This window comes from Diabrotica virgifera, chromosome 1 (assembly GCF_917563875.1).
Source record: "Diabrotica virgifera virgifera chromosome 1, PGI_DIABVI_V3a".
In the NCBI taxonomy this organism is placed as follows: Eukaryota; Metazoa; Arthropoda; class Insecta; order Coleoptera; family Chrysomelidae; genus Diabrotica; species Diabrotica virgifera.
The window spans coordinates 262,435,881-262,507,969 of record NC_065443.1 but is presented as its reverse complement, the minus strand read 5'-3'; the positions used below and the strand labels follow the sequence as shown (position 1 = coordinate 262,507,969).

Genomic DNA, 72,089 nt, shown 5'->3' with positions numbered 1-72,089 from the left:
ATAAAATGCATGGTACACTGGAGGTATAAAATCCAAAAGAGTTTGCAGATTTTTCCATTTTTCAAGTTTAATTGGCACTGAACTTCGTGAAGTTGCCTAAAAGTTCCATTAATTGAAAGCGATGGGCGTCCAGATAAGTTGGACCCACATAAACATTTTAGGAATGTATACACTCAACGAAAAAGGTACGTAATATCAATAAAAATGTTAATTCAGACAACAAACGCGATACTTAAAATTTGTCCAATTCTTGGTTTTATTGAGACAACAAAACGATGTTCATCAATTCATTATTTTCGTTCGTTGAGCCAATGTATTACGTTTATTGAATGGTGAACATTCATTATGTATACCATAATATCACGTTATTGGTATTACGAACTCTGTTCACTGAGTCAACGAACACTATTTATTGATATTACGAACTCTGTTCGCTGAGTCAACAAACACTATTTATTGAAACAACAACGTCGTTAATTGACCGACGAAGACTATTCGTTGTGTCAGTAACAGTGTTATTTCTCCTAACGTACTTCGGTTATTTCTAAAATTATTTCCGTTTATTGTTACAATTAATTTCGTTCATTCCCACAATAAATACGGTTTTTCTTACAAACAATTCTATTCATTCTTACAATCAGTTTTGTTCATTCCTACTATGAACGTATTTTATATTAATAATTACTGAATGCAATAGCCCAATGTATGATATTAATTGATTAATAATAATTTTTTAAATCCCTCTTTTTTGTCCTTAACCTAATGGACTTTATACTGTGTGATTTCTGATATGATTTCACTTATACAGTGCAGTGGAATAAGTGTTACACTCCCCCCACCCCCTTATCAACTTATTTATTTTTATTACGTAAGCAAAACGCTCGGACAGGTCGATATTTAAAATAATCAAAGTATATTATAACATCAATGTTTCGAACTTTACACGATCCCTCTTCAGGTAACTTTGATTTTTTCAAATGGGAAAGTAGGTCAAGTGACAGCTCATTTAAAAGCGTTTGAAATAGTGATTCCAAAAATGTATAACACTTTAATCCTTTTTGAGAGCGCAGGTGCAAAATTTCGATCGAATTCTTTTTAAACGCATTAATTTTTTTTTTGAATCCTGAGAAAACCAATAAGTATTTTTGAAAAATTTAAACGCAGAATAAAATATTACATTATTACCGAGGGCAGAAAGTCCCTTAGAATATACAAAAAGTTTCTGTTGAATGGTATACCTATTTGAAATTAAAAATCATTCTAAATTTTTTCTTTTTCACCCCTGTGACTTACTAAAATAATCGTTATAGAAATTCTCAGGGACTTCAGACCCTCTATAATACTGTAATATTTTATTTTGCGTTTAAATTTTCAAAAATAATAATTAGTTTTTCCAAGATTCGAAAAAAATGAATACATTTAAAAAGAATTCGACCGAAATTTCACGATAATAGACACACTAAAACTTACTTCTACTACGGACTACACTTGGAAACGAAATGCAATAATTATTATTCGGCACTTTGGTAACACAGAGAAGCTAGGGGTATCACGATAAGGAAAAGCCGTTACATTTCAAATGGTCAAGCAAAACATTTATTGTCTCAAAAACTACGATTATTGTCACAATGAACGCATTGATTGTGGGAATTAAAGGCAGTAGTAGATTGATTAATGCATTCGTTGTCACAACAATCAGTCTACATCTATTCAATAATCATATATTACCCTATATTAACAACATTTGTACATTGTTTTAATGAAATCTGTACGTTGTCACGATAAACCAAGGTAATTGCTTGTCATCTACGAAATCAAGAACGTGAGTTGCTGCCACAATTAACAGTATTTATTGAATATACGAAACTAAGTTATTGGCTGAATAAATTGGGTGTTATTGATTAATGTACTTTAGTTATTCTCACAATTATTATTCAATCGTTGTGACAATAACCAAGTACATTCGTCAATGTCTAAAAGTTCGTTGAAACAACAAATTAAATTGTTGTGACAACGAAATACTATTCAACAATCACTGTTAATCAATATTACGAACTAAATTTTTTTGAGTGAGATATCGTTCAAAACTGGCTTAAATTCAAACAAAAATGAGTCAAAGTCTTTTGCATATCTAAAGTGTGCGATATCTCTAAATTTAAGAGGTCTTCCTTCTGTATCTTTTTTTGGATCTTTTATAAGCTTATTAAGTCCTTCAAACGAAAAAAACATTTCCTTTGTCATGTTGTGAACTATGAATTTTTTGCAAGAACTTGCGATTACTTGTCTCCAGTGGTCGGGAATAAAAACTTGAGGATTTCTTTTTTTGTTTTTTTCAATCAAAGCAAAATTCCTGTCACATTCCATATAAGTGTGACCTGGCTCTAGGAATTTGTGATGTATTTCTGTAATGTGGGTGGCTTTCACTAAAAACATAAATAACTTGCAAATATTTTTATTTTTGTTTTGCCCCCCACACGAATCGCTGTATGCTATTACTTTAGTAACAGTGGATGGTAGGGATTTCAAAAAATGAACAAGGCATGACCCTATCTCCTGTGAACCCCTGCTAGAAACAGTTTCATCCCATGTGTACATGTGGCCTGTTCCAGTGAGCAAATTATGGACGCAAAAATTGTATGTCCATAGTTGCCTTAGATAGAATACCTTTGATGTAGTAAGTAATGGCGTGGCCAACGTTTGCTGTAGATCAAAACATATTACCACAGTATCCTTCGAAGTTTTGTGGCTTTTAATATCCAGTTCTTTCATACTACATGCCTTTTGAGCCTTTCTTTGATGTAGTTCTAAAGACACTGTAGCATTTTGAACACTGATTGCGTTTCCAGAGTTCGTTACAATATTCTGCAAGCTGTCGCACTTTGAGCAGGTGTCGCTGTGAGGCTTGTTAATTAAATTAAATTCACTGTTAAAAACATTACGGTAGTAACTCATCTTAACGACTGGCTTATTATTTTCGATGCAATATTGTTTATATAGTAAGTACATCTTTGTAACGCTAAGATCTGGGGAAAGATATCGGGTATTTAAGTTATCTTTACGAGAGTAGTGGCTTTTGTATTTCGGGAACATATTTATGTGCTGAATTACAGTCTCTCGAGTATTTTTGTCAATTTTGTTAACACTTTCTTTTTTCCCCTTTTATCAGGTTCTGTTATACCAAATCTATCAGTTTTTTCACATACTGTAGTAAACCGTCTGTTACTAATATCAAACGTTTGGAGGAAAAATGCTTTACATACTCGCTTATTTATTAGCATGATTTTTGTAGAAAAATTTCGATGTTTTGCAGACATTTGATTCCTCCTAGCAACTTCCTCCTTTTTATGCAAGACGATAAATATGCTGTTTGCAGGTCATAACTAGGAAGCTCATAAAATTTATCAAATAGAGCTTGTCTGTCTACCTCAGAAATAATTTCGTTACACTTAAATCTACATGTATGATCAAAAGGTCTTAATTGTTTACTCGGATGGATGACGTTCTTGTGTCCTACATACTGCTTGCCTTCGGTTCTTAGCATCTTTTTTTCATTTCTTTTCCAGGCGCTGATATTCCTTTTTCGTTTTCTAGTTTTACTTGGCAGGACATGTGTAGATTTACTGGCACTGCTTGACTCTGACTGTTCAGATTCTTCTGAGGAATGTACACCATCATCGTCTTCTGGTCGATATTCTTTATCTTCCTCCGTTTCATAAGGATCTAACTCTGATTAATAGGCATCTACAAAAAACAGGACCATAACCATAAAATTAAAGCTGAGATTATTAATTTTAATCTTACCCTCTCTGCTACTACTAGCCATCTCCAAATATACAAGTTAACAAATAGATTTCGTTTTATATAACGTACACCAACAATTCTGTGCACAAAAACCTTGTAAACACACAATTTCAATGAAAAACGAACTAGCCGCAACGAGTACGTTGAACAGTCTATTAGAAAATGTTGAGTGCAAAAACGGTACCACTGATATTATACCGGTTTTGCTCTAACAAATATTTAGGAATTGTTTAGTAGGTTTTTTTACCAATTAATAGATGGCACCAGGAGTATCTAAACACGCTTAAATCGTTTTTGCTCTGAAAGAACACACACTCTAGTATTGTTTTCTGTACTTAACTCAAAAAATGTAAAAATGTCAGTTATACCCTTTTTGCACCAACCCCTTCAATTGGTAATTACACGCTTCTACTCGATTTTTAAGCCACCGCGCCGCCACCCTTCGCTCTATATGGTGCATCTGTGTGGCACTATATGATTGGTGTATTTAATTAGCACATTCCCAGCAACTAACTGAACAAATAAATTATAAGAAAACTATGTTAATAATAAATTAAAAATTTTTAATAAATGTCAAGTATTAGTTGGGAATTTTTCGATAAGAACGGGTAATATGTTTAAGCACGATGGTGATTCACCATATAATCCGACGCGCGTCGGCGCGGCGTCTTAAAACTCGAGTGGACGAGCATAATTAACAATTAAAAAACACGGCCTACATTGAAACAAGCCCCGATTACTCATCAGCATCTGGAAACTGAATGTGTAAACTTCAATTTAGGCACTTGGCAACCTCAAAAATGCTAGTTTACATATCAGTTTTTAAGACTGGAAAATGTATACATATTTTCGCATTTTTCAGACATTAAATCGCTTATAACTCGAAAACTATCAACTGGTGAGGAAAATGACAAGAGACTTTAGCTGTTTAGAATGGGCCAAAAAAAACCTGAAAAATATTTTCTGGACCAAAAAAAGTGGTTCTTAAAAATAAACATTAAAAAAAATGAAGGATTTCTTTATTTGTAAGGATTACATTGAGTTGTCCCCGTTTAGGATCTTGTCCTCTTCAGGGTATGTGTTGGATTTTGTTAGTTAGGCAGTAAAAGCAAACAGTCCGAAAAAATGCTGGGGTAAGGTGTTGTGTGGCCTGTGTGTTGCTGGAAGGTGTTGGTCCAGCTGACTATCAGAGATCAGAGAAGAAAGTTTGATGGAATGTGGTGTTCTTTTCATTGATATGTGTGTGTACTGTCCGTGTTTTGCCTTCGACCAATCTCCCTAGAAACCATTGTACGCTGGACACAGAGGCGTCTCTAGCCCATGTAGCGCCCGTGTGCAGTCGATGCCCTGGCGCCCCTTGGTAGACGCGCAGTCAAAATGGAATAGTCGAATAGGTATCTACTTAGTACTAGTACATAGTGTATTAGAGGGTATTAGGTACGCTTATAATATAAACAAAAATCCAGATGCAAATAGTGCAATATTAAATGATGTCGGGAGCCACTAGGTATTCACGGCGTCAGAACAACCTAACCAAATTTGTTAAAAATATTTAATTAAAAATGAACTTTTTTATCTATGAGGTATGGTTGAAAATTAGTTGAGGAAATTTGACAGGTTTGAGTACACGAGTAAATAGTAAGGGAAAGTGGGGGAATGGTGCGCGGCGGGTAATCGTGCGCTGCATTGTATTTCAAATTCCGTGGAAGATTTTACGAACTCAACCAGTCCTACACCTTTCAACCGATCTCATAAACGGTTTACGCCATTATCTTCAGTCGACCATTGTACGTGGACTAAGTCAGATCCGATTATTGAAAATTGCAAGAATTCTTCTAGTCTTTCTGCTCCAAAAAATAGGATGGTAAGTCCTTAGGCTTTATTCAATTGCTTTGAACTTATTATTGATTTAAATCATGTTGTTTAACGTGTATTTTGGTGCATCTGTTGGTTGATATGGTTCAGTAGTTTTCTATTTGTGATGATGATTAGTATTTAGGGCACAAAGTGGTAATAGTGCGCAGGAGTGCGCACGATTACCCCACAAACAATGCAATGGTAAATATAAAATTACCATTTTTATTGCCAGATGCCACGAACCAGACAGAGAAAAGAAAAAAAAAACAAAAAAGGCAAGCAAAAAAAGAAGACAGTGCAGAAAGAGCCAACACCTGAGTCGTCTAATGTAACAGACGGGTATTTGTCAGATATTATCGATAAAGACGAATTAGGTGATGTTGAATGAAGCTTCATTCCACCACCATTAGAAAAACCAGCTGCACGTAACGAGACATGCTCTATTTGCGGCGAAAGAGGAAAAAAAAAGGATTATGATATACATGTGTGTTATGTGCCTCGGGGAATCACGCAGAATGTACAGCTGTAAATACCCCAGAAAATTATAAATGCAACTTTTGTTTACGTTAAAAATATGACATTTAAGTATACCATACAATTCTTACTTCTTCATAATATTTTTATACTTTGAAAAGAAGTGTTTTTATTACATTAATTTTAAATTATTGTTTTTTTTCTAACATTAATTTAGTGCGCACCATTTCCCAATATGTGCGCATGATTACCCTCATGGGTGGGTAATCGTGCGCAAAGGCACTTCTTTTCTTTTTTTAATATAATGCTTATGCACTTTGTATTTCTCTAAAACTTATTTTACATATGCAAAGTAGAATAGTTAGGGCTTACTCTAACGTACTGGATGTTATGATAGATTGAAAGAATTTACAACAGAATCGATTTCTGCTTAAGTGCGCACCATTCCCCCACTTTCCCTTACTTTTAGGAATAAAAACCTATACTTGAGTAACTATAGGTTAGATGAATAAAAAAGAACAACTTCGTGATTATTTAAAAAAAAAAATAATAGGTACATAAAATGCACGCGGGTTTAAGTCTAAAATTCGTTATTGTAAACCTATATTCTTCCCCTTCATATTTAACCCATTATCGTAACTTTGGCCACGCATATCTGGTATGTCAATTTCGTTTGAGATTAAATATTCTAACAAAAATTGAGTTAAGCCCTGACCAGTAGTATCTGTAGTAGAAAAAAAACCTTGACAATGTGTTTCTATTTCAGCCTTATTGCTACTTGCATTTAAAAGAACGTAGGTACCGTACGACAACCGATATTTTGTTCTTCGTGAGCAATATCTGGAGTGCAATCTAAAATAATTGAAAAATATTTTGATTGTTTTAATTCAAAAGTAATATGTAGTTCTTTTTATTCTTTCTTCCAATAAATTTATTATTTCATTCTGAATATTATGGCCCAGATAATGAGTTAGGCGTGACTCAGATTTTTGAATAAGGGCAATATGTTCTGCAAGCACATTATCAAAATTAGAAGTATATTCAACCAACTTTAAAAAATTACGATTGTCAGAATCGTAAATTTTTTCAGACTTTCCCCGTAAAGCCATACATTCTTTCGCTAGAAGACGAATTATGTTGATTATTCGTTCAAGTACTGCCACCCAACGTTTTTTTTTTTCTCGTCCAATTACAACTTGATTCAAAAAATCTACCGACTTTTCTTTTAAAATAACGATTTTTAATGTAATGTGTTTCCTAAGACATGATAGGTGCCCTAAGCTTTTTTCATGAGCTCTAAAGCTATAGACAAATGCTGCCAATATTTGTAACCCATTTTACCATTAAAAGGTGTAACATCAGTATGAAAAAGTTTACAATAAAAATAATAAACAGAATCAGTCGATTTAGAGAAAACCAGCCAAGTTCTTAAAACGGTTTCATTATTTAACATCTTTTTAGTATAATAAGCATTTGAAAAAGATCTTTTCGAACTATTCGAAGGCTAGGAACTCTGTTTTACTTGTACTGGTCCACGCTCCATTAAAAATATCCTCTGTTTGTCGGATAAAATCTGTGGCGATAAGGCAAGATCATTCATTATATCATCTTGAAGTATATTCTCCGGGAACGCTTCGGCACAAGAAGGTTCTTCGTCTTCTTCCACTACCAAGGACGAAGAGAATATAGGTGACGACGTTGAAGAGAGGAGTTCTGGTGTAAAATTATCTTGGTTTTCATTTGCCCGACTAACAGTCGGGTGGGCGGCAATCCATAAATCGCGCTAAGTGCCAATGTACTTTTTCATTAATCGTTTTCAAGCATATTTTGTATTGAAACAAAGTAAACGACCCGCTCTTTAGCGCTCGGCGCCCTTAACATCCTGGCGCCCATGTGCACCGCACACCCTGCACAATGGGTAAAGCCGCCTCTGGCTGGACAGGCAACATCTGATTGGTTTAAAGAGGACATTTTTGAACAGGAATCCGCAAAAAAAAGATCGAATCAGAATTTTTTTCATACGAGAGCGGCCTCACAACAATGACTAGATAGAGGTTGCAAACGACTTTTTAAAGACAGCAATGTTTTATAAATGCTAATAATTTCCGTAGAAATTGGCGATGAAGTAAGTTGAAGGAACGCCGTAGCCCGAGGCGTCGTTGCGCTGGAACTACGATGATTCAGCGCGGTTGTCAGGGCCGGCACGGCGTGAGGCTAGACCTTAACCTTGGTTAATTTGTTATTAAGGTTCGAAAAAACAATGCTTCATCGCTATATTTAGTTAACAAAAATTAAATACACGGAAAGCTGAAAATTTTAAACTATAATAAAGAATTAGGTAAAATATTCGGTAATAATTCGGTAAACATTTTTAAAAATACTCATATAGTAAATGAAAAGTAATGTACCATATTGTCGGTCTAATGTAAAAAATGCATAACTAAGTCCAAAATACCTGATTTTACAGGAGAGGCAAAACACTAACAACTGTGCATAACTCCACTAATATACAAATAAATATAATATGAAAAGTGCACAAGTCAATAAACAATTTAAATTCAACGTTTTTAGTAATAAGTTTGGAAAGGATGAAAATTTGGGAATAGGTAGTTGAAATTGTCTATTATTATACAGAGAGAGTCTGTAAAGTGGAATAAATTCAATATCTCAAATACTAATTGTTTTTTTGGAAAATGCTCAGACCCGTCGATTAGTATTTCAAATTGTCCTTTTTGACATTCAATAAAAATGTATACAGGGTGTCCCAATTTAGAGATATGACGTCATCGTCGATTTTCTTAAATGGCAACACTGTCATTTTGATAGCTAATTTGATAGGGTTTGTAAAGTTATTCATAACTGCAAGATATCAAATTTTTATTCTCTACCATTTACAAGATAAGAGAAAATAACAAAGTTATATCTGTAATTTGGAATATATTCAATAATTAAAATACTAACTGTTTTTTTGAAAAATGCTCAGACCCGTCGATTAGTATATCAAATTGTCATTTTTGACATATAATAATAATGTATACAGGGTGTCCCAATTTAGAGATATGACCTCATCGTTGATTTTCTTAAATGGCAACACTATCATTTTGATAGCTATTTTGATAGCGTGTGTAAAGTTATACACATCTGAAAAATTTCAAATTTTTATTCCCTACCATTTACAAGATAATAAAAAATAACAAAGTTATGAAGAACAAAAAGTAATCAAATAATAATTGAATTTATTTATTTCAATTAAGAAAATGCTCATAACGTTGCCCATTGACAATTTGACAATAATTGAGGGCAACATTATGAGTTTTTGCTTAATTTATTGAAATAATTAAATGCAATTATTAGGTGATTACTTCTTTTTCATAACTTTGTTATTTTTTATTATCATCTAAATGGTAGAGAATACAAATTTGAAATTTTGCAGTTGTGTATAACTTTACACACCCTATCAAAATAGCTATCAAAATGACAGTGTTGCCATTTAAGAAAATCAACGATGACGTCATATCTCTAAATTGGGACACCCTGTATACATTATTATTATATGTCAAAAAGGACAATTTGATATACTAATCGACGGGTCTGAGAATGTTTCAAAATAACAGTGAGTATTTTAATTATTGAATATATTCCAAATTACAGATATAACTTTGTTATTTTCTATTATCTTGTAAATGGTAGAGAATAAAAATTTGATATTTTGCAGTTATATATAACTTTACAAACCCTATCAAATTAGCTATCAAAATGACAGTGTTGCCATTTAAGAAAATCGACGATGACGTCATATCTCTAAATTGGGACACCCTGTATACATTATTATTGAATGTCAAAAAGGACAATTTGAAATACTAATCGACGGGTCTGAGCATTTTCCAAAAAAACAATTAGTATTTGAGATATTGAATTTATTCCACTTTACAGACTCTCTCTGTATAAGAAAAAGTTTACAATTCTACATCCCCTCCATTTTACAAAAATTGGGAAATACGAGGTGAAAAATATTTTCTCGGGAGTGAAAAAATATACGTTCAAAATAGGTCCGAAATTGGATAATATGACTAATTCTAAGCAACTTTTGTTCTATAGAGTTTTTTCACTAAGTCAATACTTTTCGAGTTATTTGCGAGTGAATGTGTTAATTTTAACAAAAATAAAAACATGTTTTTGGACGGTTTTTCGCAGATAACTCAAAAAGTAAGTATTCTAGCGAAAAAAATATTCTTAGTAAAAATATAGCTTATAAAAAATTGAAAAAAACGGTGTACGCGTGAGGTCTGCAGACCCAGTAGAAGCAGAGTTGTAGCTAATGAAAATTAGTTTCCTCTTCGTCAAATTCCAAATCGAATAATTCAATGTGAAATAACCAAAAAGCAGAGCACTTTTCGGGGAAAATTCATTACAACTTTTTTAAAGTGTTTAAGAAAAGGTTTATTTTGTTTTTTAAAAAACTTCTTACATTAAAAATAAGTGAGTTACGCACAAAATATTGTTATATTGTTTTAAAGAAAGGTTTATTTTGTTTTTTAAAAAACTTCTAACATTCAAAATAAGTGAAGTTACGCTCAAAATATTGTTGGTCCCTTTTAGGTTTTGGTACAAAAATCGCGAAAATCACCCCCTAATTAGCTTCCCAAATAAAATTAATCGTTACCGCTTCATAAGTTACTTTACTTATGTATTGTTTATATTATCTACAAGTTTCATTGGTTCAAAGTGCTCATTTTTGAAAAAAATTGGGTATAAAATTAAACATTTTTTTTAATTCTGAAAAAAAAGGAATTGTTCATGGAATTAACATAAAAATTATTAGTAATACCAAAAATCTTAAAGAGTAATAAAATGTACGTTTTGCTTTTCTGAATATTTCTGCTTTTTTGTTTTCTTGTTAGACAAAAATTGGTTATGCTATGGCTGTTCAAAATTTGCTTAAACTCGTGATTAGTTACTCGTTCAAGCCATTTTAACAACAGCTTTTTCAAAAATAAGCACTTTGAACCGATGAAACTTACAGATCATGTAAATAATACATAAGCAAAGTAACTTGTGAAGTGGTAATGATAAAATTTTTTGTGAGGCTAATTATTGGTTGATTTTCTTACCAAAAAATAAAAGGGACCAACAATATTTTGAGCGTAACTCACTTTTAATGTTACAAGTTTTTTTAAAAAACAAAAATAAACCTTTTTTAAGGGCACCCGAAGTCCCATTTAACGACAATGTTAACAATATGTCATATAGCTCTGTAACCAAAGCACAGTGACCTATTTTTTGTTATTTTGAAATTAGATGTATTTTAGTGCCGCGTAGGATTTTTGTAAAGTTAGAGTGAAAGAAACATTTATTTTAAAAATTTTTAAAATACTCTTACAAAAAAAACCCAAAAAAGTTTAAATTTTATTTTTCATTTTACTTGTTTTTGTATTTTTTTAAATAAAACTTTACGCGACACTTGATATTGTCTATCTACAACTACTGTAAAAATTTTAACCTTCTATCTTCTAAAGATCCAGAGATATTTGACATCAAAAATTAAAAAACTAGTATTTGGGAAATCGCAAAAACATAAAACACTCTAATACGCTATAAAGCTACCGGTACACGGTAAGTTGAGTGCAGCCGTTCAAAAAACAAATAATTTTGTAACCATGGGTATTTTATAATATAATGTGTTATACAGGGTGGTTCATCTTATTCGCCTCGGTCTCTGTACGGAAAACCACTTGATATTTTAAAAAAATTTCTTCACAGAAATATACACGGCCTTTAATACTACAATATAAAAATTATGTGAATTATACAGGGTGCTCCAAGAAAGAGTGGTATATCAAAGTTATATTTTTTCTTATGGAACGCCCTATATCTGATGACATTATTGAATTAACCTTAAAAAATAAGCTATACTTTCATAAGGGTTCCCTATACCTAAATACAGGGTGTTTTGATTTATTTCGATTTTTATAAAAATGTAAGGTTTTAGAAAAAAGTAAATATTTACGAATCTAAGAAGCACTAACAAATTATTTCTTGGATCTTAATAACAGACTATTTAGCATACTTAAACAGATGCTTAATTACAACAAAATTTCTTACAGGGTGGTCAAAATATGAGATTGTTCTATTAACAAATTCAAGCTGTAATAACTTATTTATTTTAAATAGAACACCCTGTATCTTACTAGTGTATCGCGTAGAAAATTTACTTAGCTTTCAATTTGTATTAGGGTTTCCTATACCTATTTTTTACAGGGTGGTCAAAATATTAGATTGTTCTATTAACAAATTCAAGCTGTAATAACTTACTTATTTTAAATGGAACACCCCGTATCTTCTAGTCTATCGCGTATAAAATTTACTTAGCTTTCAATTCTTATTAGGGTTTCATATACCTATCTCCCTTCATTTTTTAAATATTTAAAGATTTCCTAATTTGTAAGCTTTAAAAATTAGATTTATTTACCTATGTCGTGGTTATGTACAACACATCACCAACACCGCCAATATACTTAAATATCTTAGTCAAGATAGTTTCATTAATAAAATTCACATTATTATCATTTAATCACACAGAGTGTTCTTATTTTAAATGACATACTCGATATTCTATTCTTTATAATGGAAGATATTTAAAATCTCTACAATTCCATGTAAATATTCTCAATACACATGTTATTCTGTAAATATAAATTCCATGTTATTCTGTAAATACCCATTTTTACATATTTTTGTACAATAGGCTCGTTTTCGTCAAAGTAGCCATTGCATTTAATTGTTTGTAATTGCGATTCAAAGATTCAAACAAAAAGTGGTGTTCTTAAATTTACTTAATAACCGTTGGGTTAAGATATGGAAAATATTTATACGGAATGAAATATAATTTAAATATCTTCCAGAATACGGCATCTAATGTAGGGTTTGCAGTTTAATATAAAAATATTATTCAATGTCACATGTAGGCCAAAATCAACTAAAATAATACAACACTCTGTGTGATTACATGATAACAATGACAATTTTATTAATGACAGTATCTTGTGTAAGTATATTGCCGGTGTTGGTGATGTGTTGTACATAAACACGACATAGGTACTTAATTCTAATTTTTAAAGCTTACAAATTAGGAAATCTTTAAATATTTAAAAAATGAAGGGAGATAGGTATAGCAAACCCTAATAAGAATTGAAAGCTAAGTAAATTTTCTACGCGATATACTAGTAAGATACAGTGTATTCCATTTAAAATAAGTAAGTTATTACAGCTTGAATTTGTTAATAGAAAAATCTAATACTTTGACCACCCTGTAAAAAGGTAGGTATAGAAAACCCTAATAAGAATTGAAAGCTAAGTAAATTTTGTACGCGATAGACTAGTAAGATAGAGGGTGTTCTATTTAAAATAAATAAGTTATTACAGCTTGAATTTGTTAATAGAACAATCTAATATTTTGACCACCCTGTAAAAAGATAGGTATAGGAAACCCTAATACAAATTGAAAGCTAATTAAATTTTCTAAGCGATAGACTAGTAAGATACAACGTGTTCCATTTAAAATAAGTAAGTTATTACAGCTTGAATTTGTTAATAGAACAATCTCATATTTTGACCACCCTGTAAGAAATTTTGTTGCAATAAGCATCTGTTTAAGTATGCGAAATAGTCTGTTATTAAGATCCAAGAAAGAATTTGTTAATGCTTTTTAGATTCGTAGATATTTATTTTTTCTAAAACCTTACATTTTTATAAAAATCGAAATAAATCAAAACACCCTGTATTTAGGTATAGGGAACCCTTATGAAAGTATAGCTTATTTTTTAAGGTCAATTTAATAATGTCATCAGATATAGGGCATTCCGTAAGAAAAAATATAACTTTGATATACCACTCTTTTTTGGAACACCCTGTATAATTCACATTATTTTAGGTTGTAGTATTAAAGGCCCTGTATATTTCTGTGAAGAAATTTTTTTTAAATATCCAGTGGTTTTCCGTACAGAGACCGAGGCGAATAAGATGAAGCACCCTGTATATCGTTGAAAAGAGAAGATTTCAGAGAATAATTTTCAATCATAACCCAAAAAAACTTTAAAAATTCAATTTTCGGACTTAGGGTGCCCTAAAAAAGTTTAAATGAATTTTCCCCGAAAAGAGCTTCGTTCTTGGGTTATTTCACATTGATTATCCTTATCATCACTTAAAGAAGGTGTACCAAAAATTCTTACCAATGTCATTATCAACAACCGTTAATTTGTATGGATTTTCAGCCAAAACATGGCTGTCGCCTACAATACCATGAACAAGTATTTCAAACCTCTATTTTGAAAAGATATCACCTCCTCAACACCTTGGTGGCACTCTATGAACACAATTTCTTTAATAATAATCTTTTTTCAAAACGATTTCCAGAGTAGAAATCGAAACATCAAATATTTTGTAAAAATGTAATTGTCATTACAATTAACTGGCAAATCACATCGCACCCTCAGTAATATAAGGGCTCAACTCAAAAATTTTGTTAACTGTGATTTTAAATTATAAGGGCACAAAATGAAATGCTCTACCGGCTAGCGCTGACAAAGAGAGAAAAAGAACATTAATGGTCCGGTACCTATATTTGTGCCTCTCTCTCACTCTCCCCGCCCACCTCTCGTTTATACTAGTACAAGGTAGCAATCAGTAACGTCTTTCTATGACGAAAATCCTGGTGAGATTGTGTTTTAACATTTTTTTATTACATAGAACAATTTTTAGTTGAGCCGTTATATTATGCAAAATGTAATAAATAATTGGGTCCAATTCCTAATAGATTGTTATATTGCATTAACAGTGAAGGTATATTACAGTGGCGAAGCGTCCATGTAACCACTGTTACCATTGGTAACAGTTACAAATCTTGCAAATAAATATTTTATGACTACTACGAAATAATTCCATTTATATTTTTTACCAACAGAAATACTTGTTAATAGTAGCTAATTCAGTAAATAGCCAACTAGACGCACGAAAATATTGGCGAGATATGTGAATCCATGGCACGTTATCATATATGCTGTTACCAATACTGGCACTGGTAACGGTACGCAGGAGAAACCTCGCTATCGCTCGGGACTAGCTCTGAAAATTTTAAAGGAGCGACGGGTCCAGAGATGGCGCGCGGGCACGCTGTGCATATCAGTATTGTAATTGTAACCATTTTGAAGATTGGTAACGTTGGTTTAGTACCTATTACAGATTACAGTATGCGTGCATTTAAACATGGAGGAGTGTTGCTACAACGTATTGCGTAATTGATCAACTACTTGAAAAGTCATTCTACTTGTATATTTTTTTATATATTATTTTAAAGAAAAAAATGATATTATTGAAAATGGAAGAATTAAAATACAAACAATAGTTTTCAAAACCTGTTATTTTTCCTTCTTGTTCATTTTTTTATGTTAATTTTATGGTAGAATAATATGTTTAGTTTGTTTATTATTTATTGTTATATCTGTTACATATACATAATTACATATACATATAATTTGGGAATAGTGATTTGTTTAATTTTATCCCACAGGATTGAAAACAAAAACTTATATTTGGGAGGTTCAAAATATTTTTTTTAAATAAGATTTTTTTACATCTGGTTTTGGTAACACTTTAGAAAAAGTCACGCGTCGCCACTGTATATTAATAATATAAGGGCTCAAACTAAAATAGTTCCTTATTTCTCTTATGTTCTTTTTGTACTATATGGGACTAACTTAAAAGTATTTTTTCCGTTACTTGTAATTAATGGAATTTATTTTTATTATTAGTTTTTGTTATTGCCATTATCAAATGACAAATATGCTAAATTTCAAATTTATAACTTAAATAATAAGCATGTTATTTGAAAAAATAGCTGCAATGTAGGAATCCGAAATCTTTAAACGCGATTTCCCAAAAATCTACTTTTTTGAATTGTGCCTCTATATTACTGAGGGTGCGACATATAAACACAATATTCTAACTTAGATCTGCAACAAGAACATAGTTTCAGAACCTTATTTTACTTTCGTTGTTTCTCATTCTGTATTCCCTTCATTTATTGAAGTTCTTTATGACTTTATCCATAATTAGATTGAATGGCATATGGCTTAGTGAATATCTTGTCTTATTTCACTGTCTGTATCTACGAGTATAACTTCCGTTCATTGTCCATCTATTCTGCCACTTACATCTTATTATTTTGATAGACGTTTTAGAGATGTATTACATATTTAGGTCTTACTCTGTCAAATGCCTTCTTTAAGTAGATTAAACATGGGAATGCGGCTCTACATAATGTATTATAATACTTTTTCTCTAATCGGTTTTATGACGAAAATTGCATCTGTAAACGGACTTCCCGTACGAAAACCTTGTTGCTCATCTCTGGTAGGGGAGCAAAGTATGCTAAATGTGCAGTCACTCGAGCGCTTTGGGGACCTATTGGGTTGTGAAGAGTAGGTCCTAAAACTAAAAAAATTAAGTAAAATTTTTCATTTTAGTGGCGACTTCCCATTTTTTAATTTAATTTTCCATTTCCAACAATCGTTTTTTTAAGTTATAGCGCCATCTATCCACAATTCGAAAAAATGTCTCGAATAAAAGTTGCTAATTTTTACGCAAGGAATCCAAAGTTGTAATAAAAAATGGGGGATCCCATTTAAGATTTTAAAGTAACCCCCTCCCCACCTCCGTGGGCGGTCGTGTTTGGTGCCTTTCGACTGATTTTTAAAAAATATTGAATAACTGTATTTTTCAGTTTTTCGATTTGATGTTCATTTCGCGAAATATCGCGGGATTCGTATTTAAAATATTAAATTTACCCCCACCCTTCTATGTGGGAAGTCGTCTTTGGTATCATTCGATAGATTTTTGAAAAATATTGACTACGTATTTTTTAGTTTTTCGATCTGTCATTCATTTCGCGAAATATTCGCTTTTTCTTGTGAAACTTTGGGACTGACCCATTTCCTTACGGCCTGCTCAAATAGTCAGATTTTTAAAATATACACTCTTTTGCATGTACTTAACTTACCTTATCATAAACTGACGATTTCGAGTTTTTCTAAGGATAGATTTTTTTTTCGGCCCCCAATTAACTAACTCCCCTGCATTAAAAGCCAATATATGGTAGAGGTACATTTTCAGGTTACAAGGATTTTCCCCATGTAATAATCTGACGCGCTCGAGTAACTGCAAAAACCCCCGTTTGGGCTCCTCTACCATGCTAAGTTTATGAGCTAATCTATTTGTTTTCGCAAAATTTTAGTTGTAAGTTTCAGGGCAGTATTTAGCAAATTGATACCTACGCAGTTTTTTTTTGGTGTTTCTTATCGCCCCTTTTGAATAATAAGATTATCTCGCTTGTCCTTCATCCATTCTTCTGATATTTTGTCGTTTCTTATATTATGTATAATCTTGTTAATTAATGTTGTCAGTTGATCCGTAATTGATGCTCCATCGTAATTTAACAATTCATTTGGTATGCCATCTTTATCTGCAGCTTTTCAGTTTTTTAATTTTACAAGTGTATTTTCATGCTGTTTTTCATACCTCACTCTTGCTAAGGAACTTCTTCTTTTATGACAATTTCTGGTGTTTGTGGTTCCAACGTTATTTGTTGTTCCTCATACATACCTAACTTCTTTACGTAGTCAACCATGCATCCTTTTCGACGTCCTTCTGGTCGATTAATTCTGTCACCTCCACTCTTTGACTTAGTCCTGATCTGCCTCATTTACGTATAAAATACTAAAATACAAATAATATATTGTAAATGGTTTATTTAAAAATGTTAGCAACCTAAAACCTCTACTTGATCACGTGTTAAAAATATGTATGGGAAGGATATCCACGTGGCAACAGACCTGCAATCGCCTTGAATAAAAAAATTAATTGGCTGATCCAAGTTTGTATCTGAAATATTGTTATCTGTTCCTATTATTCTTCCTGTACAAACATTACCTAAGCCGTCAATGAATGATACCTAAAAAAATACTATAATAGCTTAAAAGAAGGCAAATAATAATTTTAGAAAAGTCATAATATGTAGTGTCATATTGCAAACTGATATCACGAAAAGTCGATACTTTTCGAGTTATTTCCGAGTGAAAATGTTCATTTTTGAACAAAAAAAAAATACATTTTTTGACGGTTATTCTCAAATAACTCAAAAAGTAAGTATTTTTCCGAAAAAAAATATTTGTAGCAAAAATGTAGCTTATAAAAAACGAAAAAAATTATATATTTTATACTAAGGATTTCCACAATTTTCACTGCATTCCTTCACTCAACCGTTCCCTCCACCTCTTTCTGTTGTGCCAGTCCTCTTAGTAGATCTCTTCTCTCCATTGCTTCATCCACTTCATCTCTGAAGGATCTTCGGGGTCTGCCTCTCTTCCTTCTTCCTATCGGGCTTCACCCTGTTATTCTATTTATCCAACGATTTTGGTCTGCTCTTCTGACATGTCCGTACCAGGTTAATCTCTTCTGTTCGATGTAGTCTATTATATCTGAGGTTATTCCCATTCTTCTCTTAATCTCTGTTATTTATTCTATGTCTTCTTGTTACTCTGCAGCTTCTCCTTGGGAATTCCATCTCTGTTGCTCTTATTTTGTTTTTGGTTTTCTTATTTAATGTCCAATTTTCACACCTATAAATGAGGATACTTCTTGTCATGGTTATATTCTTTTTTTTTGTTTTTATGCTGATGTTCTTATCCCACTTGTTTGTCCTAGTCTGTTTTTATATCTTCTTCCGTTGTTCCTTTGTTTGATATTATGAAACCTAAATACTTGTACTTGTCTGTTCCTATGATTTGTTTACCTTCGTCTATTTCCAGCTGTTTTATTGCTGTATTCTCCGTTGTTAGGTATTCATTTTTCTTTAGGTTTATTTCGATCTCATTCTTTGTATATTCTTGTCCCAATTTTCTCATCATAAAACTCAGGTCATCTTCTTGTGCGATCACTATTTGGTCGTTAGCAAAACTTCTTCTTCTTCTTCTTCAGTACCTTATCCGGTCCGGATGTTGGCGATCATCAAGGCTATCATTGTTTTGTTGACTGCTCTGCGAAACAGCTCCGCGGAGGTTATCCCAAACCATTGTCGGAGGTTTTTCAACCACGAGATACGACGGCGTCCCGGTCCTCTCCTGCCAAATATTTTGCCCTGCATGACCTGAATATTTTTCTTCGTTCCGCATCACGTGGCCAAGGTGCTCAAGCTTACATTGTTTTACTAAATTAAGCACTTCTTTTTCTTTTGTCATGCGCTGTAGGACCTCAATGTTGGTGACATGGTCCACATAAGATATTTTTAGTATCCTCCTGTAGATCCACATCTCAAAGGCTTCAATCCGCTTTTCAGTGGCTTGCGTCAGTGTCCAGGCTTCAACTCCATACAGTAGCACTGGAAGAACGTAGCACCTCACTATCCGCATCTTGGTTCCCAAACTGAGATCACCGCAGCACAGCAAGGATCTCAGCTTGATAAATGTAGACCGTACCATTTCAATTCTGGATCTAATCTCTTGAGCGTGGTCCCATTGTGAGTTGAGGGTAGTTCCGAGGTAAGTGAATCTGTCGACTCTCTGGATCTCTTCGCTATCTGTCATTAGTGCCCCGGGATCTAAATTTACACGGCTGACAACCATGAATTTAGTTTTCTTAATATTAAGGTTCAGTCCGTATGTTACGCTCACAGTTCTCACACGGTCTAGTAAGGCCTGTAGATCATTTAGGCTGGTTGCTAGTAATACAGTGTCATCGGCGTAGCGGATATTATTGATGTATTCACCGTTCACTCGGATTCCCATCTCTAGGTTTGTGAGGGCTTCAGTAAAAATTTCCTCAGAGTATATATTGAAAAGAGCCGGCGAGAGCACACAGCCCTGCCTTACTCCTCGCATGATCTTCACTTGGTCGGTTAACTGGTCTTCGACCTTGACTTGAGCACGCTGGTTCCAGTATAAATTCATGATGATCCGAATGTCCTTCTCATCTAATCCTACTCTTTGTAGGGCGGTGACCATCTTCTGGTTCTGGCAACGGTCAAATGCCTTGGCGTAGTCAATAAAACAAGCATAGACATCACAACTAACATCGCGGCATCTCTGAAGTAGAACTTGTAAGGTGAAAAGTGCTTCACGTGTACCCATGGAATCGCGGAATCCAAATTGCATTTCACCGACATTTTCCTCGCATTTCTTGTAAATTCTGGCATGTATGATTTTAATAAAAATCTTAAGTGCATGACTCATAAGGCTGATAGTCCGGAAATCTCCGCACGTTTTCGCAGATCGTTTTTTTGGTATTGTTACAAACGTTGACAAGAGCCATTCCTCTGGGATATTACCTTGGGTAATAAAGCCATTCCTCTGGGAGTCGTATATGGCGTTGAACAGTTCAGTAGCAAAACTTAGGGTATATAAATATTCGTTCCTTACTGGTATATCCATTGCATCGCACTTTATTTTCCATGGTTTCCGGGTTTTTTCCAGGAATATTATGACAGGGTAGGGGATGTGGAACAGCACTGTAGTACTCCCTTTGTCGTCTTAAATGGACTGCATATTCTATTGCCTGTTTTGATAGCTACTTTGTTATTCTTGTAGAGTGTTTATACTGCTTTTATTATTAATCGTGGAAGTTCGATGTCTTCCCCTGCTTGCCTTAGCTTGATTCTAGGTATCGAGTCATATGCCTTCTTAAGATCTACAAAATCCAGATGGACGGATCTATTTTGGCCATTTTTTTTCTATTAGTTGTTCGACCGTGTAAATATGATCTAAGCATGCTTTCATCTCTGTGAAACCTGCCTGGAATTAAGAGCAGACAGAAGAAGTAGAGGTAGACCACCTACACAATGGACAGACGACGTCAAAAGGATTGCTGTGAATTGGTTGCAGGAAGCCCAAGATTGACAAAACTGGAAGAAATTAGGGGAAACCTATGTTCAAATTTGGATGCAGAAGGCTGGATGATGATAGTATTTATAATTTTTCCTTTATAATCTTTACATACAGTCTGCTTATGATATAATACTGATTTCTTGACAGTTTCCGCAGTTTTTTCTATTTCCTTTCTTATATATTTGTAGGGATTCTTTAAAGACAATCGTAATAAAAGTCCGTTTGATGTTTAACAGTTTTAATTAATAAAATAGATAGCTAAATTATTGATACTATTAAATTGACGAAATGTAAAAGTGCTTGTGTAAATGCGACTAAAATCTTACTTACTTACTTAGTCCTAAGCCTTTCTACCTTTAGGTGTAAGGCTGGTGGAGTTGAGTTTGGCATTGTAGTCTCCATGATTTTCGATCTTGCGCTAGGTTTCTTGCACTTTCCAATGTCAATCCCTTCTTCTCGACTTCTTTCCTGATTTCATCTACCCACATAACTCTTGGTCTCCCTCTTTTGTTTTTCCCCTGCACTCTCGTTTCGAACACTCGTTTTGTTAGCCTCTCGTTCGACATTCTACACACGTGCCCGAACCATCTAAGTTGTCCTTCTACTATTTTTTCATTGATTGGTTCTAGTTTTAGGTTTTGTCTAATTGTTTCGTTTCGTATTTTGTCTGTCCTTTTTCTGTTTGCTATTTTCCTCAGGAACCTCATTTCCATAGCATTGACTCTGGATTTTTGTCTCCCCGTCAATGTCCATGTCTCGCTGCTATACATGATTGTTGGTCTAACTACTGATTTAACGACTGCCGTTTTTACTTTTTCCGGTATCCCTTTTTTCCCAAAAAATGTTGTTTTCATAGTGTTAAATAAGCTTCCTGTTCGTCCCATTCTCTCGTTTATTTCCATGTCTTGTTTACCATTTGATTCGATTATTACTCCTAGGTATTTAAAATATTCCACTTGCTCTAGTTGTTTCCCGTCTAATTCTATTGCGTGTGTCTTCCTCGTATTTGAAATTATCATTGTTTTTGTTTTCTCTGTATTAATTTTCATATTTATGTTTGATAGTTCTTCTTCTAGGATTTCAAGATTGTTCTGTAAGTCTTCTCTGTTTTCTGCTATCAATACCATGTCGTCTGCAAATAGTAGCTCCGATAGTTGAGTCTGTTTCATTTGCCAGTATCTTAATGTTAGTTTTCTCATTCTTCTCTTGGCTTTCTTTATCGCTTCATCCAGTACCACTGAGAATAGTTCTTCATTCTTTCTATAGGTTTCCTTTCGGATTGTTCCTGTTCCGCCACTGGCCATTTTAAATTAAATGTTAACCTCAGCACTAATATAAATATTATTATTATACACTTAGAAGTTTATTTTTTATTTCGCACAAGAACGCTTTTTAAGTTTAACGATTATCGATAACGATAGGTCTTTTAAAAAACCGGTGTTTTTATTGTGATAGGTTTCGAATTCGAAATTACCTTATCGCCAATACACCTGCCACACGACCTCTCGCCTCGCTTGCCAAACTCGAACTCGACTAAAATCTTACGTGTTCTTATTCTTACAAAAAAAGAAATGTAGGTATTTATAGATAATTTTCGACTAATCAATATAATACCCGTCTTAATTCGTCTTTTTACGTCTTATTATCCCTAAGAAGACGTCCGTCGCGTTTATGATGTTAAAATCGACTAAATGTATTCGTTCTCGTTCCCTACGCTAAAACAAACCCTCTTAGGCTAATCTCTTTTTTCCTGTGAAAGAACCCAATTAAAATTGGTTCAAAGTATGTACCGACCCGCCGCCGTCTTTTTTCAATAAACTAAAACTATAAAGTTAAAAGTAGTCCGCTACTGTCGCCGTAATCCCCAATTCGTTCTGCACATCTGGGCCAACGTCCATATGTGTGAGACCCTTATCCCGTTCTCGTACTAATAATTAAGAAAAATGATATACAGGGGAATTTAAAATATAAGGTAAACTATTTACAATCCTACATATTGATGTCATATATGCTTTAGTCCATTCTACCGGTAAGTCTTCTCCATTCAGTGCTCTATCTATACCCATAACATTTTGTGTATCATACGGAATAGCTTTTCAGATCCATCATCATCGATGGCGTTACAACTCTTCGTGAGTCTTTGCCCCGTTCACTATTGCCTTTCGTGTTTGTCGGTCATGTGCCACTAATTCCAATTTGTCTCACTCCCATTTTCTCCAGATCTTTTTTGACTGCATCTTTCCACCTTTTTCGAGGCCTTCCTACCCTACAGACCTTTTTTCATCTGGCTTTTCCCAGAATACTTTTCAGATCCGTTCTTTATCAATACATTTGGTATTCCGCCGGGGCCTTCTGCTTTTTTGTTCTCTAGAGTGAGAGACCAAGTAATATAGCATTTCATCATACTTCAACGTAGTTTTAGGTTTAATATGTGGTTACAGAAGAATGATTTCTATTTAGAAACTTTAGGAGTTAGCAGGTGGGAATTGGGTAATTAGAATGCAGTAGGTATGACAGTGGGATGGCTTCAAGGTGATTTGCGTACTTGAATTGAAGAATTGACGGTGTGCAAAGTTTGTTGATTTTGCGTTTGTGGATTCCTAAAGTTTCCGAATGATAAACAGGGAGTTTTTAGGATGTCTTAAATTCTGTAATATCACCCGTTGATTAATTTGAAGGTGATATTCCTAATACGAGAATTCTACCTCTCGATGATTTGATTTTGGGAATGTCTATGATGTTAGTTGCCTTGGGACTGGGGACGGTCAATTTATACCGTCGATAGTGACGTGGTTCACTGACGTGGCATTCGGGTGAGAGATGGCGCGAAGATAACTCTTCGATAACTCATAACTTTTGTGAAGAATTAGAATGACAAAGCAGTTTGAGTTGATGTAAAAAAGTACAAAAGTGAAATACGAGTATGCGAGTATGCATGTTAGTAGTGCATACAACCTACAGAAGAGGTTTGGGTAAATTTAAGACTAAGGCCGTCCGCACATGGGTCGATCGAAGACACGTCTCGAAGTTAGCGCGTCATGCTCGTCTTGTACGAACCCTGCGGCACAAGCGATTGCTCTCCACACACTAGTCGAGTCAGTTTGCTCACATCTTCTAACCAAGAAGAACGCATTTTTTATATATCAACCCAAACGACTATTTCGATCTGTAAAAAGTACGGTAATGTTACATTTTTAGTATAATTTGTATATAATGAGCATTATACAATTGAGGGTATTTTTTTACTTCCCCAACGAATTTTATAATAATCACCTAGAAAGAGAAGTTCAACGTTTTCAGAAGTATATATTACAAACAATATATTTCCACAAAGCTACTAGCACTACAATCAACGGACATAACATTCACCGATCTTAAAAAAAACTAAATTGTAATTTAGCGCAAAAATTAACAAAAAACGAAGGAAGCAAATAAAATAAACTTCCCTCCATGACTGAAAACGTGCGTCTCACTTGAACTTTCTCGTGTGCTACCGATCGCAAGGGACGAGAGTCGCACAAGACGAGAAGACTTGCAATCCTAAACGCCCCGTCTACGGAGCTCAATGCCACAACGAAGGAACTTGAGTGGCGAGGAGAGATCTACGCGACTGGAATCGAGTCGACTACTTCGAGCATCTACCCATGTGCAGACGGCTTAAGACCGTCCGCACACGGGTCGACCCTCGAAGTGGTCGACTCGAGTCCAGTCGCGTAGGTCTCTCCACAACACTCAAGTTCCTTCGTTGGGGCGTTGAGCTCCGTAGACGCGGCGTTTAGTGGTCGTCTAGGATTGCAAATCTCTTCGTCTTGTACGACTCTCGTCCCTTGCGATCGGTAGCACATGAGAAATTTCGAGTGAGACGCACGTTTCCAGTCATGGAGGTAAGTTTATTTTATTTGTTTCCTTCGTTTTTGTTGTTTTTTTGCGCTAAATAAAATTTTAGTTTTTTTAAAAATCAGTGAATGTTATGTTCGTTGTATGTAGTACTAGCAGCTTTGTGGAAATATATTGTTTGTAATATAAAATTCTGAAAACATTGAACTTCTGTTTCTAGGTGTTTAATATAAAATTCGTTAGGGAAGTAGAAAAATACCCTCAATTGTATAATGCTCATTGTATACAAATTATACTAAAAATGTAACAATACTTTTCACAGATCGAAATAGTCGTTTTGGTTGATATATAAAAAATGCGTTCTTCCGAAGATGTGAGCAAACTGAATCGACTAGTGTGCGGAGAGCAATCGCTTGTGCCGCAATGTTCGTACAAGACGAGAAAGACGGGCGAACTTCGAGACGTGTCTTCGATCGACCCATGTGCGGATGGCCTAAATCGTAGACACTAGAATTTCAGGTTATAATTAAATTGAAGATTGAAATTTCTTAAAAGCACCGATGGGTATTTTTGGACGAGAAATTGACTTTTCCTCTTACTTTTACTTACCTGACAGTACATCAACGTCCACAAATTGCCAATTATATTCCTTGGGGACACTTCTGTCTCCTGTTTAAGATGAAAGAAATAAACGACGAATCCTCCGGGAATAACGGAAGCTGGCCTTAAAATAACGCATGGATAATACACACCTTTGATTGGAGCAAAAATAAAATTTGAAGTTATTCGTCTAAAAAGAGAAATATGATAGATACCTAAGTGGTTATAATCCATTTCATAGCCATTTTAAGGAGAAAGGCGCAAAATGCAAAACTTTGACGCATGTCAAAATGTTCAATGTCTTTTAAATGTATTCATTTTTTTCGAATCCTGAGAAAACTAATAAGTATTTTTGAAAAATTGAATGAAAGATTACTTTATTACCGAGGGCCGAAAGTCCCGTAGAATAAATAAAAAGTTTCTTTTGAATGAGATATTTGCAAGTAAAAATCACACTAAATTTTTTCGTTTATTTTCACCCCTGTAACTTATTAAAATAAACATTATAGAAGTTTTTAGGGACTTTTGGCCGTCAGTAATAATGTAATCTTTCATTCTGCGTTTAAATTTTTCAAAAATATTTATTAGTTTTCTCAGAATTCGAAAAAAAAATGAATTCATTAATTTAATCACATTGAACATTTTGACAGACGGCATTTTGCGCCTATGCCCTTAATTGAAAAGTGGAATAAAATTTATCAAATAAATTCATTTTTTCGGGAACGGGAGATTTTGGAGAGAAATCCCGAAACAGGTCGATTTGTATTTTTAAATTATGATTTTTTGGCATATTATATCATTCTAGTGACATCCATCTGGGCGTGATTATGGAATCGATATATTTTTTAATTAGACAAGGCGAAAACGGCGGGTTCGAAGGGAAAAATATTCCCATGAGATTTTTTTGCATAATCACATTCGTGAGATATCCCAGAATAAGGTTCAAGAAGTCGCCCACGTGAAAAGTGGGCCAAGAATCAATATTTTTGGCCCGAACAATTTTTTCTTTAATTTTTTGGACCAATCTGGACAAAAAAGGTCTCTTATAATTTTTCTCTAAAGTTGATCGTTTTCGACTTATAAGCCATTTAAAACTGAAAAAAACGAAAAATGGCGATTTTCAAGGCTTAATAACTCGGTTAAAAGTTATTATTATGAAAGTCAATATATGACTAAATCAAAGTTTAAAGCCCCCCCTACAAGATCCTGAAGAAATTTTTGTCATTATTTTATTACTAAGCTGTTATTTTTAAGTAACAATAATAAGCGCCATGCACGTGTGCGGCCGCTGTAAATTCTGAGTGCGAGAGAGAAGCCATTCCAGCAGTCCAATTGTGCATCTTACTCGCACTCACATTTACAGCGGCGTCAATATGATCTAACCGGTCTTTTTTATTAATTAAAAATAACAGCTTAGTAGTAAATTAATGACACAGATTTCTTCAGGATCATGTAGCGGCGACTTTAAACTTTGATTTAGTCACTTTCTGACTTTCATAATAATAATTTTTAACCGAGTTATTAAGTCTTTACAATGGCCATTTTCGCGATTTTCAAATTTTAAATTGCTTATAACTCGAAAAAGATCAACTTTAGAGAAAAATTATAAGAGAGCTTTTTTGTCCAGAATGGTAAGAAACAAATCTAAAAAAAATAGTCCGGGCCAAAAAGATTAATTTTTGCAATTTGATTAAAAATAAATTGTTAAAAAAAAATTGGCCCACTTTTCACGTGGGCGACTTCTTGATCCATATTCTGGGATGACTCACAAATGTGATTATGCAAAAATATCTCATGGGAATATTTTTCCCAACGAACCCGCCGTTTCCGCCTTGTTTAATGAGAATGGGGGTCGTGTAATAGTTCATTTGAAAGGTTATTGAATTATTGTTATTTTCAATAATACACTAAGCACCAAAATTAACGCACCACCTTAAAAATGAGACATTTTTGATGTCTGGTATTTCCTAAACCTGTTGTCCGATTTGAGTGAATTTTTAGTATATTATAGCTTTGTTTTTTCAAGAATATCGATGTAATAATATTATTGCTAAAGAGCTAAGTATCATTATATACCGGGTGTAACAATGATAGTGTGCTTTTTCCTCAAAGTTTGGAACACCCTGTGGAAAATTCTAGCGTATATAAAATATTAAAATTAAAACTCAACTATAGCCTTAGGCCTTCTTAATATTTTGCTTTTTGACTCATTCGCTTATGTTGGATAATAAAAAAGTTAGGTACTTTAACAACTAGCAATATTATTCATCAATCCAGGGTTTTTCTAAATAAGTGCGACAAAGTTTAAGGGGTAATTCTGCATGAAAAAATAATGACCGTTTGCTTTATAAACGTATGTCCGCAAATGCTTTGTTTCCGAGATGCGGGATGTTGAATTTTTTCTTACAAACTGACGATTTATTTATTGCTCTAAAACTGGTTAAGATATGCATATGAAATTTGGTAGATTTTAAGAGGTAGTTATTGCGCATTTTTTGACATACAACTAAGAATTTGATATTCACCATTGGCGTGTATACGGGTATAAACATGTTTGATAAATCCCGTATGCACGCCAATGCTGAGTATAAAATTCTTAATTGTATGACAAAAATGCGAAATAACTGCCTCTTAAAAACTACCAAATTTCATTTGCATATTTCAACCGGTTTTAGAGCAATAAATAAATCGTCAGTTTGCAAGAAAAAACTCAACATCCCGTATCTCGGAAACAAAGCATTTGCGGAAATATGTTTATAAAGCAAACAGTCATTATTTTTTCATGCAGAATTACTCCTTAATGTTTGGCGCACTTATTTAGAAACACACTGTATTGATAAATAACATTGCTAGTTGTTAAACTACCCAACTTTTTTATTATCCCACATAAGCGAATGAATCAAAAAGCAAATTGTTAAGAAAGATTAAGGCTATAGTTAAGTTTCAATTTCAATATTTTATATACGCTAGAATTTTCCACAGGGTGTTCCAAACTTTGAGGAAAAAACACACTATCATTTTTACACCCGGTATACAATGACACTGACCTCTTTTACAACAGTATTATTACTTGGATATTCTTGAAGAATAAAGCTATATTATACTAAAAAAATCACTCAAATCGGACAACAGGTTTAGAAAATACTAGACATCAAAAAGTCCCATTTTTAAGGTGGTGCGTTAATTTTGCTGCTTAGTGTATAAACATTACCATAATTATTTATATGAAGTAACCAAAAAATTACTTTTGAATTAAATTCATCATCATCATCATAAGTGGCCCGACAATCCGTTGTGGATCTTGGCCTGCTCACAAAGAAGTCGCCACTCCTGTCGATTCCTGGCAACTTCCCTCCATCTTCCGACCCCTAGAATTTTTAGGTCTTCTTCAACATCATCAATCCATCTTCTTCGTGGTCGTCCTCTACTTCTTGTACCCTCTGGTTTTGAAAATGTTAATCTCTTAGTGTATTCGTGGTCTGACATCCTTTGAATTAAATTAATTAACACAAAAAGAAGAATGTATGCAATTTATTTAATTCAAAATACATTTTCCTGGTGTCAGAAAACAGAAAAATATGTTGATGTGACAAATAAACATTGTTTTCGCTTAAGGCTATGGGTACATAATTCGCAAAATATTTTACGGCTATCCCTACCTTTTCTGTCTTTACATGGCAAATTACGTGTAGTAAAATTCACACTGGTATGGATATGTACATATTACTAGAATGTCATTCTACTTGACAATGTCATAACTAGCTTAAAGAGATGGCTTTTGAATGTTATGGACTGTTATTTTTTGTATAATTGCAAATTATTAATTCAGTTAATAAATGTGCTAATTTTTTCACTAGCTATGTATTCAGTGATTGTAATAATTTATATGTACCTACAACAAAAACTAAACTCAATCGAGAAAAGATGAAAAATGTTAAAGTGATTTTTTAATAATATATTGTTACTATGGAACACTTACAATTTTAAACATCTTTAACAACAAAATACTTGGATCATAGAATATATCTTAATGTATTCTCTGCTTCTATCTTCCATAAATAATACACAATAAATAACTTTTTATAAAGTTAACCTCTTAAATCAATTATTTATCAAATACAATATATATCAATATTATTTAATCAACAACTAAAAATATTCCCGATTCATGTCAAATAATTATTTAAAATTGTCAGTGTCTGACTGACAATATTCATATTGATTGTCAGTGTCTGACTGACAATATTCTATTCGACTAAGTGCGTTGTATGACAAAGATAGATTTGGAAAGTATTACCACGGGCATTGTGTTAATTTTTTTCGAATCCTGAAAGAACCAATGAATATTTTTGAAAAATCTAAACGTAGAATGAAAGACTAAATTATTACCGAGGGCCGAAAGTCCCTTAGAATAAATAAAAAGTTGATTTTGAATGAAATATTTGAAATTAAAAATAACACTAAATTTTCTCTTAGTTTTTCGCCCCTGTAACTTATTAAAATAAACATCATAGAAGTTCTGAGGGACTTTCAGCCCTCGCTAATAACGTAATCTTTCATTCTGCGTTTAAATTTTTTAAAAATAGATACCTATTAGTTTTCTCAGGATTCGAGAAAAATGAATCCCCATTTGAATATCATTGCAGCCGAAAAAACGTAACGATCCTCTTAAATTAGATATTCAAACTGCTAAGAGGCAGGTAGGTGACAGCTTGAACATTTAATTTAAGAGAAAAGCAGGATTTATTGGTCAACTTAACATTTATTTCTATTTTGTGAGAGCAGTAAAATGTATTTTGAATTAAATAAATTACATAGGTACATTCTTCTTTTTATGTCAATTAATTGATTTCAAAAATTATTATTTTGGCCACCCTGTATAAGTAATTATATTAATGTTTATATTGCTGTATATAGAATTGAATAACGGGATTTCTCTCCAAAATCTCCCATTCTTAAAAACATGAATTTATTCCATAATTTTGCTCCTCTCTGTATATTGTATATTGGTCTTTCCAATTACCGAAGAGATCTTTCCAATTTTATGGCTTAAAAAAGGTTATAAATCAAAATTAATTTCAAAAATTACTATCATTAATTCTTCTCTGTTTCTTGCTAAATTTATCCACCTCAGATATGCAAATTTTTTAAGATATTTATTTTTCGTTGTTGTTTTTACACTTGCAGATTGATGTTTTGTAATTTTCTTTAAGTGTTTTCATTGTAAAAGTTTTTGACTGAGGCCATTTTCTTCCATTTTAGATGTTTACAAGAAAGTTAAATGTATGACTGTTTAAAAAATATGATAACAGTGGAAAATGTTGAACACATTCACTGCCACGTTGGTCCTATAGGACCAACACTGATTGCTTCCTCAGCAGGCCACATTGGTACGGTGAGGCCAACATATCATCGCTGATTTGCAAAAAGGTGCCAAGTGACATTTTATTCAAACGAGGGGTTATGTGGAAAAATGATAGGTACGAAGGTTCTACCTATTCTGTAAAAAGGGGTCAAGTGTATTACTTATTGTTGTTGAGATAGTCTCACAATGTTTTCGTCCCAAAAGTAACTTTTTTTTTCAAACTGGTTGTGTAAAAAGGAGCTAAGTTCCACTTAGTAAAAATATAAGAATGTTACTAGTCCCCTTTTTGCAAATCAGCGACGATATACAACATACACAATCAAACTTATACTTATGGAATCATATAAAATTTCTTATTATTTTAAGCGAATTAAAGGGCAATTTAATTTTTTCCATTGCATCTCTCCGAAGCCTAACTGCAGGTTATAGAACCAAATCAACATACCTGCGAGCTATTAAAGTTGATTGGATGAAAATTAAAGGATTTTTTTACCAATTATAGTGCCTCCCAAAACATTTTTTTTTATTAAACACAAGCTGTGTTTAGACTACTGAAATCTGGTCATCAGTTGACCAATTATCAGTTCTTCTTTAACTTATATTACTACATGATACATAATCTAAGATCTTAACCCTATTGTGTCCTCTTATTTTTTTTAACAAGTATGAAATTTTAAAACTAAAACTAACACACAATACAACACTATGCTCTGCTTTTACACTAACACTTTACACTAACTCAAATGGTTTTCTTCGTTTGAGTCTTCTTTCTAGCCCAGTATTATCGAGGAGCTGGATGGCCTCGATGTTTACATGACTATCTTCTTGATAACTTTGTCTACATCTTCCATCTCAAGATCCTTGTGGAGGTCGACATTTCGGATATACCAAGGAGCATCAACGATGTTCCGTAATACTTTATTCTGGAATCTCTGGATAATCTGAATATTACTTGAATTGGCACAGCCCCAGAGTTGGCAACCATACATCCATACTGGTCTAAGTATTTGTTTGTATAAAAGTATTTTGTTATATGTGGACAATGCAGAGTTTCTTCCCATCAGCCAATACATTTTTTTGTAACGGATACCTAATTCTTCCCTTTTCTTTTTAATGTGGACTTTCTAGCGAAGCCTTGCATCAAGTGTGATACCTAAATATTTTGCAAAAGATGCATATGGTATTTGGGCATCATTTATTCTAATTGGAATGTTTTCGATTTTTTTATTTGTAAAATTGACATGAATAGATTTAGATTCATTTAATTTGATTTTCCATTTTTTAGTCCAGTTGTGTATTTTATTGATTGCCAACTGTAATTTTTCTGCTGCTTCTTCGCTGGTATCACCTACTGCTAAGATAGCGGTGTCATCTGCAAATGTGGCTATAGTATCATTTTCCATTTCAGGTATATCGTATGTGCATAACAGGTAGAGAACAGGACCTAATACGCTTCCTTGAGGGACTCAAGAACATGACACTTCTTTTATATTTGTGAACAGATCTGACAGCTTCCGTTCCTGCTTGTCTTCCTCGTCCTCTAAGTACACGAATTCGTTAATCATCTGATTTTACATATCCTACTTTCGTTTAAAAATAGCACACTTTGCTAATTTCCAATGTGCCAGTTTTAGCGTTGAAGACACCAATTAACGTGATCAATCTTGTGATGCCTGGATAACTCGGGATTCCGCAACTTTCTCCTGCTATATAGTCCTTGGGCACACGAACTCTCCTTCTTATGGTTTCAACTGAATTACTTCTATAGTTTCCAAAAGCTGCAGGTTACAAATATATGGAGATTCGATATAAGTTTGGTTGTGTATATTTTGCCTTACCGGGCTATGTTGGTCACATGTGGTCAACATATTTTCCAATAGCTGTTGGGCTGTTTGTGCATATTATTAACTATGTATAACTGCAGAAATGATACAATATATGTCCTAGAAGGTATGTGCACAGCTAGTAATTTCTTAGATCTTTCCATAATGAGAAAACGTGATCCCTATTGGAACATGATCCTTACGAAAATATAATACAAGGAGAGTTATGGCTTTAAATAAACTTTGTTTTATAAATGAATACTGAAATTATTAAAATAAAAGTTAAAGGTAAAACAAAAGATCCAGAGTTAGAAATTAGAACCACAAAAATATGTAAATAATATAAATATCTCGGATCTATAATATCTAAAGAAGGCACTACCAAAAGAGATATCTAAAAGAGAACGCAGCACGGCAAAAATGCGGTAAACATTCTAAGTTATCTACTGTGGTCTAAAGATATAAGACAAAATACGAAATTGACAATCTATCGTACCTTGGTAAAGCCTATTATGACTTAATGGGGCAGAAGTTTGGCAGATGACGAAAAAGATATTAAAATTATAGAAGTAGTAGAAATGGATTTATCTAATAGTCCAAGTAATGAAGCTTAAACTAGGACAAAACCTCACAATTTTTACAAAATGGATCGATTTGCTTGAAAATTTGAGAATAAGTAGTGGATAGTCCAAGGATCAAAATCTATATGATGCCGAAAGGGGCTTTTATCATGGGAGTGGTTGCCCCCCCCCCCCCATCATGGGGTATAAATTTTTATTATATTTTGACCGCAAGATTTGGTAAAAACATTCATTATAAGCAAAAAACCTTCTGTATATTTTTTTGATAAAATTAATAGTTTTCGATTTATTCGCTATCCAAAGTGTTAGTTTTATATCGAAAAAGTCAATGTTTTTATCAGTTTTCTGCTAATAACTCAAAAAGTCTTCGTTTTATCAAAACGCCTTTACCTAATAAAAATGTACCTTTTGAAAAAATAAACAAAACCGTTTTTTTAATTTTCTTTAAGACCAATAGTAATCGAGCTATACTTTATTATATGTTGGCTCTTCTTCGTCAAATGCTAAATATTGTAGTTTTAACCCGCGAGTAGTCGCGCGGTGAGATAGAATCTCAATTTTTATCCTTTTTCGCGATAACTTGATGAAAAATTTTGCAATCTTAAAAAAATTTCGTAAGTGCCTCGAGGAAGGGTGTAGTAATGCGTAGGAATTTTTTTTTCTTCTTCTTCTTTTTGTGGAATTTATGGCTTTCGGGAGAACCAATTAGCTTTAACCCGCGAGTAGTCGTGCCGTTAGATAGAATCTCACATTTCATCCTTTTTCGTAATATGTACAGTAAAATTTGTCAGTAACGGCCACTAAAAATGAAAGAACTATTGGCCGATACAGAAAGGTGGACGGTATTGCTAGTTTTTGTAGTCTACATACAATTGGTTTGGGAAATTTTTAAACTGGCCGTTAGGACAGGTGGCCGATGTTGGCAGGTGGCCGTTAACACAGGTTTTTTTAATAAAATTGTTATAAATATATATTTTCAATATAAAAAATAGATAAAAATAGTACAAAATAAAAATTTGTTTTAAATTCGTATTTTGAGATAGAATCTCACACGCGACTATCGACGTTACAGAAGTGAGCGCGACTACTCCCGGGTTAAAGTCAAAGGACGGAAAAACTATGCATTTTTCGAGGATAGCTTGTTGAAACTAATTTAAAGTATTTAAAAGTACATATGTATCTCCAGAAATAAAAAAAATCTCTAGCTAAAAAAATTAGGTGACTTATAATGAAAAGAATGTCAGTCCCTATTTTTTTCAGCAAAAAAGTGATCGTAAACAACCCCCTAATGACCACCCTAATTAAAATTTGTCATTGACCTAATGTGGTTTTCTTGATTTGTGTATTGTTAATAGGTTCTAGAAGTTTGTTCGGCTTAGAAAGATTAGTTTAAAAAAAATGGAGTTTTTGTAGTTTGGTAAAATAATCCTTCTCTTCAGAATAGAAAAATTGGCATCAGAGATACGAAAAAATATTTAAATATGAAGTTGTAGCTTATTTAATTCCCAAGAACTTGGTTTGCAAAATTATTTTTACGCCAAAAATTGAGTGAGCTATTGACAATTAAAACTTGCAATATCATGCAAAAACCACCTTTACCATCCCTTTCAATGCTACCTCTTTTTGTGACTGAGAATTTTAAAAGCATTTAATATTAATAGCCTTATAGATCTTATAAAAACTTATAAAATTCTTCTTTAACGAACTTTCTAAGATAAAAAATAAAAAAGTTCCGGTTAAAAAATCAACATATTTTCTTGAAAAAAAAAGGAGAAATCCACTTGGAAGCATAATAATGTAAGTTTTTAGTCCTTGGCCTTATTTATTCTTCTTTATTTATGTATTATTAATAGATTCTAGAAGTTTTACTGGCTAGAATGATTAGTTTTTAAAAAACTGAAGTTTAAAGCGAATAACGAATGTTTGCAATTTGAATTTGCAAAAAAATGTATAGAACATTTTTAGCTTAGAATGAATGTTTTTATTAACTTTTGCGGTCAAAATATAATAAAAAATTTCCACCCCCGAGATGAAGTAGCAACCACCCTCATGGTAAAAGCGCCTGTCGGCATCATATAGATTTTGATCCATGGACAATCCACTACTTATTCTCAAATTTTCAAGCTTTGGTTCCTAGTGAAAGCTTTGGTTCCTGGACTATAAGAAGAGCGTGTGGTATATCCAAAAAAGATCACATCAGGAATGAAGATATTCGAAGGAGGACACATACTGTATATTCCAGTGTAGATAGAATTGAAACGAGACAACAGGTGTGGTATGGTCACGTGAAACGATTGAATGAAGATAGATGGCGAAAGAAAGCTTTAAATTACAAACTACAACAAAGAAGAAGAAGGGGAAGGCCTTCAGTTGCCTGGAAGAAAATGTACGGCATATCATGAGAGATAGAGCCATCAAAGAAGACGAATGGATGGACAGAAAACAATGGCGGTTGAAATGCGAGAAGCGGCAGAGGCTGTAGGAACCTCGCTTATAGATAGATAGATTAAAATAAAAGTCCAGAAATGCTTACGAAATCCTCTGGGGCATTGCACGTTCTGTTTCTCGGTCGCGGAGATCAACGTTCTCATGACTAATACCATTACCCATATTTCTATATATTTGTAACCATTTTGTATTAATGACTGGATTTGATGATTTATGAAAACTGAAATGTTTGTTGAGATATTTATCAAACTAATAAATACTTTAAGTTTTGACGTTTGGCCAATGACAAGCATTGCCTGTCTGCTTATTTGTAAATACAACAAGATATGGATATATGTATTCAACTACAAATATTTAAATTCAGTCATCCAGAAACATTCTGAGTAAAGCAATATTTGAAATAAAAATGTTGCCATTCGGATTTTGGACTTTTTCAATGAATAATATAATAATAATATAAATAAGTAAAGTACAGCCCGGAAGATTCGATATGCAAAATGGCCAGAACATGAGGCCATGGGTGAAAATGGTATGTATAAATATCTCGGAGTAAAATAAGCGCGGAAAATTGACCATAAGCAAATGAAAACTGAGATAACCACAGAGTATATACGAAGGATTAAACAGCTGCTTCGTTCACACCTTAACAGTAGAAATTTGTTTAAGGCACTAAACACCTACGCATGTTCCACGCTTAGCTATTCATTTTGCATTGTTAAATGGACTAAAACGGATACAGGAAATCTTCAGCGAAAAGTAAGCACACCTCACAAAGGCACAAAAACACCATCCCAAAAGTGCAGTAGAAAGAACGACATTACCACGGAATTTATGAGGAAGAGGACTTCCGGATATAGGTGAGCAATTAGATAAACAAATTGCTAATTTACGAACTTATTTTCAGATGCAGGCTGAGACATCTACTCTACATCGTGCTATCTGCGTAGTAGATGACACAACACCGATCAAACTAAGGAAACCCGAAATGCGCATAAACCACCTCACTAAAGACGAAAAAATGCGCACCTGGATGGGTAAACCTCTGCACGGGCGACATCCCAATGAGGTCAGCCAAGACTATGTCGACAATACATCGTCGAACTATTGGTTGACATCAGGAAAGATGTTCCCCAAAACAGAAGGTTCATTACTGGCCATTCAGGATCAGGTTATACCGGCATGACTTAGTAGGAAAGATCCTTCATCAAGAGATAGCTATCAATCTGGGACTTCTGTAAACAGACCCTCTCTCATATTATCAATACGTCCCTGAGAGTATGCTTGATAATGACAACTACAAGCTATACTGAGACCGCACTGTACTGACAGATCAACAGTGGCACATAATAGACTGGATCTTGTACTAGTTCAGTGATGGGCAAAGTACAGCCCGCGGGCCAACTCCGACCCGAGAAAGCATTTAATCCGGCCCGCTGAGGGTTCATCGACATGTATAGTATACATATTAGCCTTAATTATAGCCTTAACGCAAAATGCATTTTTTCTATAATTCTGGCCCTCCTATAGAATTTCTTAAAATTTGTGGCCCCCCATTAAAAAAGTTTGCTCACCACTGTAAGTACTAGTTAATAAATTAACAAGACAAACAACACTTATTGCTGTGGTGATACCTAACAACAATAATCTACGTACTAAATTTACTAAAAAGATCGCCAAGTACAGAGATCTGGAAATTCAAATACTAACACATTGGAGAATGCAAAGGGCCCAGGCAATACCGATTATTATGTCTACTTCTGGAGTCATTCCGAAGAACATCCTCGAATACATAAAAAAGCTGGTTCTAAATTAACATCTTTATAAGATCATGCAGAAACCTGTACTACTCGCAACGGCCAGATATGTACGAAAATTTTTGGGAGATACACCTGCATACCAAGTCACCTTGGGCTCGATAACACGGACAGAGTCTCACCAGAGCTCAATCCTTTTGATATCGTAGGTATCTGGGATAAGTCAATTTTCCCTTAGAGGGAGTGTGAGTCGTGTGGCTAAATCTAAATAAATAATAAATTACGAAGTATATTCTAGGACTAAAACTCTAAGTAATCAAAAAACGGAAGAGATAATGCTGAACACTTCACTACCATCACAACATGATCCAGAAAACAACATCTCAGCAACAGATCAGCAATGCCTTAACACATTAAAACAAAAACTCTCCTTTTACTCGTGCCCCCTAAGAAGATATAAAGCTTTACCCAAGACAAAAAGATAGATGATATTTATGAGTTTTGAGGAAATTAACTCAACTTTCAACGCCAGCTACTCGTAACACCAATGCTGGATGAATTAAAGATACAACAAACAACTTCCACCACTACAGTAACATTCCTTATGATCCCTTTACATCTGAAGAAGTCTAAAACATTATCAAAGAGCGTCCTAACTGGAAATCTCCTAAACCAGACAGAGTTTAACATTTCTGGCCCTTGTTTTCAAGGGTAAACTATAGATGCATCGTCGGAAAAAGGTTATTCCTAGCATCATTTAATAGCTTACAGTAAGCTTTGAGTTCCAATGATGTATTGAGTGTTATCGTAACGGCGAGACGGACTATCATAATGTACAGTTGTATGTAAAAATTGTTTAGGCAACAATTGCTCAAACCCCACTAAATGCTGATGAATCATAGGCGTAACCAGGGGAGAGGTTTGGGAGTTATAACCCTCCTTGGGAATGTGATTTGAGCTCTATACGCTTAACACCATACCCCCAGAAACCTTCCAGTAGTTGTAACCCCATTAGGATCATCCTGGTTACGCCGTTGGCGAAGATGATCAAATCATTGATTGTAATAAAATAAAGAGATGGGTTTTAAGAACAATCTATATTAGTTTATATTCTCTTTTAATTATATATCCGAACTGGATACCAGATACCCCAGAGCCCAACACCTTCGTCATAACCGTACTTAGCAACCCAAAACCTCGTATACTCTGTTGGCATTAATTTAGTGTTAAGAAGCCTCGAAATTGCAGAAGATGATGTGCATAGCAGCAACCCTGGGCACTAGGTTCTCCGAGTGTTGGTTATGATGTCATATTCTTATTCAGCAACCCCAAAGACCCCCGTCGACTCTGTTTACATCAATTTGGTGCAGAAAACCCTCAAAACTCTAGAAAATTACGTACCTTAGTAGTAACTCTGGACACCAGGTTCTCCTGGGATCGTTTTTGATCTCGACTAACAAAATCTGGCCCTTAATAATATACTGATTTTAACATGTTTTCATAAAACTCATGGCCAAAAACTGCATGCACATCTGGATCCACTCTATGCATTGTAACTGCGATTATGTATTTTTACCCATTTTTCTATTATCGACTTTTTTCCTGACGTCATGGGTCATCCAGAACACAATGCTAAAGTTACAAGTTCATAGGTGCTGTATTTAAACATCGATTTTTTCCAGTGCCCTTTCATCTCCGTTTAGCAACGTTATGGCAAATATATCTATATTTCCGTTGTCCTTCTTAGCTTACTAATAAATTTGTTTTATATTCGAAAAGATGAGCAATAAATAACTACACTTCTTCGGCTTGATGAATCACGTCTCCATTGACTTCCTTTGCCGTCCTCGATTAGCTTGTAGTCTTGAATAATATCATGCAAATTAATTGTGCAAAATCCAACAACGGTTCGATGACATAAAAATAATAATAATGCATCGCACGAACATTGTTAATAACCTTAGAATTACGTAAGAGGGGGAGTAATTTCCAAAGGTGCTAAAAATAGTAATAATCCTTTTAAGGCAAGCGTCTGTCTCCACGGAGGCCCCACGGGAAATTTTCTTATACATGTAGGGTTGCATGCACACCAGTACACCTAGAAATCAATTATTTGTTATTCTATATTATGCTAATGAAGAATTAGCGAGTATTTAAGTATATTACTTTACTTGATAGATAACTGCCGTCAGAGCCGGATTTAAGGCAGTGGGGGCCCCTGGGCAGAATTGGTTTGGGGCCCTACCTCCTATCATTAAGAAAGTTGTTGTTATGTTATAACTATGGTATACAGCCAACTACAGGCTTTTCTCTTTTAGAATTTAAAAAAATGTTGATCTACTTTTATAAATATACCTATTTTTAAATATTAAAAAATACAAGAACTGCATCTTGTTACAGTGAAATATTAAAAATAAATATAGTAAAATGTATGGATAAAGTCCGGGTACTTTTCGAGATTTTTTAAATGAAAATTCCTTGATTATGTCGGACATGTCTATGTAGTTGTTTTAAGACATCGTATTAAATGCTCATTGTAGAAAGATGATTCAAACGCTGTTGGCCCATCATAGACCGAAGACGATTTTTAATTAACTTAAATTTTGAGAATGATCCCTCTCCACTGCATTTGGTTAGCATCAGAAGTTTGTCACCACAACGTCATTGGGAAACTCATCACTCAAATTCGTTTCTTTTAGCAGTTACATTTGAAGTTCTTTACTTACCTATATTTGATGAGCCGATTTCCTCTTTAAATGAATTAAAAATTTTTACAAATTATACCAGTTCGACCCCTAGGTTTTCATCTAAATCATTGCTATAAATATCGGTACCTAAGCTTCAGTGAGTAGTCCGTTCTTTAACGGTAAAATATTGCAAAACCTCTAAATTTTAAAGAACCGCTTGGATTACCATGAAATTTGGCATACACATAGCTAACAAGTCAAAGAAAAAAAGTGATATTGTGCCGATATGTGCTTTTGCCCTGGGGGTGGTTTTCACCCCCTCTTGGGGGTGAAAAAATATTCGTCCAAAGAAAGTCAGGAAATGGATAAACTGGCTAATTTTAAGTAACTTTTGTTCTATAGAGTTTTTTCACTAAGTCAATACTTTTCGAGTTATTTGGCAGTGAATATGTTCATTTTTTCAACAAAACAACCACGCTTTTAGACGGTTTTTCGCAAATAACTCAAATAGTAAGTATTCTGTCGAAAAAACGTTCGTAGTAAAAATATAGCCTGTAAAAAATTTTAAAAAATGGTGTATACATCACGTCTCTACACCTAGTAGAAGCAGAGTTATAGCTAATGAAAAATAGGTTCATATTCGTCAAATTCCAAATGGAATACTTTAACGTGAAATAACCAAAAATGAAGCACATTTCGGGGAAAACTCATTACAACTTATTTAAAGAGTTTAAAAAAATCTTCATTTTTGTTTTATAAAAAAAATTTCTAGCATCAAAATTAAACAAGTTGCGCTTAAAATAAAGTTAGTCCCTTTTGGTTTTGGTAAAAAAATCGAGAAAATCACCCCCTAATTAGTATCTTAAATGAACTTAATCGTTACGACTTCACAAGTTTCTTGACTCGTGTATATATTGTTTATATGATCTGTTAGTTTTATCGATTCAAAGTCCTTATTATTGAAAGGGCTGTAGTTAAAAGGGGTTGAACGAGTCACTGATCACGAATGTATGCAAATTTAGAAACACCAAATCTTAGTCAATTTTTGTCTAACAGAAAAACTCAAAAACACATGATATTCAGAAAAGCAAATCTGACTTTTTTTGTTTTTCGAGATTTTTGGTATCTCTAACAATTTTTAAGTTATTTTGAAAAAAGCATATTTTTCAAAATTTAAACTTTTAAAAATTTTACTTTGAAACCAATTTTTTTCAAAAATAAGCACTTTGAATCGATGAAACTTACAGATCATATAAACACAACATAAGCAAAATAACTTGTGGAGCGGTAACGGTTAATTTCATTTAAGTTGCTAATTAGGGGGTGGTCTTCCCGATTTTTATTTTTGCAAAAACAAAAGGGACCAACTTCATTTTGAGCGTAACTTGCTTAAATTTACTGCTAGAAACTTTTTGTAAAAAGAAAAATAAAGCTTTTTTTAAATAATTTAAAAAAGTTATAATAGGTTTTCCTCAAAAAGTGCTTAATATTTTGGATATTTCACGTCGAAATATTCTATTTGAAATTTTGGTGAATATGAATATATTTTTCATTGGCTATAACTCTGGTTCTACGAGATCCAGAGACCTAACGTATACACCATTTTTTTACTTTTTTATAGGTTATATTTTTACTAAGAACATTTTTTTCGACAAAATACTTACTTTTTGAGTTATTTGCGAAAAACCGTCTAAAAATGTGGTTATTTTGTTGAAAAATGAACATATTCACTCGCAAATAACTCGAAAAGTGTTGACTTGGCGAAAAAGCTCTATAGAACAAAAGTTACTTAAAATTAGTCAGTTCACCCATTTCCGGACTTATTTTTGACATATATTTTTTCACCCCAAAGAGGGGGTGAAAGTCACCCCCAGGGCTAAAGCACATATCGGCACAATATCACTTTTTTTCTTTGACATGTAAGCTAGACATATGCCAAATTTCATGTCAATCCAAGCGGTTCTTTAAAATTTAGAGCAAAAACCGTGAAAGAATGGACTAGAGTCAGCTTCAATTTTATTGGGAGTTAAATTTTCCAAATAATGTAAAAATCTAAAATTTAAATGAATTGATTAATCTGCAGAAAGCCCCTGATTTAAGTCTTAAATCAGGGGCTTAATTTTGAGTCTTAAAGTTCTCTGATGTTGTCATTTCAGTTTCTCAAATATTCCTTAACCCATTAGCGCCGTGCGTTGCTTTAAAGCAACGGCAGGCATGCCTGTATTTGGGAGGATCTTGAAGTAATAAGACAGTCATAAAAGAGGTGTGACCTTGCAAATTCCATCAACCATAATCGCCCACACTCAGTTATGAGTATCTATTTGCGGTGTTAAGAACTGTTTTTTAGTTTGGTGCATTTGAAGTTGAGTATAATATTAGAACTTGAAAATAATGGACATTCGATTTGAGTAAGTACCATAATTTCGATATAAATGAAACTTATTATTTATATATCTTAAATTTGTGTTGATTATACTTCTAACAAAACATGTTTTAAATAATTTATATGAATTGATCAATAACTACTTGTCAGTGCCTGTTGTAACCCAGCCGTTGCCTTAAAACAACGCTAGGCGCTTGTACTACCTATATTTTAAATTTTATCATTTTTATTCTAGACAAGGTTTTTCGCTTGCTCAATCCCTTAATATAATTTATAATGATGAAATAATAGATGGCGATATTTTTGTCGAACCTCCAGATACAAATGTAGACACTGACGAGGATTCAGGAGATGAAGATGGAGGAGGGTATGTAGTAATATATGTAGTAATCAAATCTTTTATAATAAAAACGTATGGCCTTAGTACTGTAATGTAATGTAGATACCTACCATTTTTAGGCTGGTAGATAACCTTTCATCCCGTCAATTACGTACCGGAGCAAAAATACGACTACCAAACAATGACAGAATTGGTTTGAACGAAGATTATATACAGAATAAAGACATTCCTGGCCGTGACCATAATTTTGATTCTGAAGTGGTAAAAAATTGGATTTCAGATAGACTTCTTGAGCCTCGAAATCAACCTCAATGGCTGAAGTGAGCAGACTTGTAAGCACATATTTAGTGAAGTATAGTGTACTTAGTAAAGGAAGTGGAAGACCGTCGGCTTCCTTGACAGCATCTGTCGACAGCCGAGTATCGGATGACATTCGTTTAGACACCATCAATCATTTGATACAGTAGTACATTCCAGATGGGAAAAAGAGATGTGCGTCTAAAACATATAAATCTATCTTTAGAACAATGTGTTTAAAATGTGATATTGGACTATGTACTTCTTGTTTTATACCGTTTCACTTTCGATAGTGTCAATTTTTATAATTAATCACACCAAATTACATTTTCTTATGAATAAATATCTATTTTTGTTTTATTGCCTACTTTACTGTATCCCAAATGCTTTATTTTTTTGGTTTATTATTTTCAACAAAAACTAGGTAGTGTAAGCGCCTAGCGTTGCTTTAAGGCAACACTTAATATCTCAGAAATGAAGTATCACAGAAAAAATATTTTGTGAAGTTTTTTATTATTTAAACACAGTTCATTAATAATATTGCAAAAAATAATACAAAATCAATAATTTATTAATCTCGGCGCTAATGGGTTAAAAGAATATAAATTCTTTAAGTGATCGAAGTGCCGCCACTCAGCGGCAATATTTGGATCTTGGAGAATACGACTTGTGCTATTTGTCCTCTCTAACATTTCATTCCAAAATATTACAAATATTCCTGTTTCCAGTAAACACAGTGCCGGATCTAGGAACCGCGAAACCGGCCCCTTCGGGGCCCCCTCCCCCATAATTTTTCTATGATTCTGAAAAATCGATTTTATTTCTCATGTATTGAATATTTTATACTAATAGTAGACTCCCGATAGTCCCGATTATCCACGAGCGTATTAACCACGTTGCGGATCAACCACGATCGTCAAAAATAAAAATTAAATCACATAAATACTGTAACACGTAATCAAACACGAACAAACGAGTAAACAACGAAGCGGCGATGTGCTTGTAGTGCGCAGACTGTAGCGGCGTTTTCAATACGTCGTATGCTTGTGCTTGTCGCAGATGAGTGATCTGTTTTCTGTTTTATTTCCAACAGTTCTGGTCAAGCTAACTGAAAAAGAAATCTTTGAAAAAGCTGGAGAATTGCAAAGAGTGTACGAAAAAGACATAGGGCCATCGCTACCTCTTGAACTTATATCCCTTCAAAGTGGATTTAAATGTGAGCTATCAAAACTGAAAACGGTTTATGACTTAGCTTCACTTTTAATGATTGAGTTTCACACATTAGCTACAAGTTTTCCAGAAGTACAGACTGCTCTAATGGTATTTTTGACTTTGCCGGTAACAGTGGCATCTGCAGAAAGGTCGTTCTCAGTGCTAAAAAGAATTAAATGTTATCTCCGAACATCAATGGGACAAGACAGACTTAGCGATCTTGGAATGTTGGCGATAAACCAAAGAGAAGCCTCACAACTAGACAAGCGTACGTTAGTGCAATGCTTTGCAGAAATGAAATTTAGAAGGAAAGTTTTTGCAGTGTAGTATTTTTAATTTTATCATAACCAATTATTCTAGATATTGGCTTATTTAACTTAAAATAATTTCCAAACAAACTACTAAATCAAGCAGTTTCATGTATCATCAAAATTTAAATTTGTGCAGTATATCAAAAAGTGTATTTGAAATTTTTAAAGAAATTTATAATTTTCAACAACAATTTTCGCAAACTTATTTTAAAAGAGGTGTATTTTCATTAAGAATTATTTAATATGTTGCCTCGTTTAACTTAAAAATGTTGCAAACAAACTAACATGTAAGAAAATTGTATTATTGTATTACACCAATTCTGTGTAAAATAAACATTCATATGTGAATATTAAATTATTCGTTTTATTTACCTTTTCATTTAAGGTTGTTTCAATATTGTGCAACCATACTATGTATTATTTATTTAACTGGACTTATATTTCATTTACTACTGCATTTGTTTTGAAAAAGTGTTACCTTCTTACCATACATCTGGGATCATTACATCCATTACATCTTCTTACCATTACCTTCTGTGATGGTTATACATCTTTGGGAGGCTTTACGCACAAGGTCAAATGAGAGGAGACCGAGATCAGAGATTTAGACTTAATTTATTTTCAGACTTAAATCTAACAATCAGACCAGTCACGAGAAAATTTAGAATATAGTAACATAAAAAAAAACTAAAACTATTGATCCCTTTACAGTTATTTTATCATCCATAATCCCGTCGGGCTGAAGGTCCGGGGGTGGGTAGTTATGTTATATGGTTCACGGTTCACACGCCTCCCTCTCCTTCATACCAGGGACCCCTGTGGTAAGTCCGTATAGGGGGCCCCAAAGGACTTCTTGCAGGGGGCCCCAGAATTTGTAGATCCGGCCCTGAGTAAACACATTCTATTTTGCAAATCATTTGCATCGCTACGAGTTTCAAATTGTTGATCATCATCTTCTGAAATTTTGGATAATGCTCCTTTAATCTGGTTATAACTTTTAATTAGTTCTTTTGATGCGTCACTTCTAGATGACCATCTAGTAGCATTTACTTTGTTAGGAACAATAATATTTCTGCCACGGTCAGCGTTGCTTTCGCTTAAAGACGCTTTTGCTTTTTGCTTTTTGCTTTTTGCCAAACACACAATACTCTGTTTCTAACACAATACTCTGCAAAGAGTAAGAACTTGCAAATTAAATAAAAGCTGGGAGAGAAGTTATTGAAGAATGGCTTAGCTCAGAGGAACAAATTTAAACGTCCAGAGAGACAAAATCTCAAGTGAGGATTCGGGCTAGTTTTACTACACTGAAATTTGGTTTTGAGATAGTAATAAAAGAGATATTGGATATAAAACTATATGAACAATGGAGAAAATAAGACCTTTTAACACAAAATTAAAAAGATGTATCTGTATGTAGAGGAAGTGAAAAATACATATTTGTAGTTCATATACCTAGTCCTTCCAATAAATCAAAGAACGCTATAGCAGCAGGACAACACTCAGCTGCAGGTTTTTTAACTGAATTTAGAGAGTGGGCGGTATACTGAATCCACAACGCCCAGATATTATACTATTATTTAATTTTAGCCTGAACACAGTGAACACCCAGTGCCGGATTAACCAATAGGCCAAGTAGGTAGTTGCCTAGGGGCCTCGGCCCCAAAGGGGGCCTCGCAGGGCCCAATATGAAAACATAATTTTTAGATTTAAATAAAAATTGTAAATCATATTATATTGAAAAATTCAAATATCGCGCAATACCAGAAAAGTGATGGTGGACGTATAAAACTACATTACAAGGAACAGTACTGCCTATCAGTCTGCACGGTTTCTTAGAAACCTAGTAAGATCAAGAGCAGCAAATGAGTTAGCGCCCCCTCGCTACCGTCTCCTTCATTAATCATGCCTTTCACCACATGTCAGGCAAATACAATGGTCTCCAGGTTCATTTTCTAAGAATAACAAACTTGAAACTTAGATTCTTTGCGCCGCACACTCGCTTTAGTTGGAGTAAATGCTGCTAAAATTTGCGTTGAACCAGTTGAAGCAATATCGTATTTTGGATTTGTTCAGTCCGTGTACAAATTTTTTTCAGCCTCTATCCACCGTTGGGAAGCTACGATCAAATGCGTAAATGAAACTTAACTGGGCAATCCCATTCGCCGCAATCTAAACCTTGTCCTTAAAAGAACAAGCAGCACTAGATGGACTGCAAGGGCTGATGCAACAAGAGCTTTGTCTAAAGGTTACAATGCCTGCAAATCTGCTCTGCATACTCTTGCTGAAGACCCTAATCAGAAAGCTGAAACAGTTAATGAGGCTAAGTGTTTGTTGAAAGAAATGTCAAAACAGTAACGCTCATTATGAATGAGCTTTGATCAACAATTTTAGAACTTATCAACGTTGTCAGTAAATCATTACAGAGAGAAGAGATTGAACTTGAAACTGTAGTTCAGCTTCTAAAATGCCTTTTGGAGCTCTTAAAATCCCAAAGAGATAATTTTGCTTACTACGAGCAGAAGGTCTGCGATCTACAATACTCTCAATTAACCGACGAGAGTAAACAAACGCAAGCAAGAAAACTACATTTTGATGATGCTTATTTCAATGAAGTTTTTTTAAAGGGTGGAAAAAAGTTGAAGGTTGAAACGAATCTAACAATTTTGGATAAGCTAATTATTGAGCTGAGTCGTCAGTTGACAGCGTACGAGTCAGTAATTCAGTATTTGGTGTCTTGTGTGTTTTTCCAAAACTGTGATACTCAAATAACGGAGTGTGCTTCAAAACTACATGAAAAGTATACTGATGATATTGCACCTGAAATTTAAGATGAACTACTGCAGTTCAAATTTTTTATAGTCCATCTCCAGGACTTGTAGCGAAAACAATTTATTCCTGCTTCATAGTCTTTTTGGATTATTTATGAGAACAAATTCGAATCGAAGTTTCGAAAGTTGTCAGTAGCTTGTAAGATTTATCTTACGGTAATGATTACAAATGCAACTGTCACCATTCGACAGTGGCACAAAATAGTCTCGCATTGTTGCATTTCACTCAATTATGGCTATTGAGGATGATGTGCTCAAAAATTTGGAAGTTGAAGATATTTTAAGTAGTTTAAGTTTGTTTCTATGAAACTCAGAAAAGTTACTTTATAATAATTTAAATAATTTATTAAGGCTTTGAAAACTCAAACTAAATTTAATCCATAATTATTTACTATTATATAATTATGTAATAACAACGAGCATGTAATGATAAGTATTACTCACGATGATCAAGTTTGCGACACGAGCCGAAGGCGAGTCTCGTTATTCATCAGAGTGAGTCATAGCCATTACATGTGAGTAGAATACTATACTCTTTCTACGACCTTATTTTTTTTCATTATTAGAAAAATTTTTATAGTATATTATATATTATACTTTAAAATGAATCGTTCGTTTATTGATAACTGTAACAAAAAAACTAAAATCGTTTTTTATTACAAAATTATATAAATAGTTTCTTGACTATTTCTTTGTCTTATTTCTTCAAGCAACATGTAACGAAATATCACAGTCATTGACAAAAATTATTCTATGTGAATGATGTGCTAATTTTTTTAAGTCTTGGCTTTTTAAGCCCCGGAATGTGGGGGCCCCGGGTAGCTGCCCAGCCTGCCCCCCTTAAATCCGGCACTGACTGCCAAGGGCGGTCATATATCTTAATTCAGGGGGGGGGGCATTTTGTACAATTAGATATTAGCTCTCAATTTCAATACAGACACAAAACGCAGAATGGGATGTTTTATATATTGAAAAGAGAAAATAACAATAACTCGAATGAAATGAAATTATAAACAAAAAACTAATACTCTACATGACGAACTCTATGTTTCGGCTCACTCCACTTTTAGCGAAACGTTCTATTATATTGTCTTCGTTAATAACAATGTCCTTGTGGACATGCATTAGTGCAAGGCCAGTTAACCGTTCTTCACCCATATTGGCCCTCAGCCAACTCTTAAGTCTTCTCAGTCCTGAAAAACTCCTCTCTGCAGATGCAACACTTACTGGAAGAGGACACAATATTTTTAAAATTTTATTAATGATTGGATACATCATTTCATCACATTGTATGAGAGCATTTAGATCATCGCTCGGAATTTCCGATTCTTTGCTGTGTTTCCATCTCATTTTCCATAAGTGTAGCTCTGCAATAAAAGTTGACTTCAGCACGTCTCTAACTGTCTCAAACAAACTTCCATATTTTGCAATCAAAATTTCTACGGCGGAATGGATGTCATCTTCATTTGAATGAATTAATATAGCAGGAACACATATTTGCAGATTAAATACATCCATGGTTTCTTGCTGGAAACGACACTCAATGTCGGAAATGATACTTTCAAGTAAAGAAATATATATCGTTATTCGAAAGTATTCTGTGGAGGAATGAATATCTGGATTAGGTCGATTTTTCATGAATTTATTCACTCTTGGAATACATAAATCTATATTCAAATTTTCTAGACATGGCATTATTTCTTTAAGCAAAGCATTGAAATTTGTTTCTGCATTGTTGCGTTTGTCTTTCAAAACAAGCAGCGTATTTAGAACAGCATTCTGTGTAGAGCTTATAGCCAAATTTTTTGTTTGCAATAATTTGCTCAGAGGTAACGTTATTGCGAGTACTTCATTTAGACAAAACAAAGTGATAATAAAGCTGCAATTTGATGAGATCGCAAGTATATGCGTCCTAGCTTTACTGGAAGATTCTCTTTCGTTCCATTCGGAAATCAAATTCAAAGCTTGCAAAATTTTTTCAATCGATGCTTTAAACTGCAGAACGGAGTCGTGCCGTTCTACCCATCGCGTTTCACACAATCCAGAGAGCTGATCACCCAATGTTTGTTTGAGGACATAATTGCGTTTAGAAGAGGCTTTGAAAAAAGATATTATTTCCTTCATTACCCCTACAGCATTTCTCACACATTGAACGTTTGACGATTTCGACAAACTCAAATTTAAAGCATGATTGAAACATGGACATCGTACAGCTATATTCATTTCTTTTTGAATTTCTTGGACGGCTCCTTGTTGTTTTGTTGTCATTACGCTGCATCCGTCTTATCTGTACAAATTCCTACACAATTTTCCAATGGTAAACGAAATTTTTGAACTTGTTTTATCACTGATTTTCCTAAAATAGTACCATTCAAAACCGGTTCCAACGTATCGGGACTGAGCTCATAGTTCTCAGAATGACAATCTATGAATGACACAAAATCCTCCCGCACGTTGTTACCTTCTAAGTATCTAATAACAATCGACATTTGGGAAACATGTGCTATGTCAGTAGTTTCGTCAAACATAATGCTGTAATATTTAGCATCACTAATTTTTTTCACGATAACAGACAAAATTTCGTCTTTACAACATTCAATCAACTCATTTTGCGTTCTTTTGCTAATATATGTGGCACGTGACGACGTGTTTCTTAAATGCTCTTCTAAAGTTTTGTCTCCTGCTTCGATTCTGAATCGAAGAAGCTCTCAGAAGTTTCCCTCATTATTTGTCACATTGCTTTCTTCTAACAATGGCCCGTCATCTCTATGGCCACGGAAAGGTATACATTGTTTGGCTAAAAAAATTATAGATCGAATGATTGGTTTGAGCCGATTTCGATTATCCTCTATCTGCCTGGCTCGAGCACTATCTATCAAATTTCTTATATCTAAAGATCGGTTTTCGTAACATTTTATAAAATTATCGCTCGATAAAACCGCTTCAATGTGATATCGATTTGTATTATGTTTATCTAGCACACCATCCATTCCAAATAATTTTGCAAATTTTGTAACTGGTGTGGTAACCAAACTTTGCAAACTTGTTGCTTTATTTTTACCACCTGAATTTGCGAAGATAGCACAGTGCTTACAAAAAAGTCCTTTCTTCAAGTCCGAAAACGCAATCCAGTTATATTTTTGGAGATGATCGTATCTCAAGTACCGCTTAACTAACTTGTTATTTTTGTTATGTTCAGAAAATGGAAATGAGTAGTTTTTTTCCGGAACCCACGTATTTTTCAAATAATTATATTTTTGAAAGTCTCCCAAACCACTCAAACCATCAACAACTCGACCAATGTCGTAGTTACTAACTTCATTGGACTTTTCTACAGCGACTTGCTTTAGAGTATTTTCATTATTAACTGATGTTTGTAATGTTGATACTGTTGTAAGTCGTTTTGGCACTACGAGATTCTGTTGAGAAGACGATGAGGAAGATGACCGGGATGACCCATTATCACCCACATCTTTAATTACTTTCTTCGGAACAACAGAAAAATACGAATTCAACGTATTCGTATTGTTTGCCCTCTTCATTTTCTGAAAAAAAAGAACATTTGTGATTCCGGCCAAACGAGAGATGGATATGCCCAGGTTTTTTAATTTGAGCCTAATAATAATTTGCAGTCACTTTTCGTTCAAATCGGAATCTATTAACTTTTGTATTTCGAAATAGCATCCTATATAGCGAACATCTGCGCTGGACGAGAGAAAACTGCAGAGTATTATTTACTCATTGCTGATGTATTCGTTCCGTTAGCAAACAGAAAATTATTCCTAACCTATCTATGGATTTTTACTCACCTGTCACCCTGGAATAAAATGATGATTACAATCCGGCAATATATATAGTGCACTGCACCTATGTCACCTCTATAACTACGATACGATAGTGTATATCGGGTAGAAGATAGATACTTCAGAACGTTCAAATGTCTACACAATACACAATATAACTTCCATAAAAAAATATGTACATAGGCATTCTTATGTTTCTGTTTCTACACTGGACGTCGCCGGTGTCGGGATTCGCGCGGGAGGCGATGCACTTGCATTGGCGTAACCAGAGTTGAAGAGACAGGCATTATGATTAATTATCAGAGTTGAAGTGACAGGCATTATAATTATTAAAATAATTTAAAATATATTAACATAACATTATCCTGTGTTACTAGACAAGTTTATTTAAGGTACATTGCCACCTTTGGGGGGGGGCCATGGCCCCCATGACCCCCCCTTATGACCGCCCTTGCTGACTGCAGTGTGTACATTATAAAATTTAATCAACGATTGAACTTTAACTCGTACATAGCTTAGATTATTTGGATTTCTATACATATTTAGATTATTCTGATTGAAGTGGTCTGATGAAGAAATCCTGTTCATGATAAAGAAATTAAAGCTCATTATTAAAAACAGCTTATGTTTCATTAAGTTCAGAAATGATCCACCATCTCTATACGTCCGTTTTGGTCTCTCCAAACCTCTTCAGTAGGGCTACATGAACACCTTTGAACCAAAACGAAACCAAGCTGCCTATTTGAGCAGAATTTCAAAAATGATTCTGCGTATCGGACGCTGCAGCGGTAGCGACATGTATTAAAGAGACATGAGAAGTCCCAGATCTAAACAATGAATCTGAACATTCTCTTGGAACCACTTTTTGGTAATATCCTTAATCTCTGCCTTGTACAATTTATAAGACAAGGAGACGACGAATAAAGGAAACGAAATGGAATCTACAATATGCATTGACATTCCATCTATTTGTCTAGGAAAAATTCTAATGATGAAAGTTGATTCCGTGTACTCAATATATGAGTAAAATCAAGAGGTCTGGAGTCTGGAGAGACCGAAACGGAGATATAGGAATGATGGATCATGTCTGAATTGAAATGAAACATAAACTGTTTTCTTTTTTTAATTTTCCATTTTACTCATATGTTGAGGACACGGAATCAACTTTCGTTGGAATTTTTCCTAGACGAATAGACAGAATGTCACAACATCTTGTAGATTCCCTTTCGTCTCCTTTATTCGTCGTCTCCTTGCCTTATACATTGTAAAAGGCAAAGATTAAGGATATTACCAGAAAGTGGTTCCAAGAGAATGTTCAGATTCATTGTATAGATCTGGGACTTCTCATTTATCTTTAATAGATGTCGCTACCACTACAGCGTCCGATACGCAGAATTATTTTTGAAATTCTGCTAAAATAGGCAGCTTGGTTTCGTTTCGATTCAAAGGTGTTCATGTAGCCCTACTGAAGAGGTTTGGAGAGACCAAACCGGACGTATAGAGATGGTGGATCATTTCTGAACTTAATGAAACATAAGCTGTTTTTAATAATGAGTTTTAATTTCTTCATCGTGAACAGAATTTCTTGTATATTGTAGAGTCCCTTTCGTCTCCTTTATTTGTAGTCTCCTTTCCTTATAAATTGTTAAAAGCAGGGATTATGGACGTTACCAGAAAGTGGTTTCAAGAGAATTTTCAGATTTACTGTTTAGATCTGGGACTGGGACTTCCCATATCTCTTAAAATTAAAACTCATGCAATTTTCAGCTCAATTTACATCTAAGAACCAAGTTCCTAAAATGTTATGTGTACCTATCCTGTATTACTATCTAGATATGAAACCTGGATCGTAAAGGCTAATTTGATGAACAAAGAAGCCTTCGAGATATGGTCAAAAATCGTAGGTTTAGGTTCCACAAAATATCATGGGTTCAACGCAATTCAAAAATAAAATTCTTAAACAGAATAGGTCAAGGTGAAGGTGACTTGACGTAGATGAGAAAACTTGAATATCTGAGCCATATACCTAATGAGTGGTAGTAGATACACATTACAAACAGTATTTAAATCAAATTTACTTTAAATACTTTATAGGCAAAAAACGTTAAATCAGTTCGTGTTGCCAGTTCTGATACACTACTGAACTGAAACTTAGGCTTTTAACAACAGCGTAGTCCACAAACTTCAAGTGACTCAGAGAGCTATGGAATGGAGAATGCTCAACATTAGCTCTCAGTGATCGCAAGTCCAATGAAGAGATAAGAAGACGATCATAAGTAACAGATGTGATCCAGAAGATTCGTCATGTTAAAATGGAACTGGGCAGGACACACAGGAAGAATGGAAGACAACCGTTGGACAAAGCGAATTATCGAGTGGCGACCAAGGGCAAACAAAAGAAGTAGAAGCAGACCTCAAACAAGATGGAGATGACATCAAGTGAATGGCTGGCCACGAATGGATGCAAAAAACAGCAAACAGATTTGAATGTACACATCTAAGGAAGGCTTACGTCCGACGATGGATGGAATAACTGTTGATGATAATGATGATGAGTAGACACTGGATACTTCAGTTAATACTCAATGGAAAGTTCGAGGGAAAAAGCGGAATTGGTAGGTATAAAGAATTATTCATGGCTACGAAACCTTCGTCAATGGACTGGCTTATCATCAGATGAATTGTTACGTGCTGCGCAAGGCATTTTTAAGTTCCACTTTGGCACTCTTCAGTTTCATTCTTCAGTTTACCTAAGTACGAAATTTTTCCGTCAATATACTCTTCAGTAATTCATAAATTTATATTGGCTCTTTAGTGTTCGGTTTCTAAGTTGGCAGAATTTTAGACTATAGAATAGAAAAGGTCACAAACCATACATACTTATAGACGTTTCACGACCATGTTAATCTTTCGGATCGAATTAACGCCATCTCTTGATTGGAATGGGAACTAAAATGACAAATTTTAGTTACGTGAGAATTTCAAATTATAAATTTTGCGGGATTTTTGATGAAATTTCGCAGGAAATTAAAACAACAGAAAGACAATTCAATGTTTTATTCCATATTTTACTGAAAACTTCAAATATTCCAATTTGTTTTCAAAATGCTAAACACTACTGCTATGTGTCACGTGAAAGCACTGATGTGTATCGACTTAAATGAAAATTTTTGAAAGAATCTTGTAGGATGATTGTTTAGATAAATACCTTATAATATTTTACAAACTTCCCAAAATATATAGGTCCGAAATGTTGATGACACACTTGTCTATTGGAATAAACTGTTTCAGGATCTATTATATTGTTTTTTTTTTAATGTGGAGAAACACAACACGGGATGATCAATGTAAACTAAAAATTCTACTCATAAAAATGGAGAGGAGGTTAATACACTTGATTAAAATTGTGATTAAATCTAATTAAAAACGTAACACCACTATAATAAAATAATTAAGCCACAAACTGTAAAATAAAAAGTAAATAAAAATTAATTTAATTGTCAACTGTCAGTTGTTAAATATGACAAGAGAATTGACTTACAGCGACATCTCTTGATTGGAATGGTAACTAATTTGCTGTCTTGACCTTGACAATTTACGTGAAACGTCTATGAGTATGTATGGTTTGTGGAAAAGGTATATTAATCGTTGCAAATATAATTGTTTTATACAGGGTGATTGATTAGTAGGGTAAAGCTCAATAGCTCCGCTATAGTAATAGATAGCAATAAAGGTTAATAACAAAAATTTTAGCCACCTTTGAGCTTCATATTACAAAATTAGTTAGAATGTTACAGCGTGTTCGATAACACAGTGGCAGACCTAACTTTTATTTTTTTAAATGGAACACCCTATATTTTATTTTATATTCGAAATCCTGTTAACTTCTCCATCACAAAAATATAAAGGTTTGTAATGTTATACAGGGTATTTACAAAGTTACAACCAATTTTGTGTGAAAATCGTAACAAGTTCAACTCCCTGTATAAATAAAAATAAGCAAAACAACAATGGTTTATTAATGCCATATTTTTAACGTATTGTCAAAATTTTCAAGAATGGTCGATATTGCTAATTTTCTTTATATCAAATACAGGGTGAGTCAAAACGCAAGTACATTATTTTCTCAGTAATTTTAAATGGAACACCCTGTATTTTATATCACTATTAAAAAGTACCATTACCGTACTTTAATTTTTAGATAACATTCCCTATGTCTAAATTTATTAGTTTTCGAGATATTTTCATTTTTCAGAGCAAATTATTTTAGGTGTTTAAATTTATCTAAATTGTAAGTAAGCCATGACTGAATTGACAATTGGAGATTACCGATTATCAATCCGGTAATCAATGTAACACTGTAGCAAATAAAGAAATAAAAATAATTTATTAGTAATACATTTTACAAACAAAAACACAACCACTACATGCAACATTTTTGAAACAATTGAAAACTATTTTTTATGTAAATGCAACAAATAAACAAAGTAAATTAGTAATAAATTTTACAAAAAAACACACAAACACAAAATACAATATTTTGTGAAGACAATTAAACACTACTTTTGTATGTAAATGTAACAATGTACCAAATAAAGAACGAAACATAATTTATCAGTAATACATTTTGCAAAAAACATGTTTGAAAAAATTAGAAGCTACTTTTAATAAAATATTTTTAATATTTAATTACATAATGTGTTCAAAATTATCTCCTAACACATTTATGTACGCCTAAAAACGATCATTGAATGAGCTACTTACTCTACGGAGCATTTGTAAATTAACACATCGAAATACACTTTGTATTCTATTTTTCATCTCATCCCTTGTTGTTGGAGGTATTTTATAAACTTCATTATTAACGTAACCCCAAAAAAATCAGTCCAGTTTATTCAATTCTGGTGATTTGGGTGGCCACGCTACTGGTCCATTTAAAAATGAAAATATCTCGAAAACTAATAAATTTAGACATAGGGAATGTTATCTAAAAATTAAAGTACGGTAATGGTAATTTTTAATAGTGATATAAAATACAGGGTGTTCCATTTAAAATTACTGAGAAAATAATGTACTTGCGTTTTGACTCACCCTGTATTTGATATAGAAAATTAGCAATATCGACCATTCTTGAAAATTTTGACAATATGTTAAAAAATATGGCATTAATAAACCATTGTTGTTTTGCTTATTTTTATTTATACAGGGAGTTGAACTTGTTACGATTTTCATGTAAAATTGGTTATAACTTTGTAAATACCCTGTATAACATAACAAACCTTTATGTTTTTGTGATGAAGAAGTTAACAGGATTTCGAATTTAAAATAAAATATAGGGTATTCCATTTAAAAAAAACATAAGTCTGGTGTGCCACTGTGTTATCGAACACCCTGTAACATTCTAACTAATTTTGTAATGTGAAGCTCAAAGGTGGCTAAAATTTTTGTTATTAACTTTTATTGCTATCTATTACTATAGCGGAGCTATTGAGCTTTACCCTACTAATCAATCGCACCCTGTATGTATAATAGTACCATAATTATTGTTTTATTGTATAATATATAATCATATATTATTATAATATATAATTATTGTTTTATTGTATATATAATTATATATTACTATACTATATAATTATTGTTTTATTTTATACTGAAACACCTCGTCGAGAATATTCAACCATAATGTATTGTTTGCTGCATACTATACAGTAAAGTGATTTTATTTACTTGAAGTAAAGAGAGATCGAATAATACAGACAAATAATAAGAAATGTTTAATTTAAATATAGGTACTTATGTAAACCAATTAAACTAAACTCAATATATCTCCATAATATAAAAAAGTATAAAAGTACTGCTAATAGGGCTTTTCATTCACAGTCATTTGTTAGGAGCTTCTGTCATATTTCATATAATCCGTGTATATTAATATTATAGACGGATTATACAACATATGACAGAAGCTCGAAACAAATGACAATCGATGCAAAACCCTATAGGGAGACAATATTTCATACCTGTACCTATATTTTGTGTTGCATATAGTTCAGGAAGAAACTATTTTTTATAGAACATTTTTTGACATCGGACGTATGCAACTCCTATTACAAAAAACCGTGTTTGATACTGAACACGTTAAAAAATTCATAAACAATTTTGAAAATAGCACAAATGCTAGATTAACAAAAAATTCAATCAATTTAGTAAATAGATCTTAGAAAAATTCAGGAATAAAAAAGAAAGTTAGTATCTACGTCTTCTTCTTCTTCTTCTTCGTCTTCTTCTTCTTCTTCTTCTTCTTCTGCTTCTTCTTCTTCTTCTTCTTTTTATATAGACATTACTCTATCTGTTTTTCAATGTGCCTCCAGTAAGTTGTCATTCCATCTTTTTCGTGGTCTTCCCATTGATCGTCTTCCTATTGGGGAACCGTCTCTCGCCGTCCTTACTACTCTATTTGTTGTCATTCGGCTTATGTGGTCGTTCCATTCTACGTATCTACGTGTGTTCATAAATGAGAAGATACCTAGGTAACCGCATTCATTAAGAATATTACCATTCCCAGAGAATTGTTTTCATTTTTACAAACACATTTCTTGCTATTTCTATCCTGGTCCTTATTTCTGTTGTTTGATCATCTTTTCTCTGAAATTCAGGTTCCTAAGTAGGTATTTGTATTTATCAACCCTTTCTATCGGTTCCATATATTTCCCAAATATATGCCTGTTTGTATGTTTGTTGTTTTCACCCAATTTTGAAAAAATGTGAAAACTTTGAATTATCCACGTCCGTCTGTCCGTCTGTCTGTCTGTCTCTCTGTCTATGATCACAACTCCTCCGTCAATATACCAGCTAGAATGACAATAAATGAGGTGTCAAATGAAAGCTTATAATCCAAGGATGGTACTAAAGGTGAGAAATTTTACCTAGGCTCTCTGACCGTCGGTCTGTCCGACCGCGAATATAACTCATCCGTCCTTATACCAGCTAGAATGACAAATAAGGTATCAAATGAAAGCTTATAATCCAAGGATGATACTAAAGGTGAGAAATTTTACTTAAGCTGTCTGTCCGTCGGTCTCTCCGACCGCGAATATAACTCCTCCGTCTTTATACCAGGTAAAATGACAAATGAGGTGTCAAATGAAAGCTTATAATCCAAGGATGGTACTAAAGGTGAGAAATTTGATCTAGGCTGTCTGTCCGTCTGTCTGTCCGACCGCGAATATAACTCCTACGTCACTGTACCAGGTAGAATAACAAATGAGATGTCAAATGAAAGCTTATAATCCAAGGATAGTAATAAAGGTGAGAAATTTTAACTAGGCTGTCTGGCCGTCGGTCTATCTGACCGCGAATATAACTCCTTCGTCCTTATACCAGGTAGAATGACAAATGAGGTGTCAAATGAATGCTTATAATCCAAGGATGCTACTATAGGTGAGAAATTTGATCTAGGCTGTCTGTCCGTCTGTCTGTCTGTCTGTACGACCGCTAATATAACTCCTACGTCATTTTATCAGGTAGAATGACAAATGAGGTGTCAAATAAAAGCTTAGAATCCAAGGATGGTAATAAAGATAAGAAATTTGACCTAGGCTGTCTGTGCGTCTGTCGGGCCAACTGAGAATATAACTCCTCCGTCATTTTACCAGGTAGAATGACAAATCGAGGTGTCAAATGAAAGCTTATATTCCAAGGATGGTAATAAAGGTAAGAAATTTTACCTAGGCTGCCTGTCCGTCTGTCTGTCCGACCGCGAATATAATTCCTTAGTCATTTTACCAGGTAGAATGACAAATGAGATGCCAAATGAAAGCTTATAATCCAAGGATGGTACTAAAGGTGAGAAATTTGACCTAGGCTGTCTGTCCGTCTGTCCGTCCGACTGCGAATATAAGTCCTCCGCTATAACAGGCAGAATGACAAGAAAGTTGAGAAACTTGACATAGGACTTCCGGTTTTAGAAATGCGACCAGAAGTACTGTTTTATAGTCACCGGAATAATACAAGTGATATATTATCGACGCGACTTCGCAAAAAGAGAACAAATATATACTCCAGGTTTCATGACTGTCTGCCCGTATGTCTATCTCCTTCGTTATTAATACAGATAGAATGACAGATGAGGTGTCGAATAAGAGCTTATAACCCAAGGATGGTATTAAAGATGAGAAATTTGACATCGGACTTCCGGTTTTAGAGTTACAACCGTATGAACTATTTTAAAGTCACCGAAATAGTATAAGCGATATATCATTCGACGTGCCTTAGCAAGATGAGAAAAAATAAATATAAAATTTTGGTTTTTATATCATTTCCGGTTAAAAAGTTCTAAAAAGAAGTGCAGAAATATTACATGTAACACATCAATCGAAGCGTATTGAAAAGTTGAGTTTGAATCTTTAGTTTCGGTTTTGAAGTCATTTTTGTTTAAACAATGGTGACCCAAAGTTTAGTAAAAATGACTCAAAATTAGTAGAATCGTTTATCAATCGGCGCAAAGTTACAGGAAGCGTTCAAATATCGACTTCCAGTTCTACTTTCGATTACTTTGGGTGAAAACCTAGGACCTACGAAGTCCAATTACTTGTTTTCTTAGTTATTATTATGTATTTGGTCTTTTTCTATTCATTTTTAGTCCATGTTCTTCACATAAACTGTTTGTTTTGGTTAGTAGCAATTGAAGTTGTTCAGCAGAGCTTTTTATAATCACGGGGTCATCTGCATATCTTATGTTGTTAATAGACCTTCCTTATTAATCCTTCACTTTGAGATAGTAATGCTTCTTCAAAAATAGCTTCACTATATAGGTACATTAAAGAGTAATGGAGACATAATACATCCCTGCCTAACTCCTCTCCTGATTTCAATTTCTGGACTGGGTTCGTTATCTATTAAAATTTGTGATCTTTGATTCAAGAAAAATTTTGTTATTAGGTATCCGTAAGTCCCTTTGTCTTTTTTGTCTTTAGAATTTGGACTAATTTTTCATGTCTTACTTTGTCAAATGCTCTGTCTGTGATTGTACTGGTGCAATTTCCTTACCAGACATATATTCTCATCAGCTATCTGTTGTAGGTATAGTTTTTTCAGCGGCGTAACCAGGTTGTTCCTAAGGGGGGGTTACAACTACTGGAGGGTCTGTGGGGGTATGGACTAATGGTGGGAGGGGTTATAACCCCCCAACATCCACCCCTGGTCTTTTTTACCGCGGGAATTAAATAATTAATGTGGTCGTACAGATATTATCTTCTAGTTATTTTCAACCATTTCTAAAAAATGTGGTCTTATTGGACCATCATCAGTGAAACCTAGAAGTAAGTAGGTATTTCCACGTTAAAATTAATCCAAAATGGGTAAAATTGTTAATTATTGATTGTTAAGAAAAATCATGTGGCAAATACAAACATTCTAATTTTGTATGAATCTAGCCGACTTTCATGTTTATAAAACTCGAGTGTTACATGATTTTTAAATAATAATTAAGTTTTATGTGTATAATTTTATTTAGTGTCGTTTCAAAATTTAATTATTATATGAAAATCATGTAGGCACTCAAGTTTTAAAAACACGAAAGTATGCGAGTTTCAACTACGAGTAGAATGTAAGTATTTGCCACATGCTTTTTCTTAACAGTCAAAATTTTACCCTCTATCTTTAACTCACGCACTAAAAGAAATTAGTTCGTAATATTGATTAACAGTGATTATTGAATAGTATTTCGTTGTCAACAATTTAATTTTTTGTTTCAACGAACTTTTAGACATTTATTTGGTTATTGTCACAATGATTGGATAATAATTGTGAAAATAACCAGAGTACATTAATCAATAACACTCAATTTATTCAGCCAATAAGTTAGTTTCGTATATTTAATAAATAATGAAAATTCTAGCAGCCAAACATTTTCTTGATTTCGTAGATGATAAGCAATTACCTTGGTTTATCGTGACAACGTACAGATTTCATTAAAACAATATACAAATGTTGTTAATATAGAGCAGTGGTTCCCAACCTTTTATGTCTGGCGACCCACCTTCTGATGTTCGCGTTATTCGCGACCCATTTCTCATCCATGATGATAAAAAAAAATAAGGAACACGGTCACTGTACCCTACTCAGCTACTGTAAGAGCCAAGTCGCGACCCACCTGAAATCTACCCGCGACCCACTAGTGGGTAATGACCAGTGAGTAACTTCAGCCCGTGAGTAATGAAATATTACTCACGGGTACAATAATGGGTGCTATTATCTATGAAAAAATAGCGAATAATGAGCATATTATTAAACGGTCGTAGAAAAATTATTATTAATATCATACATTGAGCTAATGCATTCAGTAATTATTAATATAAAATACGTTCATAGTAGGAATTAACGAAACTGATTGTAGGAATGAATAAAATTGCTTGTAAGAATAACCGTATTTATTGTGGGAATGAACGGAATTAATTGTAAGAATAAACGGAAATAATTGTAGAAATAAACGAAGTTTATTGGATGCATGAAGCAGTATACGTTAGTAGAAATAACACTGTTATTGGCACAACGAATAGTCTTCGTCGGTCAATTAACGACGTTGTCGTTTCAATGAATAGTGTTCCTTGACTCAGTGAACAGTGTTCGTAATATCAATAAAGTGATATTATGGTATCTATACATAATTTCAAAAAACGTAATACATTGGATCAACTAACGAAAATAATGAATTGATGAACATCGCTTTGTTGTTCGAATAATACCAAGAATTGGACAAATTTTAAGTATTGCATTTGTTGTCTGAATTAACATTTTTATTAATATTACGTACCTATTTCGTTGAGTGTGATGGTCTGATGAGACCGAAAACGTTCTGGAAATTTATAGATAATTCATTTGGATGAGTTTTTAAAAGTTTTTATAAAAAAACATATACCAATATACAAACGAAGTTTTTACTTTTCTGTAAGTTTGTTTGAAAATTAGTAGGTATATTAATTTCATGAATCTTGAGAGAGGTAGTAATGTGGAGGCTTAGTAAGAAAGAATAATAATTTATGCACTAGCATTGTATTATTTTCCTCTTAGATATATTAATTTAGGTTTATTTTATCTTTTTTTGCTATTTTGTAGATATTTCTATTACTCTCTGTCGTCGAGTCCATTGTCGGTATTGTGTAAATGTTTCACCGTCAATCAGCCAATCGCGTTCACTGCTGGACATAGGCCTCCCTCAGTTCTTTCTAGTGTTCTCTGCACTGGGCCCCCTCTAGCCAGTTTCACGTTACTCTTTTTATATTCTATAATTTCATTCCAAATTTAAATAATATACCAAATTATTTTAACCCAAAAAAAGGATTAATACATTTTCTTACAGGGCACGGTCCGTACCCTACATACCTACATAGATTTAACTTAAAAGACAATAAATATTGTGAATGTGGAGAAATAGGCACACCAGAACACATATACACAAGAACTACAAAGAATGAGAATATACCTTGTTGGCATAAATATAGAAAATATAATACAAAATGAAGAACATAATATCAAAGAAACAATTAGAATTATATAATATTAGACGAAGAAGAAATCAAGTAAATTATATCCAACCTCTATGAATTTGAATAAGAAATTATACAGAAAAAAGAATTAAAATTACATATAAAAATATAAAATAAAATATTGGAAGAATTAAATAAATATTTATATAATAAAAAATTAAAAATTAATATCAACTATAAAATAAAATAAAATAAATCAAAAATCAAAAAATTATTTAATCAAACAAAAAAAAAATAAAATAAAACCTGAAATTTTAAAACTCAATGGTCTGAGGCTCACCGAAATACCACTAAGAATATCATAAAGTCGATTAGACCTGCACTTAAAATTAATATTCGTGACTATTTTTAGATGTAGAGTGCTGGCATTTCTCATCTGAGAATGAGAAATGGGGGCACTTTTAAAAAAATTATATGTTCAAAAAAAATTAATAATTTTTCTTTTGTTTATTAGTTTTTGTTTATTTGTTATTATTTGTTCATTAGAATTGTTTATTAGAATTGTTTACAATTTGTAGTTTTCATAATTAGTAGTAGATTAGGGCTATTGTTAATTAGTCAAATATAGAAAATTCTTAAAGTAATAATAATGTAAAGATAAACTACTGCAATCCCATCAGGAAACGACCTGGATTAGTCACAAGAGGCCAGGTCATTTGTATCGTACTATAAATAAATAAATAAATAAATAAAAACTCTTTTTATATCGTCAGTCCATCCAGTCGGTGGTCGTCCTCGGCTTATTTTGTAGTTTCTGGGACTAAATTCCATTATTCGTCTTGTCCGCCTTCTATCTTGTGTTCTAGCCAAGTATCCTGCTCAGTTCCACTTATGCGTCGTAGTTCTTTCGATGACGTTTAGAACTCCTGATCGTTGTCTGATTTGTTGGTTTGTTGTGTGATCTCGAAGGCTCACGTTCAGCATTGCAGGTTATATCGCTCGTTGTGTACCTAACTCTGAGTTTATTCGCGAATTTTTGGTCAGTGTTAAAGTCTCTGTTCCACAATAGACCAGGGCTCATCTGTAAAAATATTAGCACATTTGGACGTTGAGAGGTGACTCAAATTTTTTTGCAGAAATTGCTTGAAAATAAATCGAATAATAATATTTGAGTTATCCTCCCTCTCAAAAAGGTCCGGAACATTGTTTAAATAATCAAAATGTCAAAAAATGAAGGAAAAATTCGATTTTTTTCTTGGTTTTTTGATTATAACTTATAAAGTATTCATTTCCGAGAAAAGTTGTATTGAAATAAAAGTTGCGTAATTAAATTTCCTAAAACACAAAATTAGTTAAGAATTTAAAAAATAGTCGCCCTTGTTGCAAAATAGCAATAATTGCGAAAAAAATATACAAAAACAAGTACATATTCACATTTTACGTTTTTCAACCATTTATGCTAAAGTTAGGACCTTTATATTTCACCCAAAAAAACTTTATAACACAGTAAAATATTATTATAAATTTCATTAAGATCGGTTCAATAAATTTTGCAAAATAAATTTTGCAATCCAGCTTTCGCAAAAAAAATTCATTTTTTCAAAATGTTACAGGACTGAAAATAAAGCAGATAACAAGTTGAAATTTTTTTTCCTTATAGAAGTGTACTGTGCTTTTCATTTGCAATTTTGCAAAATTAAAATTTATTAACTACCACGGCGTCAGCAATTTTTTTAAATAAACATTCATTATTGGTGCTACGCGCAGGACAGCGGATAGTTGGCTCTTATTGGGCATTCCAGTGACCTTTGATAATGATTGATACATTTTAATTTTTGTTACATTTCGGTATAAATAAATAAATTTGTTTATTGCAAAATAAAAACGCATACTCTATCCTTTGAAATAACACTTTTATTAGCAAAAACTTTATTGTTTATAAATTTAAACTTAGAGAATAAAAGTTTATTATTTTTAAACATATGCAATTATTAAAACAATATTTCACAAACAATAATAAAATTAGTTTGATTTTTGTGGAATTGAAATATTAAAATACAACAAAATATAGAGTAAGAAAATAATATATTAGATAAATATTAGAACAAAATTTAGTGGAAATCAACTTGTGTGAATCAAACACCGCTGTCCTGCGCGTAGCACCAAAAATTAATGTTTATTTAAAAAATTTCCTGACGCCGTGGTAATTAATCGATTTTAATATTGCAAAGTTCAAATGAAAGATACAGTACACTTCTATAAGCAAAAAAAATTTCAACTTGCTATCTACTTTATTTTCAGTCCTGTAACATTTTGAAAAAATGAATTTTTTTTGCGAAAGCTGGATTGCAAAATTTATTTTGAAAAATCTATTAAACCGATCTTAGTTAAATTTACAGTATTGTTTTACTGTATCATAAACTTTTTATGGGTGAAATATGAAGGTCCTAAGTGTAGCATAAATGGTTGAAAAACGTAAAATGCGGATACTTGTTTTTGTATGTTTTCTTCGAAATTATTGCTATTTTGCAACAAGGGTGACCATTTTTAAAAATTTTTACCAATTCTATATTGTAGGAAATTTAATTACGCAACTTTTATGTCAGTAAAACTTTTCTCGGAAATGAATACTTTTACAGTTATAATCAAAAAACGAAAAAAAAAATCGAATTTTTCCTTAATTTTTTGACATTTTGATTATTTAAACAATGTTCCGGACCTTTTTGAGAGGGAGGATAACTTAAATATTATTATTTGATTTATTTTCAAGCAATTTCTGCAAAAAAATTTGAGTCACCTCTCAACGTCCATCTCAAAACAGATGCGCCCTGGACTACAAGTTTTTAACCTTTCGCTTGAGACACATGGGAATTGATTTTTTTAGAATATGGCCAAATGCTGCCCATATCAGGCCTATTCGCCTCTGTATTTCATTTGTTTGATTATCTCTGCTTATTTTGATCTTATGTCCCAGATATTTGTAAGTGTCTGTTGTATGGTATTATTGTCAATAATTATGTTTCCACTCATTACGAGATTTGTCATAAGTTGTCATAGTTTTCTCAAAGTTTATTTTCAATCCTGCTCTCTCAGACAGAGTTTTAAGCGAATGTATCATAGTCCGTTCTTTAACGGTAAAATATTGCAAAACCTCTAAATTTTAAAGAACCTCTTTAATTGACATGAAATTTGGTATACACATAGCTAACAAGTCAAAGAAAAAAAGTGCTTTGTGCCGATATGTGCTTTTGCCCTGGGGGTGGTTTTCACCCCCTCTCGGGGGTCAGGAAATGTCAGGAAATGGATAAACTGGCTAATTTTAAGTAACTTTTGTTCTATAGAGTTTTTTCACTAAGTCAATACTTTTCGAGTTATTTGGCAGTGAATATGTTCATTTTTTCAACAAAATAACGACGCTCTTAGACGGTTTTTCGCAAATAACTCAAATAGTAAGTATTTTGTCGAAAAAACATTCTTAGTAAAAATATAGCCTGTAAATTTTTTAAAAAAATGGTGTATATATCACGTCTCTACACCTAGTAGAAGCAGCGTTATAGCTAATGAAAAATAAGTTCATATTCGTCAAATTCCAAATGAAATACTTTTAACGTGAAATAACCAAAAATGAAGCACATTTTGGGAAAAACTCATTACAACTTATTTAAAGTGTTTAAAAAAAGCTTCATTTTGGTTTTATAAAAAAATTTCTAGCATCAAAATTAAACAAGTTACGCTCAAAATAATGTTAGTCCCTTTTGGTTTTGGTAAAAAAATCGAGAAAATCGCCCCCTAATTAGTATCTTAAATGAACTTAAGACTTCACGAGTTTCTTGACTCGTGTATATATTGTTTATATGATCTGTAAGTTTCATCGGTTCAAAGTCCTTATTATTGAAAGGGTTGTAGTTAAAAGGGATTGAACGAGTCACTGATCACGAATGTATGCAAATTTAGAAACACCAAATCTTAATCAATTTTTGTCTAACAGAAAAACAAAAATATACATGATATTCAGAAAAGCAAATCTGGCTTTTTTTGTTTTTGAGATTTTTGGTATCTCTAACAATTTTTAAGTTATTTTGAAAAAAAGCATATTTTTAAAAATTTAAATTTTTAAAAATTTCACTTTGAAACCAAATTTTTTCAAAAATAAGCACTTTGAATCGATGAAACTTACAGATCATATAAACACAACATAATAAGTAAAATAATTTGTGAAGCGGTAACGATTAATTTCATTTAAGTTGCTAATTAGGGGGTGGTCTTCCCGATTTTTTTGCAAAAACAAAAGGGACCAACTTTATTTTGAGCGTAACTTGCTTAAATTTAATGCTAGAAACTTTATGTAAAAACAGAAATAAAGCTTTTTTTAAACACTTTAGAGAAGTTATAATTGGTTTTTCCCAAAAAGTGCTTAATTTTTTGGATATTTCACGTCGAAATATTCTATTTGAAATTTGGTGAATATGAATATATTTTTCATTGGCTATAACTCTGGTTCTAAGAGATCCAGAGACCTAACACGTACACCATTTTTTTACTTTTTTATAGGCTATATTTTTGCTAAGAACATTTTTTCTACACAATACTTACTTTTTGAGTTATTTGCGAAAAACCGTCTAAAAATGTGGTTATTTTGTTGAAAAATGAACATATTCACTCGCAAATAACTCTAAAAGTGTTGACTTGGCGAAAAAGCTCAATAGAACAAAAGTTACTTAAAATTAGTCAGTTTACCCATTTCCGGACTTATTTTGGACATATATTTTTTCACCTCCAAGAAGGGGTGAAAGTCACCCCCAGGGTAAAAGCACACATCGGAACAATATCACTTTTTTTCTTTGACATGTAAGCTATACGTATGCCAAATTTCATGTCAATCCAAGCGGTTCTTTAAAATTTAGAGCAAGAACCGTGAAAGAATGGACTATCATAGAAACTGTATCCTGTAAGTTATAAGAGATTAATACAACATCATCCACAAACCTCAGATGGGTTAATCTTTTTCCATCTATATCGATGCTCATAGCTTGGCTCTTGAGTGTTCTTAAATATTGACTCTAGAGCTGTCGTGAACAATTTTAATGACATATTGTCTCCTTGTGTTACTTCCAATGAACTGTCAATACGGATGGAATGGCCCTGTCCCATTCAAATAGTGAAGCGAGATTGCCACCAACATACAAGAAAGAGGTTCTAGAGAGAGACAGACAAGGTGCTGGAGAATTTGACAGGCCGTGTAATTTGAGTTGCCTATATAAATGGACTCGATTGAATCAGTATTGACAGTTCGTTGAATGGACCTCATATTTTAACTTTCAGGGCCGATTGGCAGTACATATTTCAAAATTTAAATACTTTTTTGTATTTACAGAGTAAATAGAGTACAGAGTACCATACTTGGTGTCTAAATCAGTTTAAATACTTTTCAGAATTGTTATTTGTATTTATCAAAACAAATACCTACTTTCCTAAAGTATTTGGGAGTTAAATAATTTTAAAACTATTTATATACTAAATTAGTGACTGTTTTATATAAAGTGAAGAAGTCCTTGATTATGTTTTTATGTTACTTTTATATTTAGAATTTTACATTTCCCCGATTTAAGTTGATATAGGCAACTCAAATTACACAGCCTGTCAAAGTTTCCAGCACCTTGTCTGTCTCTCTCTAGGACCTCTCTCTTGTATCGTGGCTGCATTGCCTGTCTTCGTGCCTATTCCATCCGTATTGACAGTTCATTGGTTACTTCTCGACCTAAGCTGAATTTTTCTAGAATTTTTCTGTTTTTTCTTGTAGTCGTACCCATACTTGATGTAGCGTTCACATACAATGTGTCCACGGATAGGGTGCCCTAGAGAAAAAACTTTTTTATTTTGAATTTTAGCGAAAAATTTCATTCTTGATAAAAAGTTTTGCTTGTTCTAAAACCCCATAAAATGGAATAAAAATTTAAGTTTTTCAAATCCTGGTTACTTTTATAGCCAATTTTATGTAAATCCCTATAAATTTTTGCACTAAGTTCGAAATTGTAACAATAATAACTTGGGAGAACAACCCATTCGCTTCTCTGGACTATGAAGCCAGACTTTGTCGTTCTCCTTGAATCATCCAATTATTGATTAATTAAATAATTATTAATCCAATAATTTTAATAATGAAATTTATCTCAAGATAAATTCTTTATTCAATGCTAACATTGTCGAGAAAAATGACAATTCGCAAATTATTTATCGGAGTTGACAGTTACTAAGCTACATTGTGGCTTGGCAACACTAGATTATTGTTACGATTTCGAACTTAGTGCAAAAATTTATAGGATTTACATAAAATTGGCTACCAAATTAAGCAGGACTTGAAAAACTTGAATTTTATTTCGTTTTATGGGGTTTTAGAACAAGCAAAACTTTTTATCAAGAATGACATTTTTCGCTAAAATTGGAAATAAAAAAAGTTTTTCCTCTTGGGCACCCCAACCGTGGACACACTGTATAATGTTTTTGATTAGTAGCGTGTACCAAGTACTTGGAAGGGATACGCAAAACGATCGTGCGCGAATAGCGGAGAAATATTGCAACTTTCTTAAATAATTCATATTGTCAACTGAAATTGTCAAATTGACGTACATTTCATACCTATTGTCAGTTAAGAAGAAAAATTATATATTGCTTCACAATATTGATATGATATGCCATATTATATAAAGGTAAATTTAATTAATTGTATTTTGCTTGCAATACTGCATTTTAATAACTAATTTTATTTACTACATACAATTGTTTATGTTTGAATAACACAACCTAAATCTTATTTTTTCTTCTTATTATTTTTTTTGGACTATGGCCTTGACAATTATCCAGTAACCAGGACCATATGATTGGCCAATATAATTAAAAGTGCGAATAAAAGTTCAGAGCGTAGAAATAGGTGTCGCTTTTCCGAACTTGCACGGTCCCAATAGTCTATTCCGCTTTGCTTTGTACCTGTAGTCTAAATGTTTAATGAATATTAAATGCAAGAAATGAATTAAAACGAGTAATTCATGGAAAATTCTCATTGCCAAGAATGATTTACCTCAAGAATAATAATTTTCCAACACCTAACAACAAAATTAGTATACTTCAATGATATTTTAATTTTTAATTATGTTCACAGAGGTATAAAATGTTTACAAATATAAATTCCAACAACCTTGGTATTTTCTAAGTTTTTAACTAAAGTGTTATTACCAGAAACCCCGTGAAACGCATTTTTATTACTGTTTACCACAAATAACAATTAATTCCCAATAAAACAGTAGCGATCAGACGTGACGTAATTATGATTTATGTTTATAGTTCCTTCATATTAGAATTTCATTATCAACAACAACGTCAGTTAAGAGAGTTAACAAAAGACACAAATACATTATTACCCTTGTAGATGGTGCACATTTTCATGTTTTATTGTATGCAATATGTCATGCGTCCAAGAAATTAAATCTCAGCGACTAAGATGGGCAGGTGATCTCCATAGGCTCCCTATTAACTGCCTTGAGAAGCTAATCTGGGAGGAACCCACACTAGGAAGAAGGTCCTTTGGACGCCCCTTTGGACAACAATGTTGTCCTTTGAGATGTTGACTCCTAAATAGATAAAGCTATCTACCTTTTTTAAGTTGTCAACTATCAATACAAGTAGTGCCATTGTGCCTTCTCTGATTTGTACTAGGATTTTAGTCTTTTTTGTGTTTATTAACAGACCTATTTGTTTAGCATGTAATTTAAGTTAATTTAAGTTCCGTATACGTATTCTCGCCTATGGCTTTGGTTTTTCTTATGATATTGATGTAATATGCATATGCTGCCATATATACTTGTGACGATAATATACTTTTATCGACTAAAATACGCCTATAAATTTAACAAAACGTGTTCTTATACCGCCTCTGATAGTATAAAAGACCAAACAGAAGTCCATTATATTCTGTGTGTTGAACGGAGAATAACTAACTATCTGTATAGGTGCGCTGAACATTTTTCGAAACCTTCCGAACCCCATCGATTTGGCAACGTGAGCGAAATCAACTAATCCCGATCCTATCCAACGGCTATGTGCGTTGAACGTAGTCATCATTACATATTTTGCCATCCGGCGCATTGAGCCAGATACCTTCTTCCGTATACATTTATTACGCGTTGAGAAATAAATGCCACTCCCAATTAATTCACTCGAACGTGGGTCTATTATGCATCATATCCAATATTATCACACTAACCTTCTGTTGTTTATGAAAGCCCTATATGTGGAACATAATTAGATTTAAATAACGAAATTAATAAGTAATTAACGATAATTACAATATCTTTTCTTTTGTATGTTTAGTTCAAAATAAATGTCTTAACATAAACGAATCTTATCTCTGACTGCATTTACTAACCGAGGTTATCACAGACTGATTTATTGATCAGTGTAATGTTTCTACCTAATGACGTATTTTTACTTATCCAATTTATCCAACGGCTATGTGCGTTGAACGTAGTCATCATTACATATTTTGCCATCCGGCGCATTGAGCCAGATACCTTCTTCCGTATACATTTATTACGCGTTGAGAAATAAATGCCACTCCCAATTAATTCACTCGAACGTGGGTCTATTATGCATCATATCCAATATTATCACACTAACCTTCTGTTGTTTATGAAAGCCCTATATGTGGAACATAATTAGATTTAAATAACGAAATTAATAAGTAATTAACGATAATTACAATATCTTTTCTTTTGTATGTTTAGTTCAAAATAAATGTCTTAACATAAACGAATCTTATCTCTGACTGCATTTACTAACCGAGGTTATCACAGACTGATTTATTAATCAGTGTAATGTTTCTACCTAATGACGTATTTTTACCTACGTATTTCGTGTTAAATGAAACGGTGTTAACAAAAGGAATAAATTTGCTAGCTATAAAGAATAAGTAAGAAATATATGGAAATAGGTAAGAATACAAGAATTTAATTTTGAGTACCTATTAGAAGAAAGTAAAAAGATTGTACTAAAGGAAACGTACACATATCATGACAAAGGATGATAAAACACCTTCTTAGGTTTTTGAGGAATCCAAAGGGTGGACGAAAAGTCCCTTTAGGGTAATAATAATAATAATGTTTCAATGCTGCGTCAATGTTTGCTGGCGTTCCGGCGCATGAAGCGCAATTGACAGCTCAGTGAATCCCAGGTTGCTCTTACTATCCGCAACCACGTGAATGGAATCTTCCCAGACCGAT

General features: G+C 33.3%; 1 protein-coding gene across 1 annotated transcript; it reads right to left on the bottom strand.

Annotated features, from left to right (window-relative positions):
• Positions 1-17,916: 17,916 nt before the first annotated feature.
• LOC114329441 (uncharacterized) lies at positions 17,917-35,990 on the bottom strand. Its single transcript, XM_028278555.2, has 3 exons — positions 35,802-35,990; positions 25,509-25,689; positions 17,917-18,136 (listed from the first exon to the last, which is right to left on the bottom strand). Exons 1-3 carry the CDS (start codon positions 35,876-35,878, stop codon positions 17,945-17,947), a joined length of 450 nt encoding a protein of 149 aa, XP_028134356.1. The 5' UTR covers positions 35,879-35,990; the 3' UTR covers positions 17,917-17,944.
• Between the last annotated feature and the right edge of the window lie 36,099 nt (positions 35,991-72,089).

Coding starts and splice junctions, on each gene's coding strand:
- LOC114329441 (XM_028278555.2), bottom strand. CDS start 35,878: ATGGGTAATGGTATTAGTCATGAGAACGTTGATCTCCGCGACCGAGAA. Junction 25,690..35,801: donor GCAATGCCCCAGAGGATTTC/GTAAGCATTTCT, acceptor TTCTCTTTTTAG/ACGAATAACTTCAAATTTTA. Junction 18,137..25,508: donor GGACGTTGATGTACTGTCAG/GTAAGTAAAAGT, acceptor GTATTTTTTTAG/GTATCATTCATTGACGGCTT.